Source organism: Mauremys mutica, chromosome 12, assembly GCF_020497125.1.
Source record: "Mauremys mutica isolate MM-2020 ecotype Southern chromosome 12, ASM2049712v1, whole genome shotgun sequence".
In the NCBI taxonomy this organism is placed as follows: Eukaryota; Metazoa; Chordata; order Testudines; family Geoemydidae; genus Mauremys; species Mauremys mutica.
Genome location: NC_059083.1, coordinates 7,332,866 through 7,403,598, shown reverse-complemented (window position 1 = coordinate 7,403,598; position 70,733 = coordinate 7,332,866). Strand labels below are relative to the sequence as shown.

The following is a 70,733-nucleotide window of genomic DNA, read 5'->3' as shown; positions in this document are numbered from 1 at the left end:
AATCCAATTTCAATATTTTTAAAAAAAAAAATCAATATCTTAGCCAAAAACAGAAAATTAAGTTGTTGACAATTATTAGTGACAGGTTTGGTTTGAGGCAGGGAGTGGGCCAGTTTTCATCAGAGAAACAAAAAATGTCGACTGACTTTCCTATAGCCTGTTACTCCAGATAAGAGCCCTCCAACAACTGTAATATGCTCATCTCCTTACTAGTGTATAGAGCAGGGGTCGGCAACCTACAGCACACGTGCCAAAGGTGGCAGGTGAGCTGATTTTTGATGGTACACAGCGGCAGGCTGAGTGGCTCAGCCCATCACTGCTCTGGGGTTCCGGCTGCAGCCCTATTGCCAGCTGGGATACCGGATGCCGGCCCCACTCAGCACCTGCTGCTGCCCTGGGGACCCCCAAGGAACCCCAGGCTGAGCAGGCCGGCTGAACCACTCAACCTGCTGTCAGCCTGGGGTTCCATTCATTCAGCCGGCAGCGGTCTGAATGGGCTGGTGGCGGGCTGAGCAGGGCCGGTGGAGGGTTGAGTGGCTCAGTCTGCTGCCAGTCTGGGGTGCCAGCAGCACTCAGCCTACTGCTACTCCGGGGTTCCAGCTGCCAGCCCCTTGCCAGTCAGGAGCCCAGCCACCAGCCCCACTCTGCCTCCTGCCAGCCTGGGTGAGCAGAATCCCAGGCTGGTAGCGGGCTGATGGGGGTTGGCAGCTGGGATCCTGGCTGGCAGGAGTTGGTGGTCAGAACCCCAGACCAGCAGCGGGCTGAGCAGAGCCTGGGATCCTTGTCTAGGGTTCCAGCCACCAGTCCCGCTTAGCTCGCTGCCGGTCTGGGGTTTCATTTACTCAGCTGGCAGTGGCCTGAGCAGGACAGGTGGCCAGGACCTCAGATAATAACAATAGTTTATTTATATAATATAGACATAGAGAGAGACCTTCTACAAACGTTAAAATGTATTACTGGCACGAGAAACCTTAAATTACAGTGAACTTGGCATACCACTTCTGAAAGGTTGCCGACCCCTGGTATAGACTGACCATATGTTGTACTAAGATTCTCCTGCTTTTTTTTTTTTTCCTGTGAGTCAGTACAGCTTTTGCCAGCCCAGAAGTTGGGCAGCCAATGTTTTACGTTTTCACAATGTTTTCTCCACCTTTCATAAAGTAAATACATAGTTAATATGAGTTAAAAAGGCCAGGGACACTTCCTTGTGAAGAATCTGTACAGCAGATCATGCTAGAGCTGTGAAAATGTCAGTTTTTGATGGAACTTTAGAGGCAGTGATTTATCATGTATTTTATCATGTGAATGTGCTGCTATTGCTAATGTCTTTCCAAACAAAAATAAGGTACAATAGGACTTCTGTAACATTTCTGTGCTACCTTAATCTAGATGAGATGATTCTGTGCTGACTTCATTTTGGTCACTTTGTGATTTACCTAGCAGTAAAACTAGGGTTATATTTTCCCACTGTTTGGAAACCCAGCTTATTAAACTGATTTTGCAGCCAAAAAAGCCAGAAAGATTGCTTTTAATTAAAAACAAATATTTGTTTCAATACCTCTTCATATAAATTTCCAATAAAATTTTGACAAATTAAAAAAATTATATTATTTGCATCATTCTGTCAAATCAGAATTTTTTCTATAGTGCTACTTCTTTAGTGCTAGTGCATCAGCATTACAGTGTGCTTAATTAAGTTAAACTGGTTTTAATAACGTGAATGTGGCAAGTTTTCCAATACTGTATGCTTATATTTGTGTTGCTAAGAGCAGATCAGGCACAGGGGCACCAGTTTAATAATCTCGCCTAGGGCACCAGAAATCCTAAGGACGGCCCTGGCCAGCAGCAGCACTTTTGGCACTGTGCAGGAGGGAAGGGATGGGAGCTGCTTCCAGACATGGCTGGGGGGCAGAAGGGGTGGGGAGAATGACCTGGTATCTTTGCAGAGCTCATCTCTTCCCCACTCCCTCCTGCTGCTCCCCTGTGACTGGAAGCAGCTTGTCTCTTCCTGCTCACACAGTGTCAAAAGGCCACATTCTGTTGTGAACCCTGGCAGAGATCAGGGGAAGGGGGGCATGCGACCCTCCGTGCCCCCCCACGTGTTGCCTTGGGAAGATGCACAGTGTCAAAAGGCAGCTAACCTCCAGGCTGCTGCTGGCCACTGACACAACCCAGCCGCCTCATGTCCCCTGGCTACAGCGCGGGCAGGAAGGGGTTAAGCCCCAAGGATGCATTGTGCACCAGGGCTTCAGTGAACCTGGCCAGAGAGGTGGCTCAGCAGGGGAGGGTGTCTAGGGACGGAGCGCTCCCTGGGGGCAGGACCCAGGGGGGCAGGGGCGGGTGAAGAGGGTGTTATACCCCTGCCTGCGAGGCTGCTTTGGAGCCTGCAAGGTCAGGGCACGAACAGGCTGGAAATCGCTCCCCCCTCCCCTACTCCAGAGCTTAGCTGAGTGGGGAGAGGGTTCCCCATGCCAGCGCTGTGCGGGGCTTTGGAACATGCAGGGCTTGGCTCCTCCTGGCCTGTGCTCTGGACCAGAGGGCACCGACCCAGCCAAAGGCAGTGGGGGAAGGAAGGAGCCTGCGGGCCAGGCTGTTGGTGAGTTGAGTGCTCTAACCAGGGACTGGTTCTCTGCACAGCGTTGCTCCACTGGGGACGGGGTGGGGGATATGGAGGAGGAGCAGCAGGGTGCGGGGGATGAAGGGGCAAAGCAGGGAGAGGACAGCTAGAGGGGGAGCATGTAAAGGGCCAATGGGTGGGCAGCGGAGGCGACATGTAACCAGACGCTGCCTGGTGCATGCTCGCACTCACAAGCCACGGCAGCTCACAGTGCACAGCCAGTGCCAGCCAGAAATGTTCGGGGGTGGAGCCCTGGGGGCCAAGAGCCAGCACGCAACGGGGACTGCGCTGATGGACCAGCAAGGGGAGCGGCTGGCCCCATGTGCTGCAGCTTTGCCTCACCACCAGCCTTGCATGCCCACACCCATCATTGGCCACTGGACCCCCCTACACTCACTGCTGGTGGGCGGACAACTGGTGAGCAGGGATCCAGCAAGTAACAGGAACCACCAGTGGGGGATGACAGGACAATTTTTCCCATTTTAAAGAAAAAGTTAGGACACCTGCAGGAGGGCTTAAATACGGGGCTGTCCCTTTAAAGACGGGACATCTGGTCACCCTATTCGTAACACATTGTGATTAACCTGTTTTGGCTCAGAACCATATTTTAAACACCAAAAAACACCTTGAAGACAATATTTTAACACTGAGAACTGATTATTAGAGCCCCGTTATTAACCCATTCCAGCCCAGAACCATTTTTTAAACACAAAAAGGACCTGGAACACGCTGTTCCAAAGTGGGCCAGAGGATGAAATTTATATATATAGCACATTACCATGAGGACAATATTTTTGGAATGAGAACCAATTAGCAGCACACTCTTATTAACCCATTCCAACCCAGAACCACTTTTTTAATAGTGTCAAAATTTGTGGAGCAGAAACATTTAGGCCTATCTAAAGATTACTAGTGAAAAATAACAGACTGTAATACCCATATGAGAGCGACTCTTCCCAAAAATACACAACACATAAAAAATAACAAATGAAAAGCGGAATCGGTCACAATGACTTATGGGGTGAGTATGACCTTCACTGTGCCCTGGAAGGGTTTGTGTGTCAATACACCCAGGTCCCTGAAATTTCTGTAAATTTGGATCTTCCAGAAGTTATTGGTGGTTTTTAAGAGGTGACAATATTGAAGCCAACTGTACTTCTTTCATATGCCACGTTTCAGCTAGGACATTTCTACTTTCCCCCGTCATGTGCCTTTTTTGAGGAAAATCCAGCAGTTCCTGTGGTTGCACTGATTCATGACAAGTGCACAACACACACGCACAAGATTAGGGTTGCCAACCTTCCAGGATTAGTTAAAGATTAGGTTATGTGATGAAATCTCCAGGAACACTTCCAACCAAAATTGGCAGCTGTATTTAAAGATGTTATTTCTCATTTCTAGCAAAATATGTGCCCCAGGTCAGCAACTGTTCCACTGTAATAGTTCTGTGCTATATGTATACATTTCAGCCCACAGGTCACTTTGGAACTGACTTTTCTCAGTCCTTATTGGTGTTAAAAATGGTTTGGGCCGAGAACAAGTTAATAGCAGTGTGTTAGAAGTCTGTTCTCATGGCGAAAATATTGTTCTTAAGAGTGTCTAACAGTATCTGCTCTTTTTTGCAATAATTTTTTAATTAAAAGCCGTTCCTGGCCATTCCATCTCTTACACTGTCCCGTGATTTCTTACCTTGTAATCCTCGGCAGCCTCCTCTATGGGAACCACAGAGTGTTCTTTGTGATCTCGGGACAGATGGCAAACCATACAAATGGGGGTTTGATCCTCTTGGCAAAAGACATCTAAAACCCTTTTGTGTTTTTCACACACTGTCCCAACTTCTGGTTCTTTTGCTGGCTCCAATGTAAGTGTTCTAGAAGCTTCTACAATATTCCTTAGATGTCTGTTTGGTTTGAAGCTTCTCTGGGAAAAGGTTTCTCTGCACTCAGGACAGCAGAAGTTTGTACGCAATCCCTCCCAGCACTGAGTGATGCAGGCTTGGCAGAAATTGTGCCCACAATCTAGAGACACTGGATCTTGAAAATAATCTGTACACACTGAACAAGTCAGTTCATCTAGGAGCATTTTTGCTGGATTCACAGCAGCCATGGCTGCTTCTGCAGAGAGGAGATGAATTTAGTTTCATTTTACAGTTCTCAGAAATGGGCTGATTGTGAACTTTGACCACCAAACAGGCGTTTCCTGTGTATTCATTGTCTCATGTTACTCTTGCGAGTCCAGAAACACCTTGTTGTCTCCTTTGGCAAAGTGAGGCTCTACCACGAAAGACTGTGGAGTGGCAGCACCCGTCACTCCTGGTCCCTGCAATGGTGCAGCATGGCCACTCTGCAGAACAGTTGTTTGAAAAACAGCTCCTGCCACATCCACACACAGCTCTATACAGCATTTCTTCCCGCCATTGCTGTGTCACTGTGTTGTGGGACTCTGGAGGTACCTAAAACATAGCTCATGACACAGCTCTCTGGAGCAGGTGTTTCTGGGAAAATTTACAAAGTATTGTGGGCTGCCAATGGTATTCCAGCCTTTAGAAGGGGAACATCCTAGAGTCATACCCCTCCACCTCAACCCAATAACTGTGGCAGTAACCATCTTTATTTCTGCTTAATGTTTGCCTTCTGCAATTGATACAATCATTTCTAAATCCTGTCTTCCTAGCCATGTTCTCACAGGTCACCAGGTATATACAGATAGTCTGACAGCGGAAGAAGGAAAACAGGTGGCTGGAACACTGATGGCAGGAGCTGCTGCTTGATTCTCACCAACTGCAGCATGTTCATACCTTGTGCCAAAAGCTTTGCATGAGGCACAGATGAGCTTCTTAGCCTCCATCTAACTCCTTCGATGTTCTGGTCGGCAATGCTATTCCAAGTGACAAAAAGACCTGGTGGATCTGTGTTGATTCCAGTGACGTATGAAATCACGTGGTTTTCACTGTGAGAGGTTTTTAACCCATTTTTCAGAAAGTAACATGCAGATTCAGACCAAATTATCAGACTCCTGAGTGGTGGATTTATCTCTGGGGGACAAACACTGTCATCTCTGCTTGTGAATGAGCCTCTGTCACTCGCTAAGGTAGTGGAAATTCCTACTGCTCTTTGGGTTATAACCTGTGAATTGGACTCTAATAAAATCCATCTGGAAGACATTGGGCCTATTATCAGAAGAGATTTAGGGCAAGGAAGTTACCATTAGGCCCTTACTACTAAAGAAATCATTTTTTGACAGTAAAAATCTTCTGCATATAATCTACCTTTTAAGGGAAAATTCACCAAGAATTTTGTGTCAAGGCAACTCTAGTGCTAGTTGAGGGACCTCAGATTTCCTTGACTTCCGTCAGGAAGTCAAGTTGTTAGCCAGCGTTTAGCACACAGACTACATTGGTAAAGGACCTTCTCCTGATGATGGGTGAAGATCAAGTTAATCATGTTGACTCTTTGACATCTGTCAGTTGCCTTTGATTTACTGCCTATGGTGAATTGTAACTTATAGCGCTACACTTGAATGGCTTTGTCCCTTTCTTTCTAGGAGGATCTCATAGCTAGTGCTTTGCAATGTTCTGTCTGCCCTGAGGACGTTTTCATGCAGGCTGCGATCTGCTTCTATTCTTAAATTAAGGAGAGAGGTCTCTGAGCTGCTCTTCCAAATTTTAAAACAAGCCATTCAACTTCGTACTTTTGTGTTGGGACATTTCATTCTGAGGATAGAGCTAATATGGTAAGTAATTATCATATTGCATAGCAAGAGTTCATGGGCACAATTTCATTTAATTTATCACTGCTAATCTGAAGGCTGAAGTCCAGCCCATCCCTGTTCGTGGAGAAGGGTGAGTCTATAATTTATGGGAAATTACAAAACAGCATTAGGAAGTCCTGTGTTCTGATTGGCCATTAGACATCATGTTGTGACATACATTGAAACCCCATGCAGTATTTTTGGGGACCATTGTATTACACTGATGAAAGGTTTATGTATGATTGTGTCTTACTCCATCGGGGAGGGTACCACAAGTCCTCCAGGAATTTGAAAAAGTGTGTGTGTGTGTATGTGTGTGTGTGTTTGTATGTGTGCAGGGGGAGGGGGAGACGAGGGATGAAGGGGAGTCACTGTTACTGTAAACAGCCCAGAGGTACCAGCCTCTTTAGGTCTGCATGCCTCTGGTAGGGACACATGGCCTCCCCTTTCACACACACACCACACCCTATGTGCAGCCAGCAGAAAGGGGTGTCAACAGGAGCAGCGGCAGGGTTTTTGCTGCCCTAGGCGGGGGGTCCTTCTGCACGCCCGGTTTTCGGTGGCAATCCTGTGGCGGGGGGTCCTTCCGTGCTCCCGGTCTTCGGGGCACTTCGGTGGGGCAGGTCCCAGAGCGAGTGAAGGACCCGCCGCAGAATTGCCACCGAAGACCCGGAGCGCGGAAGAACCCCCCGCCACAGAATTGCTGCCGAGGGTGGCAAAATGCCACCCCCCAAATCCTGATGCCCTCGGTGACTGCCTAGGTTGCCAAAATGGAAGCGCCGGCCCTGGATGTCAAAGCTTTAACTGTCTGAGGAAGGTGGAGTGGGTTCAACTACTCAACCTTCTTAAAAATACTCTGTGTGGGGTGATTCCTCCACCAATGGCCCTTCATGGCAACCCATTGCATTATTCAAACAAGCAAAAAGCTTAGTTTAAACCTGTTCAAGTTGCTATGAGCAAATAATTCCCAACTCAGAACTAGAAAAGCCAGGCATTAGAATAAAGCCAGACACATCATCTTCTCACAGTGTCTTCTTTTTGCAGATACAGATTAACATGGCTGCTACTCTGAAACCCATCTTCTCACAGTGTCACAGGGGTGTTGTGAAGCACCATTATATGCCCTGGCAAAACAAAAGTTCTCCACCAGCCAGTCCCCAGTCAATCATCACAGTCAGCAAGTTAGGTGCCAGGGCCCACATGACCCAATTTGCCCTCCCACTCATCACTTCTGTCTACATTGATAAAGAAGAACTGGAAAATGTAGAATACTTTGCCTACCTTGGCAGCCATCTCTCACAGAGGGCTGACAGGGATACCTATACCTATCTCACAGAACTGAAAGGGACCCTGAAGGGTCATTGAGTCCAGCCCCCTGCCTTCACTAGCAGGACCAAGTACTGATTTTGCCCCAGATCTCTAAGTGGCCCCCTCAAGGATTGAACTCACAACCTTGGGTTTAGCAGGCCAATCCTCAAACCACTGAACTATCCCTCCCCCCTCCCCATGTTGAAATTTAGCACAGAATCCGCTGTGCCAGCCTTGCCTTTGGCTGACTGTCTTGCCAGGTGTTGAGCAATCACAACATCAGAACACATACTAGACATTTAGTTTATAAAGTGGTGGTAATCCCAACTCTCCTCTATGACTGTGAGACTTGGGTGACCTATAGAAAACACCTGAAAAACCTGGAATGCCAACACCAGCACCCCCACCCCACCCCCCACTGGCTAGGGGGAAAGTCGGCGCCTATGAATGGGAGGATCATTACATTAATGTCAGTGTCCTCCTTGAGGCCAACATCTTCAGTGTTGAGGCCCTGATTATCCAGATGAGTGGAGTGGGTACTGTGTGCAAATGCCTGATCTACGCTTACCCAAAAAACGGCTGTATGCCCAACTCACCGAAGGAGAAAGGAAACGGGGAGGCTAAAGAAGCACTTTAAAGACACCTCAAGATAAACATCAAGAGATGTGGCATCGACACCACACACTGGGAAACAGCAGCCCAGGATAGGGATAACTGGCAAAGACTTGTCAGAGAGGGAACGACCACTTTTGAGGAAAATCGCCTTGCCCTGGTGGCAGAAAAACACCAGAAAAGACAGGACAGACAACTGTCATGCAGCAATCGCCGCCCAACCCTGTCTTCCAACACCACCTGCAATGTCTTGCAATGAGCCTGTGGCACAAGGATTGGCCACTTCAGCCACCTAAGGCCCCATGAAAAATAAAACCCATTAAAGAGATTATCCTCGACCTCGAGGGATCGCCAATGATGATAATGATACACATTTTATACATGGGGATACAGGCACAGAGAGATTAAATGACTTCACCAGTCTCAGAACCAGGAACTGATTGCCAGACTCCTGAGTGCTATTTAAGTTGAGCCATAGCTGCTGTGTTAGCACTTCATGTGTCCATTGAAAATCAATGAGTCTTACGTCACTTCAGTTCTTTTAAAAATTCCAAACTTTGCACCTTGTACACACAAAGTGGTATTCAAAAATATATTATGTAGTTGTGGCTAAATAACAACCAGCTCATATGATTTTAAACATCCTGCTTCCCCCCACCCCCAGCCTCTTCAGCCAGGCTTCCCCCTTTTCCTCCTTACCCTCAGTTGAGGGGGTCTCTCCCTGGCCCTCTGCTGGGTCCCTCTCCCACAGGGGGTTCCCTCCTTCTTTGGTGAGACCCCCACACAGCATAGAGCATAGAGTCCCAGCCTAGAGCTCCTCCCGACCCCAACCCCAGCACACAGAGATCCACAACCGTAGAGGTATGGTGTTACTCCCCCTTTAGCCCTCCATGAGCCAAAGAGGGTGCTGGGTGGGGGGGAAAGAGAGTGGCTGGCTGAGTCCTCCAGGGATCAGGATGGTGGGGGCTAGAGGAGCCTGTTTTATGGGGTCAGATGGACACCTCATGGACGCAGTGTGAGCTGGGATTGTTGGCCTTGGTAATGGCACAGAAAAGAGAGTCCCCCTCCCACACCTGCTGCACTCCAAGCTCCTTGGCCCCAGCCCAGAGCCCCCTCCCACACCCTGAGTTCCTCATTTCTGTCTCCACCCCAGAGCCCACACCCCCAGTTGGAGCCCTCACCACCCCCGGCGTCCCCAGCCCGCTGCCCCAGCCCAGTGAAAGTGAATGAGGGTGGGGCAAAGCGAACAACGGATGAAATTGGGCTGGAGTGAGTGCGGAGCGGGGCTGCAGGGAAGGGGTGGGGCAACAGTGTTCAGTTTTGTGCAATTAGAAAGTTGGCAACCCTATCTGTGCCCCACCCTACCTTCTGCTGGAGCTGCCACCAGGTGTGCTGGAGGAACTGAGCTGGGAGGACTGAATAGGGGCATTGGGGAAGCCAGAGGCAGGAAGAGGGATTGTATTTATGGGGACTGGGCCTTTGCAGGGGAACTGGGAGGATTCCCCTGACACAGCTGCCTCCAATTCCCAGCACATGAGGAAACAGTGCCATGGTGAGGCCTGGATGTGCCAGAGCCTTGGCACAGAGATTCTCGGATCCCCCAGAAAGCCACCTAGCTCTCCCCAAGTCCTGAGCCAGCCAGTTGGAGAGCTCTTCATCCACCTCTGCTTGTCACCGAGACCAGGGCCGGCTCTAGACCCCAGCGCGCCAAGTGCGCGCGTGGGGCAGCATTTTGCTGGCAGGGCGGCAGGCGGCTCCGGTGGACCTTCCGCAGTCATGCCTGCGGGAGGTCCACCGGAGCCGCGGGACAAGCGGCCCCTCCGCAGTCACGTCTGCAAGAGGTCCCCCGGCAGCGCGCCCCCTGCGGCATGCCGCCCTGCTTGGGGCGGCCAAATTCTTAGAGCCGCCCCTGACTGAGACACTGGACACAGACCTGCACAGCCTCAAGCCTCATGCCCCCTGCTACATTTCACACGGGTGACTTTCCCTTCCCATGCCCCCCAAGTATCCCTGCTTCACCCCCAGTGTCTCCAAAGCCATGCTCAGCCCCTACATGGTCTAGGGGCCTTGACTGGTCTGGGAGTCACTGATTCCATCCTGCCCCATCCCTGCTTGCTCCCTGTCACCACAGATCCCAGTTCCATACAGATTGGGTCCCTAACTCACCAAGGTCACAGCTGGGAGTCAGCGCTAGCTGGTACTGGTTGGAAACCTTGACGAAAAATTCAGTTTGATTCTCTTTTCCCTCGGAAGTGGTGGATCTGAGCAGACCCATTGGCTCATCTTTGCAAAACTCTGCCAGGCTATTCGGGTTTGGGGGAATAGCTATCTATGCCTTTAAACATTTTACAGTCAAAAGGAGCCCATGTATGAACTCTCAATGCAGGGTCTAGGTATGAGAGTTATGATTGTTAGATGCTTCTCTACCAGAAAAGTCGGAATCCTACATTAACTTGTTTTCTCTTCATTTTGGGAAAATATACCTGTAATTTTCAGTCACCAAAAATGTACCTTTGTGCAATTTCCATTCAGATGAGAAAGATTCTAAAAGAATTAAAAAAGGTGAAAGATACGATTTCATGCTGTCACAATCATGGTGAAATTTCTATCATTAGCATAATTGGTTTAATTGTACACCCAATTTATATGACAATACAAACACTTTGTTTCAAACAAATAACAGAACTTGTTGAGTGATAACAATATATTTGCCTATCCCTTCATTTTATAAAATCCTATTACTTAAAAAGGAAGGAAATGAATAGTTAAAGATATCAACAGTCTCCTACCTGCATAATACACAGATAATCTAATGAAATTTAGTAATACCCATACTAACACAACCTTGACTCTGATTCAAAATGAAAAGTATTCTTTCACATTTAAGGTTGTTGTGATGAAATATACATTGCTTTATACTTAGTAAGAATAATATGTTCATTGTGTGGGCAGCATATGATTTGTGATCTCCTTAAAGCCATCTTTGCCCCATCCCCTCCATGCCTACTACAGTGGGAAAACAGAGAATTGGGTTCTTCTATTTTAAGTAGGGCTGTCGAGCAATTAAAAAAATTAATTGCAATTAATTGCGGTGTTAAACATTAATAGAATACCATTATTTAAATATTTTTGGATGTTTTCTACATTTTTAAATATATTGGTTTCAATTACAACACAGAATACGAAGTGTGTACAGTGCTCACTTTTATATTTATTTTTATTACAAATATTTGCACTGTAAAAACAAAATAGTATTTTTTCAGTTCACCTAATACAAGTACTGTAGTGCAATTTCTTTATCATGAAAGTTGAACTTACAAATGTAGAATTATGTACTAAAAAACTGAATGCGATGTAAAATTTTAGAATCGACAAGTCCACCCGGTCCTACTTCTTGTTCAGCTAATCGCTCAGACAAGCAAGCTTGTTTACATTTGCAGGAGATAATGCTGCTACCTGAAAGTGAAACAGGTGTTCGCATGGTATTTTTGAAGCTGGCATTATAAGATATTTACATGCCAGATGTGCTAAAGATTCATATGTCCCTTCATGCTTCAACCACTATTCCAGAGGACATGCATCTATGCCGATAACGGGTTCTGCTAGATAACAATCCAAAGCAACGCGCACTGATATGTGTTCATTTTCATCTTCGGAGTCAGATGCCACCAGCAGAAGGTTGATTTTTCTTTTTTGGTGGTTCGGGTTCTGTAGTTTCTACATCAGAGTGTTGTTCTTTTAAGACTTCTGAAAGCATGGTCCATATCTCGTCCCTCTCAGATTTTGGAAGGAACTTCAGATTCTTAAACCTTGGGTTGAGTGCTATGGCTATCTTTAGAAATCTCACATTGGTACCTTCTTTTTATTTTGTCAAATCTGCAGAGAAAGTGTTCTTAAAATGAATAACATGTGGTGGGTCATCATCCAAGACTGCTATAACATGAAATATATGGCAGAATATGGTTAAAATAGAGCAGGAAACATACAGTTCTCCCCCAAGGAGTTCAGTCACAAATTTAATTAATGCATTTTTTTTCACGAGGATCATCAGCATGGAAGCATGTCTTCTGGAATGGTGGCCGAAGCATGAAGGGGCATATGAATAGCACATCTGGCACATAAATACCTTGCAATGCGGGCTATAAAAATGCCATGTGAATGCTTGTTCTCATTTTTAGGTGACATTGCAAATAAACAGTGTGCAGCATTATCTCATGTAAATGTAAACAAACTTGTTTCTCTTAGCGATTGGCAGAACAAGAAGTAGGACTGAGTGGACTTGTAGGTGTAAAAGTTTGTACATTGTTTTGTTTTTTAGTACAGTTATGTAACAAAAAAATCTACATTTTTAAGTTGCACTTTCACAATAACTAGATTGCACTATAGTACTTGTATGAGGTGAATTGAAAAATACTATTTCTTTTGTCATTTTTACAGTGCAAATGTTTCTAATAAAAATAATAATATAAAGTGAGCACTGTACACTTTGTATTCTGTGTTGTAACTGAAATCAATATATTTGAAAATGAAGAAAAAAATCCAAAAATATTTCATAAATTTCAATTGGTATTCTATTAACAGTGTGATTAATTGCAATTTTTAAAAGTGAATTGCATAACTGCAATTTATTGACAGCCCTAATTTTAAGGTGATATAATTCATGAACCCATTGTCTAGAACCTGTCAAATTGTGTGGAAAAATTCTATTTTAGTCTACCGATTTTGAGATCAAGATGAAATTTTTAGAGGATTTAAGAACAGGTGGATGGATTAGAAAAATGGAGTTTATTGTAAACATTGCACTAGTAACTATGGAGCAACTGCTGCCAATGTATAATGAAAGACTATGCATAAGAACGGCGATACTAGGTCAGACCAAAGGTCCAACTAGCCCAATATCCTATCTTCCGACAGTGGCCAATGCCAGGTGCCCCAGAGGGAATGAACAGAACAGGTAATGATCAAGTGATCCATCTCGTCGCCCATTCCCAGCTTCTGGAAATCAGAGGCTAGGGGCACCATCCCTGTGCATCCTGGCTAATAGCCATTGATGGACCTATCCTCCATGAATTTATCTAGTTTTTTTTTTAACACTGCTATAGTCTTGGCTTTCACAATATCCTCTGGCAAGGAGTTCCATAGGTTGACTGTGCATTGTATGAAGAAATCCTTCCTTTTGTTTGTTTTAAACCTGCTTCCCATTAATTTCGTTTGGTGGCCCCTAGTTCTTGTGTTATGAGAAGGAGTAAATAACACTTCCTTATTTACTTTCTCCACACCAGTCACGATTTTATAGCCCTCTATCATATTCCCCCTTAGTCTCCTCTTTTCCAAGCTGAAAAATCCCAATATTAATCTCTCCTCAAGTGGTAGCCGTTCCATACCTCTAATCATTTTTGTTGCCCTTTTTTGAACCTTTTCCAATTCCAATATATCTTTTTTGAGATGGGGCGACCACATCTGCACGCAGTATTCAAGATGTGGGGGTACCATGGATTTATATAGAGGCAATATGATATTCTCTGTCTTATTATCTATCCCTTTCCTAATGATTCCCAACATTCTGTTCGCTTTTTTGACTGCCGTTTCACATGGAGTGGATGTTTTCAGTGAACTATCCACAATGACTCCAAGATCTTTCTTGAGTGGTAACAGCTAATTCAGACCCCATCATTTTATATGTGTAGTTGGGATTTATATGTATAGTTGGATGTATAGATGCAGGATCTTTAGAGTGACATTTTTTAACCTGAAGTAATGAAGGGCACAATTCTTCCATCAGTGACATAAGTGCAATTTCCTATTGACATCAATGAGAGGTGTATCTATGCAGGTGTCAGAGCCAGGACTAGAAATGCAAGAGTCTGTAATTAGTCACGTGCTCAGTTCATAAGACAGTGTGGTGCCTTATGCTACTGAACTGCCCGTTCTCTGTCACTAGAGGGCGCAGTAGCTGTTCAATAGTGTAACTGGCTCAAATATAGGAGACCAAGTTGGAGGGCCCTTTTATTGCTCCCAATGACATCAGTGGCAGCCTGACAAGCACTATTGCCTGTAGCTACAAAGTCAACTGGGATCTTCCCAAAAACTGTGACCTGAACCCTTGATTCCTTATTATCTCAAAGCCAAGGCCCTGCGTGGCTGTGAGGGAGGACACAAATAACCTGCCAGGTTTAAGCAAGATCAGTGATACGTTTTCAGCCCTAGCGAACAGTGTCTGTCTGTGTAACAGGGCTCCTTACCTCTGCATTTCTTCTGTATGTTGTGTAGAATTGTGGATTTTTCAGAGAAATTCCAGCTGCCCCATTTCAGTTCAGGAGAAAGAGACAAAGGATTCTGAAACGTCTTTCTTTCATATCTAGAGAAAATGACCTATTATTAGTGAATGTTATCTGAATCTTCAGTCCCCAGTGATCAAAGCTGCCGAGTCCAGATTTAAGTCCCTCGGCTCTCCTGATGAGTGCTTATTTCCCAGTCCACCAGTAACTGAAAGCATTTTAACTTCTTTAATTTTACTGTTGTACATTCTTTTACAATCAGCACAATAACAAGGAATTTTTTAAATATATTAGGGATAAAAAAAACCCTAAGGATGACAGAAGCACAAATTTTAACTCTAAGCATTTCTAGTCCTGACTCTGACACCTGCATAAATACATCTCTCATTGATGTCAATAGATAATTGCACTTATGTCACTGATGGAAGAATTGTGCTCTTCATTACTACAGATTAAAAATTGTCACTCTAAAGATCTTGCATCTCTAAATACAAGGTTTATTAATCTTGGAACAAACTACCAAGGGAAGTAATAAGTCTTTAATCTCATGAGGTGTTCAAGTCAAGCCTGGATGCCTTTCTGAAAGACATGCTTTAGACAAACACAAGTTATTAGGCTTAGTGCAGGCTAATTGGCTGAAATTCTCTTAATGTTATACAGGTCAGACAGACTTGATGATCTAATGGTCCCGTCTGGCCTTAAAATCTATGACCTTGACCACTTCTATGCATCTTAAAATGTAGGGTGTATTGATGGCCCCATTCTTTTCATCACCGTGCCCAAGCACCTTTCCAGAATCATGAAGTGTGAGGGGGAGTGCAAAGGAGCCACATACCTGCTCAACAGCGGTGACTCTAGGAAATGGGGGCATGGAGTCGCCCTTGCTGCTCAAGGTGCTTCTGATGTCCTAAGGGGGTCGGGGGGGGGGAGAAAGGAACCTCAGTCCACATGCAGCACACTGGGATCTTGCACTGAAGTGGATTTACTTTGCCTTGAGATATAAGAGGCAGCTTTAAGTTATTTTCCGGCTCACAGTTCCCTTTATTTACTTTCCACAACCCTGGAGATCACTTTTGGAGTTTAGTGTTTTGGAGAACTTCCAATACTCAGAATGTGAAAATTATTTTTCTTTTACTGGTCTGAGTGTGACAGGGAAATCTTGGAGCAGTAACCACTGAGATTTAGCTACTGGAACTGAGCAGTGTGGAATAGGACAGAGGATCACACAGTGTAGCAATACAAGAGCGTTAGATTTTGCAATAGCACATTTTAGGGAATTTAGTTTATGTAGTTTAATGAGTAGAGCTGCTTGCAATTTGAAAAATATTTTGTTATGAATTCAGTCCCTTTTTTGTTTAGCAAATTACATGATTTCTGTAAGTTTATACGATATTCCTAAGTATAGAAATAACAGTGGGGTACAGGCCAGGATATTTTCTCACTGAGTGATACTGAATGTGACAGTAAGGGTCTGGATAAATAATACAAACAAAAATAACAAAAAGTTTAGTTACTACATGAAGTCCAGATCTTTTACTGGCTCCAGGAAGATGGGATTTTTTAACAGGGCTTTTCCATGTCTCAGATCTATGACTCTGTGACCTTTCCTTCACAGGATAAATAATTTAAATGTCAACAAAATACACATTAAGTTATATTGAGACCTCTGATTCTGGAATCTGGTACCCATGATGCAGACCGTCCCCTCCCTGTATAGGGATCAGGGGTGTTTTCACCACAGTCTCACCTGCAGCTATTCACTTGCTGACTGCCAACACTTCTTGTATAGCTCATAGATCAGGGGTCTCAAACTCAAATGACCCCGAGGGCCGCATGAGGACTAGTGCATTGGCCCGAGGGCCGCATCACTGACACGCCCCCTTGCTGCCCCTGGCCCCACCCCCAATCCACCCCTTCCATGAGGCCCCGCCCCTGCCCTGTCTCTTCTCCACCTCCTCCCCTAAGCGCGCGCAGTTTTAATAAATATATACACTCAGTAATGCACCTCACTCAAAGGACAAAACACGCACTTAGATTTACTGCCTAAGGCTCTGGGAGGGAGTTTGGGTGGGGGAGGCGGTCTGGATGCAGGCTCTGTGCTCGATGCAGGCTCCAGGCTGCGGCAGGGGGTGGGGGTGCAGGCTTTGGGACGGAGTTTGGGGATAGGAGGGAGTGCAGGGGTGAGGGCTGTGGGGCTGAGGGTGAGGGGTACATGATGCAGGAGGGGGCTCAGGGCTAGGGAAGAGGGTTGGGCTGTGGGGTGAGGGCTGTGGATGAGGGGTTCATGATGCGAGGGGGCTCAGGGCTAGGGAAGAGGGTTGGGCTGTGGGGTGAGGGCTGTGGATGAGGGGTTCATGATGCGAGGGGGCTCAGGGCTAGGGAAGAGGTTTGGAGTGTGGGGTGAGGGCTGTGGATGAGGGGTTCATGATGTGGGGGTGCTCAGGGCTGGGGCTGAGGATTAGGGTGCGGGGGGATGAGGGGTTCATGATGTGGGGGCGCTCAGGGCTGGGGCAGAGGATTAGGGTGCGGGGGATGAGGGCTCTGGCTGGGGCTGAGGATTAGGGTGCAGGGGGATGAGGGGTTCATGATGTGGGGGCGCTCAGGGCTGGGGCTGAGGATTAGGGTGCGGGGGGAATGAGGGCTCTGGCTGGGGCTGAGGGTTTGGGGTTGGAGAGGCTCAGGGTAAGGGCAGCCTGCCTTGCCAGTACTGGCGGAGGGCAGGCACTAGGACCCTGCGGCAGCAGACAGCAAATCTGCTGGGAGCCGATCTCAGCAGGCAGGGGAGAGGCGCGCTGCGTTCTGTCAGGCAGGGACGCAACACAACGTGGCGGAGGGGGGGGGGACACGCGGAGGGGGGGTGGCAGGCAGGGGCTGGGACCTGCTCCAGGCAGGGTCGCGGCGGCGGGGGGAGACCTGCGGTGGCCGGGGCCGATCCAGGCAGGACTATTGCTGGAGCAGGGCGCCCAGCCCTGAATATTGCTGGGGCCCGGGCCCCACACAAGTATATAACCTGCCGCCCATGCCCCCCGGCCCGGCCCAGCCCCGGCGGGTCTCGCTTCCCTTCCCCCCCCCCCCAGCCCGGCCCCGGCGGGTCCCGCTTCCCTTCCCCCGGCCCAGCCCCGGCGGGTCCCGCTTCCCTCCCCCACCCCCCGGCCCGGTGGGTCTCGCTTCCCTTCCCCCCCCCCACGGCCCAGGCCCCCGCTTCCCTTCCCCCCCCCCAGCCCCGGCGGGTCCCGCTTCCCTCCCCCACCCCCCGGCCCAGTGGGTCTCGCTTCCCTTCCCCCCCCCACGGCGCGGGTCCCTGATTCCCGTCCCCCCCCCCAGCCCGGCCCCGGCAGGTCTCGCTTCCCTTTCTCCCCCCCCCCCCCCCAGCCCGGCCCCGGCAGGTCTCGCTTCCCTTTCTCCCCCCCCCCAGCCCGGCCCCGGCGGGTCCCGCTTCCCTCCCCCACCGCCCGGCCCGGCCCCGGCGGGTCCCGCTTTCCCCCCCCCTTACCCGAGCGCGTCTCCGGCGAGGCCTGAGCTCCCAGCCCCGCCCCCTCCCTACGCGGCTCGGATCGGGGCGGGGCTCAGGCGCTCGGACGGAGACTCGGCGCTCTATGCGCCGAGGCTCCAGGAGAGGGACGGAGGCGGGAGCCTCCGCTTTTCTCTTGGGGGCCCCTGCGGAGCTCCCCTGGGGAGCTCCGCGGGCCGCAGGGAAGAGCTCCGCGGGCCGCATGTTTGAGACCCCTGTCATAGATCAACTCAGAGCCGCCCGGGGGGGGGGGCAAGTGGGGCCGTTTGCCCCAGGCCCCGGGCCTTGCAGGGGCCCCCACAACAGCAGAGCAGCTAAAGGGGAACGGGGGGGGGCGCTGCCGCTCCCCCACTAAGCACATCCCCTTAGAGCGGCCTAACCGGGAATTGGTAAAGTCTGGAATCCCCTCCCCACCAGCAGAGGGCGGCACTGCTGATTGGCTGCCGGGGCCAATTGAGCCGCTCCCATTGGGCCTCCAGCAGCCAGACCCCGCCCCCTCGCGCTGCCTCAGCACCTTGCGGGGGCGGGGCTGTGCGCTGGCAGCGGGATTAACTTGGGCTCCAGAGGCAGCCGGGGCTGGAGCTGCGCGGGGGTGAGAGGAGTCCCGGGGAGCAGGGGGAGGGGGACTGGGCAGTCAGGGAGCGGGGGGAGGGGTGGATGGTTCGGGGGGGGGGGGGGACGAGGGGCTGGGGCAGTCAGGGAGCAGGGGGAGCGGTGGATGGTTGGGGCTGGGGGAGTCGGAGCGGGGGGAGCGGTGGATGGTTGGGGGGGGGAGAGGGGCTGGGGCAGTCAGGGAGCAGGGGGAGCGGTGGATGGTTGGGGCTGGGGGAGTCGGAGCGGGGGGAGCGGTGGATGGTTGGGGGGGGGAGAGGGGCTGGGGGAGTCAGGGAGCGGGGGGGGGGGTTAGAGGGGAGGAAGTCTGGGTGTCTCTCCAACAGCAAAACACAAGCCTAGAAAAGCAGCCTTCAGTGGGAAGTGCTCTCCGCTGGCCCCGGCAGCCTGCACGGCCCCCAGCCTGCTTGCCTGAGCTGTATTATTAATGCATTTTAGTTGGAAGATGCAGCCTGAGTGATTTAAAGGCCCCGACGGCTGCTGAAAGAGCTGGGAAAGTTGCAAACTGTCTCCGTTGGGCTTTTCATCTGGGTCATGCAGTGCAAACCTGCTTGAGGCACCGCACAAGAGCTATGTATTGAGGCAGGCCATGCAGCTCACAGCTTGTGCTCTTCTAAGCTTGCAGCCATGGCAAAGGATTTGGGAGCAGTTAACAATTCTGTGTGGGTAAGAGATTTTTCATTTCCTGGGCCCTGCTACCCAATGCCCAGTGCCCCACAGGGAGGCTGAGTGAGTAGCCCGGCTCCGGCTTGTCCTCTGCAATCCCTTCCCTGCTTCTTTCCCTTGTGTTTGCAAGGGTCTCATTAACATGCTGCATCCAAAAGCCCCTCTCCCAGGCCTTCCCTCCAGAGACCCAGCCGCCTGGCTTCTCCTTCCTCACCTTCTTCTTCTCTCCCCTCTGTGGTTTTTCTCCATGCCCTGTCCCTTGTCTGTGCTCCCTCTCCACCCCATGCACTGTATTAAGCGCGTCTCTGCCTCACTTGTTTATGGGCTCTGCTGGGATGGCAGAGGCAGCGCTATTGTTGTGTTCTCTGCTAGGTCTGTTTGGATCAGACTCTAAAATCAAACGCTCCCTTTGCTAGCAGTATCCCTCCGCCTGCTCGCAAAGGCTTCTGGCTAAACATTAAATCCAGGTGCTAGGGCAGAAGCAGCTACCCATGTACCCTCAATGGCAGGAGCTGTGTGTGGTCCCTCGCTGCCCCCCCACACACACACTTTGGATTAAGGGGTGTGTCTTGGTGTATATTGGGGGTCTTGTTGGGGGCGGGGAGGGGTTTGATGGGGTGTGGGAGTCCCGGCAGTCTGTCTAGGGGCAGGGTGTGGATAAGGGTCAGGGCAGTCATGGGACAAGGAGGGGGGGATGTTGGGGGTTCTGAGGGGGGCAAGAAGTGGGAGGGAGTGGATGTAATTAGTAATTTGATATGTTGAGTGGCGCCTTTTTTGTGTGTTCGCTCCCCCTGATGTTAGAACCTGCCCACAAGAATATAGTGTTCTGTAGTATTACAATATTTTTTTTATGGAAGGGGCCCCCAAAATTACTTTGCCCCAGGCCCCCTGAATCCTCTGGGCGGCCCTCATGATCAACTTATTGAGAAGTGACATTTCCTCATTTAATCTGTCGATATAACCATCCCTCTTCTTTACAATGTCCTGCTCCAACTCATCCAGCTTGAGTACTTGTGCGGCAGAGTCTTCCCAAAGGTACCTCTCCTCTTCCCCCTGAGGCCCTGCCCCCGGCCAAGCTGGATGCCAGAGTGGGGCTGGGGACCCCAGGCCCCTCCACTTTACCAGGATGGGGAGGGGACAAGAGCAGCCCCCTGCCCATGTCCTCATCCCCCAGGTCCCCCGCCCTGGGCAGGTGGAGGTTCTGCAGCTGCCTGAGCAGCTCTTACCCCAACTTGGCTCTGGCCAGGGGGTGGGGCCTTGGGGGCCGAAGAGCCTCACCCAAGCCATGGTAACTGCCACCTGGGGAGCTGTGGGGAGCCGTGGACCCTTCAAGTGCCCTGGGTGGGGAGCCCGGGGGGCTAGGACATGGGCTGGGAGCTGCTTTCAGATCCCCACCCCAGGCAGGTGGAGGGTCCATGGCTCCCCACAGCTGCCCCTGGGCTTCCCTGGCCAGGGTCTAGCTGTCAGCCTGGCCAGGGAGCGGGGCATCAAGGGAAGAGGAGGGGCAGGGGAAGGACTCACAGTGAAAAGTGGGAGGGCCATGGCAGTAGCACTGCCGGACTCTACCAGCAGGGCTGCTGATGGGGGGCGGGTGGGGGAGAGCCAAAGGGGCTGTGTGCGGGTACCAGTGGCCAGTTCTTACCAGTACGCTGTACTGGCCCGCACCGGCCCACTTTCACCTCTGATTATTGGGTGCTGATATTATCGCAAGCGATCTAAAAGATTTTATTGCAAGATTGGCTTGCAACAGCGGCAGCTCCAGGCACCAGCACGCCAAGCGCGTGCTTGGGGCGGCAAGCTGCGGGGGGCGCTCTGCCGGTTGCCATGAGGGCGGCATACCTGCGGAGGGTCCGCTGGTCCAGCGGCTTTGGCAGACCTCCCGCAGGCGTGCTGCCAAATCCGCGGGACCGGGGACCTCCCGCAGGCGTGCTGCCAAATCCGCGGGACCGGGGACCTCCCGCAGGCATGCTGCCAAATCCACGGGACCGGGGACCTCCCGCAGGCAAGCCGCCGAAGGCAGCCTGCCTGCCAAGCTTGGGGCGGCAAAATACCTAGAGCTGTCCCTGCTTGCAAATCTCTCTGTTCTTCAGATCATTAGTCCTCAACCTTTCCAGACTACCGTACCCCTTTCAGTAGTCCAATTTCAGCCTGGATGGAAGGGCTTGGGCTTCAGCTTCAGCATGTATCTTAGCTTTGCAGGGCCCCTGCTTGCCATCCCATAATGCTGGCCCTGTACTTGCGATGCCCCTAAACCCTTCCCACAACACACACCCCCTACGGTTGAGAGACACTATATAGTGTATAGAGCAGTATAAACAAGTCATTGTATGAAATTCTCGTTTCTATTGAATTAGCTAGTGCTTTTTATGTAGCCTGTTGTAAAACTAGGCAACTATCTAGATGAGTTGATGTGCCCCCTGGAAGACCTCTGCTTCCCCCAGCTGTTTGCATACCCCTAATTGAGAACCACTGCTTCAATTTAGTATAATACACCGACCAGTGCAATCCAGAGTACCTTCATGTGTAATTCCCTTTTAGAACAGTCTCCATCTGCTACTACCAAGTATCATAAAACCGCACATCAAAAGTAGCTCTAGAAATCAAAACTCCTTTGTCTCTTGAGTACCCGCCCTGAACACCACTGTCTGCATATCACCAGAACCTTTCAACTGTGCCCCGCACACACCCACACCCACTATCAGCAGCTACCAGTCGCCTCTGTCTGTAGCAGAGGAGTTGATCTCTTAGTTTGATACTGTTTTGGTATTTTCTATTCCCTTTTTTTAATCTGCAGATAACATTCCAGATTATTCTGTCCATTTGATCCTCTTGTATAAAATTGTGTTTAAGTGCTTAATCTGTAAACAAAATGAAGCAAGATTTTGCTAAAATTCATCTCACTCCCAGTCAGTGGGATCAGTGGGGAATTTGCCTGATTCCTATAAAGGCTGTGTGACAGACCCAGACCAGTGGGGTACAGGAGTCTGGTAGAGGGAAATATACTGGTCACTGGATGAGCAGTTTTCTGTTCCCTGAGTGACCAGAGCAGGGGCTGCACTAGAGTAATCAGGAACCTGCTAGAACCAATTAAGGCAGACAGGCTGATTAGATCACCTGCAGCCAATCAAGGCAGGCTACTCAGGGCACCTGGGTTTAAAAAGGAGCTCACTTCAGTTTGTGGTGGGCCTGTGAGGAGCTGGGAGCAAGGAGCTGAGGGTGAGAGGACATGCTGCTGGAGGACTAAGGAGTACAAGTGTTATCAGACACCAGGAGGAAGGTCCTGTGGTGAGGATGAAGAAGGTGTTTGGAGGAGGCCATGGGGAAGTAGCCCAGGAAGTTGTAGTTGTTATTTTTACAGGAGGCACTATAGACAGCTGCAATCCACAGGGCCCTGGGCTGGAGCCCGGAGTAGAGGGTAGGCCTGGGTCCCCCCCCACCCCCCCAAACCTCCCAACTCTTGATCAGACACAGGAGGAGTTGACCCAGGCTGTGGATTCCACCAGAGGGGAAGATCACTGAGGTCAGCAAATCTGCCAATAAGCGCAGGATCCACCAAGGTAGAGGAGGAACTTTGTCACAGCTGTTAAACTATGGGGTAGCCAGAACGCAGTAGTAGTAAGGGGATCTGCCTCTGGAGAGTGGAGGAGCAGTGAAGGCAGAAATAACATCTTCAATTTCATTCTTTTCTCCCACACAATGGGTTACACTACAGATGTGCATCCACTTCAGAAACATGGCAGCTGGGTGTGACATCACAGGGCTGTGTCTCGGTTCTGTTACACCTGTCTAACCCCAATGAAATCAATGGAGTTGCACCAGGGTGAAGTGATTGGCCAGATTTGCAAAAGTTCTCAGCTTCCATTCTTCTCAGTGGAGAATCCCCATTCCCAGTGGGAGCTGCTGGATACTAAACACTACCAGAAACATGGTCTCATCTGTGCAATCTTCTCACACCTGATCTGTCATGTAACTACATGGGCAGCAGCACCTGAGAACCCAGTATCCTGTGGCTGAAAATTGACCTTTGCTCCCCAAAATTGTGATGCTTTGTCTGTTTCTCCATCACTGTCTAGACCTGTGGTTCTTGGAACAATGTAGAGGGCCACTTCCACTCTGCCCATTAGTAGCTAAATTAGGGCTCAGAGTATCTTGTGATGGACGCAGCAGTCATTGGGACTGAGGCCACCTCCTCTAGCACTCCATCTAACCATTATAGTGCAGGGAAGCCGGAAGGGTCTTGGGGGTGGAGTGTGGGCAGGGCCATGCAAGGCTGTTTTGGGAGGGTCAGCCTTCCCCGACCTCCGATACCCGCTGCCCATGTCAGGGGATATTGTGAAGGTGAAAAGTGTAACTAGGTTAAAAAAAGAATTAGATGAGTTCACAGAGAATAGATCCATCAATGGATATTAGGCAAGATGGTCTGGGTAGCAACCCCATGCTCCAGGTGTCCCTAAACCTCTGACTGCTAGAAGTTGGGGATAGAACAAGGGGTGAATCACTTGATAATGGCCCTGTTCTGTTCATTCCCTCTGACGCACCTGCCACTGTCTGACAGCAGGGTACTGGGCTAGATGGACCATTGGTCTGACCCATTATGGCCATTCTTACGTTAGCCAGACTTCCTTAACTGCATTGTATACAGAGCATTCCATGTGTGCAAATGCTTCCAACAATTGTCAGAACTCCAAAGGTGGATAGCCGAAATAACAAATGTGGACAAAAGGCTGAGACTTAATTAAATATGGTCTAAGAGTCAGGTGGGTGCAAGCAATAGATGTGTAAAAGGAAGTAAAACCCGACCCTCAGGGTACGTCTTTGCTACCCGCCGGATAGGCGGGTAGCAATCGATTTCTTGGAGTTCGATATATCGCGTCTCATCTAGACTCGATATATCGAACCCCGAACGCGCTCCCGTCGACTCCGGAACTCCACTGGAGCGAGTGGCGGTAGTGGAGTCGACGGGGGAGCCGCGGACATCGATCCCGCGCCATGAGGACGGGTAAGTAATTCGAGCTAAGGTACTTTGACTTCAGCTACGCTATTCACGGAGCTGAAGTTGCATACCTTAGATCGACCCCCCCCCCCTCAGTGTAGACCAGGCCTTAGTGGGACATTGGGATAGCAGGATGGCTGCAGACTTAATGCTTATTTCACCTTAAGGGAAGTCTACAGCCTCCTCAAACATAATTGAATGCTAAATAGCCACCCAAGAATGAACCTTGTGCATTTTGTAGAAGCAGCAACTGCTTCTACAGAACCAGACTAACACGGCTACCCCTCTGATACTTGTGCATTTTGCATCCCATTTTGCTACAGTGCGCTACCCCTGAATCCTCATGCCTGCTGCCCCGACTATGTCACTCCCCAGTGCCTCAGGCAGTCTTGCCTCTCACTGCCCCAAACCACACCACTCTGCAGGGGATGGTAGGGGAACCCAGGCCTGCTCTGTACTCTGGCTTCCGGTCCAGGGCCCTACAGTGAGCAGTTAAGGTCCAGATCTTCACCAAACCTTCTGCTGTCTTCCCTGGCTTACTTCCCACTGTTCTTCTTTAAGCTTCTCCTTCACCAGCCTTCCTAGACAGACCCCTCTGTTTTAGGCCTACTAGGTAAACCCTTCCTCATGGCTTCCTCTCACTTTTCTCAGAGGTTCCTATCTCCCCTTCCTTCTTCCTTACCTCGAGAGAGACTGCAGGCATCTTCCCTGCTGCCTCCACACTGTTGCCAGCCTCCTGGCTTTATAGGCATCCCTCCTGTTCCCTTACGGATGAGTTTCTTTCTAACTAGCACTCTCCACACAGCCTAAATTTACAGCTTAATTGGCTGATTGGGCCTAATTCAACTCTCTCAGGGCTGGTGTGAGGAGCACACTCCATCACAATGACTAAGGATACAATTTGTTCATGGAGATCACGGATTCCGTGACTTTAACGGCTCTCCGTGACTACTTCAGCTTCAGCCCCCTGCGGTGGGGTCCTTCAGCTGTCAGCCCCGCTGTGGCCATACCCTGATTTTCTACATTTTTCCGCATGATTGTTCTGTGAATTTTGCTTAATTTTACCGTGACAAAACTCTATCCATCACAATGACTAACCTAGCAGAGAAAGGTCTACACAATCCAGATCTGCTCAAAAAGCTAAAACAACACACAAGCCCCCGACATTTATCATTTTTAAAAATCTCATGATTTTTAATCCAGTCTCATGATTTTTGGAGGCCTCTGACTACAGATATAGAACCAGATCCTCACCAATGGAGCTATAGCCAGCTGGGATCTGGCCTTATTGACTCCAATGTAGTTACAGCCAATTCACACCATGTCTAATTCTTTTTTTGAACCACTGAATGATTTGTTTCACTTTGTCACAACAGGGAATCCCTCCACGGAGGGTGACCAGATATCCCAATTTTATGGGAACAGTCCCAATATTTGGGGCTTTTTCTTACATAGGCACCACCACCCCGTCCCAGTTTTTCACACTTGCTCTCTGGTCACTCTATCTCCACTACAGCAAAATAGTCCTCATTATCCATGTTTTAATTTCTTTCCGCAATGTCCTTGGGCTTGGGTCAGTAATGGGGGAAGGATGAGGGGACAGTGCTTCTCAGTGCTCTGTTATTTCATGCTACTTTGTTGCTACCTATCCAGGTTTTCCAATTATCCTTTTTGGAGATAGCTGTCCTGGGAAATCTGTACAGATACTCAGCACACACTGCCAGCTGTCCTGTTGCATGAGGGCAGGATCATCCCGGGTGTCCCCGTTTTTTGTCCCTCAGGGGTGATAACTCTATGCAGCGCTCTATTTTTCCTCTTCCTGCTCCCCCTCCCCTTGCAAAAGCTGCATCAAGGCTAGACAAACATTGAAGAGGAAAGTGAAAGTAAATATATATATTTTTTTCACAGCAGCCATCATGTCAGATATACACCCTGTTCAGGAGCTCCGGGATGAGCTGGCTTGTCCCATCTGCCTGGAGTCCTTTAAAGACCCAGTGATTCTAGAATGTGGGCACAATTACTGCCAAGCCTGTATCACTGACTGCTGGGGGGCAGCAGGCACAGGAGTTTGCCCCCAGTGCAGGAAATCTCTCCCTGAGGTGGAGCTGAGGCCTAACAAGCAGCTGGAGGCAGTGGTGAACATAGCAAGAGGCCTAGATGGAAAATGCAAGAAACATGAAGAAGTTTTCAAACTCTTCTGCAAGCAGGACCGGATCCTCCTCTGCAGGGTTTGCAGAGAGTCTCGAGAACACAAAACTCACCGAGTCATTCCCATTGAGGCAGCTGCAGAGGAGTGTAAGGTAGGTTATTTAGATAGAAATCGGACAGAGGGGGATAGATTGATTTGGACGCAACTCCCCTGCTTTTGCACTGTGCTTAGTTATTTACATCAGAACGAAATGAGTGTAAAACGCTGTTGGATCAGAATGGTAGAATTGATATCCATTTTTCACAGGGGTACATGGCTTGTAGAAGGCCTAGGAAGAGACAGTCTTTACTCCTCTACGTCCCTTCTAATTTTTTCTACAGTCCTATTCTCTGTATGCTTTAATTATATATTTTTTATTTTATTGCCTTATTTCCACCTCTGAGTTTTTCTGCTCTATTTCCCCCGCACCACCACCCTTTTTCTCCCCCCCCTCCCTCCCCCCCTTAGTCCTTGTTCTTCCTAACCACAGTTGGTTGAAAAATCTCCTTCTCGGGAGATTTTGAGGAAAAATTCTTTTTTTTTAAAAAAACCAAAATCCCACAAAACTATTAGTTTTTCAGTAAGAACATGCCAGTTTTCAAAAAGTTTAAATTTGTTTTTTTTTATCCAAAAAAAAAAATTAAGAAAAATCCCCTGCCCAATCTTTTGAAAAGCCTCCCCTCCCCGAAAAAGTGGATGAATTTTTTTGGACCAGTTTTACTGTTAACTCCTTCCTCATCTCCTTCAAACTGCACACTCTTTGCTCCGGGCACTCGTCCCTGCGCCCTCAATAGGTACTCCCCCTCTTCCCCTCATCGGCCTGGAGAAACTCCCTACCAAATCCTAAAAGGCGCCTATGCAAACAGCCCTCCCTTCTCCCCCTGGAGAAACTTCCTCCGCAGCCACCTCTCTCTGCTCCCACTTCCTGTCTTTAATGAACCCAGCTCCTTCCGCCTCAGCTCGGCGCTCTCATTATTCAGTCAGGGGATTTCTTACACCACCTGATTCCCCTCAGCTGAGTCTGTCTGGTTAATTGTCCCCCTTCTGAGCCCCTATTAACCCCTTCAAGGCAAGTGTGGGTTGTACACCCCATCACAGGCATGGGAGAGGCCTGCCTGGAGGAGCGGAGTAGGGGCTTGGAGCGGCCTGGGTGCCCGCAGAGGGGGGGAGGGGAAGTCCCCCTAATATTTCTAATGCGCACACACACATCCCCTCCAAAAAACCCACAACAATACAAAACAAAACCTCCCTCCACTTCCAGGTTTTCTTTAGCTGTAATAAAGAAGCAGTGTGGGGCACAAGTCTAATAAAAAAAACAAATCCTCGACAGGCCACATTTAAGGCTGACAAGTATTTTTAAGGTCACTTTTAAAGCTGATGTAATTTTTTTGGTCTTGCTGCAGGAGCAGCTTCTGAGTCATCAGAATCATTTTCAACGTGTGAGAAAGGAGCGAGGGAGACGGGCAGCTGCTGAAGAAGGGAAATATCAAACTCTACTGGTAAGCATCCACTCTTCACGGTAATCATTAATAGTCACCAGTGTTGACAATAGTTTCTGTCATAGGATGCACCTCTAGGGTGCCCCCTTGGGGTAAGAGGCTGCATCTCTCATCCCAGCTGTCCTTCCCTGGCTGTAGGTGTGGCTTGGAGTCAGTGGGGGGTGCACACTCTGGCTGTATGTCTTAGGAAGGCATCTTCCTCCCTTCTGTTTTTGTCCAAAATAAAAAAGGCGCAAACAATAATCCCACAAACCAGTCCAGGCTTCCCCCACTGTGCCTCACAGGGCAAAAGGTAAGTAGTCTCTGAAGTGGGGCTGGGCTCCCAACCCGCTGTGTGTGTCCTCAGAGCTCTAATGAAAAGAACAAAGTAAAGGTGGTCCCTCTACCTCTCCAGAGGGTCCAGGTGGCAGACGCTGTTCAGTAGTTTTCTGGGTGCTGAGGGGCTGTAGCTCTGCTTCCCGCTGGATGCCACCATGGCCTACGAGCCTCCCTTTGAAGGAGCAGCCCCTCTGCAGGTTTGACAGACCCCACAGGTGCGTGGGGTTGGGGCTGCCCGTCCTTCCTCTCTGAGTTTCAAAATGCTGGGAACCAAAACAACTCCCATTAAAGTCAACGGCAGCTGCCGGCTGCTTAGCACTTTTGAAAAATCGTACTTCTTAAAGCTTCTCCATAGGATGGAGACAGTTGCACTGCGCTACCTCACAGGGGTTTTGTGAGGTGCTAGGGTGATGGGGCCCAGATAAGCCCCATAGATAGCTTACTTATTTGGAAGCCTAAATAGCAATTAGTGTAAATCTAGGATTTAACAGCTACAAACCATTTGCAGTCAGAAGAGGGTGTGTAAATTAGCAGAGAGATTTCCCCATTGCAATAATTTTAAACACTCCCGTGCACACCTTGCAATTTGCCATCACACAGGGAATTACCCCACTTGGGAGCTGCTGGAGTTGTGTTAGAGCGGCAGCAGTCAATGAACAATCCCCGTTGTCAGACCAGCCCTTCTCTGGCAGCTGGGGTTTGGAGGCAAGTTTCCTTCCCAGGGCAGCTGCTAAGTGATGAACTGGGTTTCCCCTTCTTCTAGACCTGATGCACCTCATAGGTGTGACAAGATGGGCTGCTGGAGCCCGTGACAGTTCCTTAACCCCTTCTTAGCCAGTGCAGGGTTTGTGCACCCTGTTTAATGTTATGTATGTATAATATATGTACATTATAAAGTCAAAACAAAATGCTTCAACCGCCACTGTCAAAATGCTGTTTTTCAGAATGTTTATTTCATGGGAAATTTTGGCTTTTAGTTCCTATTCAGAATGGGATATTTTTCTCTGAAATGTTAGAATTTCCTAAGGAATGGAAATTCCAGTTCCCAGGCAGCTGTACTAAATATAGACTTAGGGCTTGTCTTCACTACCGCGGGGATCAATCCAAGATACACAACTTCAGCTTCGTGAATAGCGTCGCTGACGTCGTACTTAAATCTACTTACCATGGCTTCTTGTTCTGGTGGAGTACCAGAGTCGATGGGAGAATGCTCAGCAGTTGGTTTACTTTAGATTTACTTTAGATCTACTGTATTTACAACAGCTTCTTGTTCTGGTGGAGTACCAGAATTGACGGGAGAGCGCTTGCCGGTCGATTTACTAGATGCAATAAATCGACCCCCACTGGATCGATTGCTGTGTGCCAATCCGGCCAGTAGTGTAGACAAGCCCTCAGTAGCCAAACTTTAAGTTCTTTCTTTTGAAAATCTTGGGACTGGGGATTTGGGGTCAGAGTATAGGTCATTTTTTTTTTTCAAAAGTACTTTCAGTGGAAGATAGGGGCCTAATTTCTTAAATGCTTTTTGAATTCCCTCTCTTTTGGATCTAGGCTCCCTAGAAAAATCTCGCAGCTAGACACTCTATACTGAAAATTGTGCTTAGACACCTCCAAGTGAGACTGGCTCCAATATGATGTGTAAGGGCCATAGGGCTATGCTCACCAGCTGAGCATCTGCCCCACAGAGTCCTGCGCTGTGTTAACAGGGCTCAATTGCTCACAGCTGAAACGAAGTTGCTACTGTGAAGAGGAACTTGGGAATCCTGTTTCACTTTGTCACTGCCCTGTTTATATCTGTTCATGACAGAGACAGACAGAACACCAGAAGCAGGAGATTGTGTCTGAATTCAAGCAAGTGCACCAGGTTGAGCAACTCGTGCGGAACCACCTGGAAGACACAATACAGGACCTTGGGAAGACAAGGAATAAAAATACTAAGGGGCTATTACTTCTCGATAACCTGTTGGCTGAGATAAATCAGAAGTGCCAGCAGCCAGACATTGAACTCCTCAAGGTAAGACAGGCCAAAAATTTTCCAACAGTCAATGGGATTTAGACGCATATGTGCTTAAATCACTTTTGAAAGAGACTTACATTCCTAAATCAGTTGGGTGTTGCAGCACTGAGCCTAGCAATGCCTAAATGCCTTTAAAAATCTCTGTCTCGGTCAATATTAGGGTCCCATTGTGCCGGGCACCGCACAGACACACAGCGACAGACAGTCCCTGCCCCAGCTGAGATCAGGGCCCCGTTGTGCCGGGCGCTGCACAGACACACGGGGAGAGACAGTCCCTGCCCCAGCTGAGATCAGGGCCCCGTTGTGCCGGGCGCTGCACAGACACACAACGAGAGACAGTCCCTGCCCTGAAGAACTTAGAGTGTAACTAGTAAAGGTCAAGTGCAGGGAACTGTTGAGAGAACAAACTTTTACAGAAGAAGTGTGCAGACCTCTCCAGTTGCCTAAAAGATGTAGGCCATTGATTTCAGTGCAGCACAACTGTTTACACTGTGTCTGATTTTTCGCCCTGTGTGTATTCTATACAGAACAAGCATATGTGTGAAGTGCTCACATGCCATGGCATTAAATACGCTATAAAATTTTTACTGGATATTTATTTATTGCAGCAAATTGTGCCCCCCCCACACACACACAGAGCTAATCTGATTCTATCCAACAGTCTCACACACTTACACATGAGCTGTTTTGATTCCAGCCTGCATTCTCACACACAGACACATGTTCCAGTTTTCTCTGTGAGCTTCTCCGGCCCTCTTCTCTTTCTCATCTGTTAAAATGATCAGGACTGAAATAGTCCGTGCTGACAAATTGTAATCATTAGGCTTCAGGATCAACAATCAGTGAGACCAAAGAAGCGAGTTCTTTCCCCTCAGAGCTATTGTTTCAGGCTCTCTGTAGACCTCACTCCATTGGCCCCTTCTCTTTTCTGGTGGGACCCTCCATCAGCACAGCGGGGCCCACGGTCACTGCTCCTGCCCCACGCTGGGCAAGGGGCAGCCCCATCCCCCGGCTACAGTGAGGGGCAGCAGCAGGAGAGGAGGCGCACATGTGATGGCGGCCCTCACTCCATTGGTCACACTTTTATCACCTTTAGAAAGGTTTTTAGCAGCTACAAAGCCTGTAAACATACTTTTTTTTTATTCTAATCAAGGCTGAGATTCTACAGTATCTGCATATGTCATGCAGGCCCCATTACTATATCAAGCAGACCAGATATTTGACAGCCCTGCCATAGCCATAGACAGACAGATGGAGGCAGACAGTTTTGATAAATGGTAGAGATGGTTGAATAAAAATGAGGGGGGGGAGGAATGGCATCATACATTTTTCCTTAATTTTGTTTTTTTAATATTTAAATTCAAAATGTCAAATGTATTTCTCGCTTACTCCATGGTTGGTCAAATAAGAAGGGGAAATCCTGCAAAAATTTCCCATGTCATCGAAAGGTCAGAATCTAAAAATTCAACTAGCTCTGACATAAACAGTAATAATAATAATTAATAATAACACCCGGCTCTTGTATAGAGCTTTTCATCAGTAGATCTCAAAGCACTTTCCAGAGGAAGGTCAGGATCACTAATGCTGGGGAAACCAAGGCACAGGGAGAGCAAGTGACTTGCCCAAGATCACCCAGCAGGGCTCTGGCAGAGAACAGAGCCACACATGAAGTTTTCAAACATGCCCAACTTCCTATAGAGATCAAAATTTAAGGCAAAGTGAGCTGAGTTTCTTTTTATTTCCTTTTCCCTTTCTAGGACATTGACAGCACCTTAAGCAGGTAGGTGTCTCCTTAGTCAGCCTCATGCTTCATCACACTGGGGAAGGGTGCAAAGCCCAGCTGGGAATGTGTAATGCCCCTCCCACCTCATTGTCCTAGTGGCTAAGAGGATGGAACAGTGAAAGCATCACAGGAACGTACGAATTAACAGAGCAGATCAGACCAAGAGGCCATCTAGCCCGGTATCCTGTCTCTGATAGTGGCCAGTGCCAGCTACTTCAGAGGAAAAATGAGGAGTCCGGTGGCACCTTAAAGACTAACTGATTTATTTGGGCACAAAAGCTTATGCCCAAATAAATCGGTTAGTCTCTAAGGTGCCACCAGACTCCTCATTGTTTTTGTGGATACAGACTAACACGGCTGCCTCTCTGATACTTCAGAGGGAGATGCAAGTCTCCCCTAGTGGCCAGTTATGGGATAACCTACCCAGGGCCATCCCTAGCTGTTCTGGGGCCCTACGCATCCCCGGCGGCTGTGGGGGGAGGGAGGGGCAGGCCTCTGTGGGGGGGTGGGGTGGAGTGGCTGGCTTGGGGTAGGGGAGAACCACCCCCCAGCACTCACTGGTGGCGCAGCTGGGGCTGGGTTGCTGCACTTCGTGCCACCAGTGAGTGCAGCCCCGGCCCTGCTGCAGAGCTCACGGGAGTGGGGGCGGGGCTGGGGCAGAGCAGGGGTGGGAAGAGGCGGGGCAGGGAAGGAGGGGGGCGGGGACAGGGCAGGGACCCAGCGATGGGGCTGGAGCAGCACACAGCTGTGCTGGGCATCAGGAAATTTGGTTCCTCAAATTTCCTGGTGCCCTACGCAGCTGCGTAGTTTGCGTATGGATAAGGATGGCCTTGACCCTACCCCAGAGGAATTCCCTCCCTAACCCCCATTGCTAGAGATTGGCTTGTCCTCTGAAGCATGAATATTATGAATGAAGATGCTGCTTATTAGGGGCTTGAATACTAGTCTTATGATATGGGACAACAGGGGTGAACAGTCTGCTCAATAAAGATCATCTTGAGCAACTGCAGTAGTGGCCCTGAATTGAGGAGAGGAGGCCCAGGCAGGAGCTGAGCATGGGGGCTGCTGGTGAAGACTCCTGGTGTTCCATGTTCCATGTTACTTTTAATTCCAAAATTTACATCGTTAATGTTCTAAGTAACATATGGAGCCAGCATGCTCAGAGCTTGTGCTAGCCCCTGTGGCCTGTCTTCCCACTGAGTGGATTCAGCAATTAGGACTGAGTATTCTGACAGGAACCTCGTTCTGTCTGCGTTAGGTGTGAGCAGGTGAAAGGTGAAGAGGAGGCACCTGTTGATTCTTTGACTGAACTGGAGAGCAGGGTGCAGGCTCTCTCTGAAAGCCAGAAAGTTCTACGTGATCTGCTGAAGCGTTTCAGAGGTAAAGTTGTAACGGTAATGTTACTGCTACTACTAATAATTAATAAAAGGTAAGTATTCTTGAGCGGGGGGTGGGGGGGTAATTTTGAAATATTTGCTAGAGTGGTTCCCAGTAGCAATCAGTGAGGGTTCAAGTCCCAGTCACACTCAAGTCCTGGTTAGGTATGAAGGCAGCAGGTGAAGCTTCCCCTTGGGGAGGCTAACCCCCTCCCCCACCTCCTCCAGCTGAGGTCACGCCCCCTCTCACTGCTCTCAGCACCCCCAGCACCTGTCAGGGGTGGCGAGTTATATGGGCCCATGGTTTCCATGCTCCAGCAATATTCAGGGCCCGGGGGCCCGGCTCCACCAATGTTCGGGGCTGGGTCTCTCCCCCAGCCCCACCTGCTGCCCCTGCACACCTCCCCCAGTGTGTCCCCTGCCTGCACCCTAGGCAGTGAGTGGCTTGCCCCTGCAGCTCCCCACTGTGCTCCACTCTGCTGGCTCCCGGCATCAGCTGTCGCCGCAGGATCCTAGCGCCTCCCTCCTCCATTAGTGCCAGTGCTGATAAATTGTAATCATTAGGCTTCAGGATCAACAATCAGTGAGACTAAAGAAGGAAGTTCTTTTCCATCAGAGCTTTTGTTTCAGGCTCTCTGTAGATCTCACTCCATTGGACCCTTCTCTTTTCTGGTGGGACCCTTCACCAGAACAGCGGGACCCACAGTCACTGCTCCTGCCCCACACTGGGCAAGGGGCAGCCCCATCCCCCACCCCCAGTGAGGCTACAGTGAGGGGCAGCAGCAGGGGAGGAGACACACACGTGATGGCAGAGTCATTTCCCTCCCCCCACCCCCGGCACCCACCACAGAGGAGGCGAGGGGGCTTCCTGGACCTGAGAAGGGCCCTAGGAGCATGTGCAGTGACAGTGGTGCTAGGTGAATGTGCTGCTGCGGGGGACAGTGCTGGGGGGGGGAGTCCTCTCTGGCCACAGCCCCGGGGCAGCTTGCCTGCACCCCCCAAACTCCTCATCCCCAGTTGCACCCCAGAGCCTGCATCCCCAGCCAGAGCCCTCACCCCACCGCACCTCAACCCTCTGCCCAGCCAGAGCCCCCTCTTAAACCGTGAACCCCTCATCCCTGGCCCCACCCCGCAGCCCTCAATCCTTCATCCCAACCCTCTGCATGAGCCCCTCCCATACTCCAAACCCCTCATCCCCAACCCCATTCCACCCCTTCCATCCCTGCTCTGCCCACAGCCCTGTCCCTGTTCCGCCCCCACTCCACCTCTTCCTCCTGAGGGTCCCCCACCTACTCGCTCCCCCTCCCACCTCTTGCTATGACTGCAAGACTGGAAAAGCCCTGAGGCCACAGCAGGGAGTGAGAGCGCCTCCAGTCTGGGGCCACGGCAGGGGGGGATTTTTCTGTAGGCCCCAAATCTGCCACTCCCCCCACCGTACCCTCCCCCCCCCCCCCGAATCTTATCAGTTACCTTCCAGGTCCAATTTTTCCAACTAAGCCAGATTTTTTTTCCCAAGGCCTCCCCACCACTGCTAATAGGACCTGCACTTCACACAAACTGCAAAGCATATATTTGCTTTAGCCAAGCTGTTTTAACCCTTTATATGCCGATCTAATCCTACAGTGGGCAGCCCCTGCGTAAACCCAAAATACAGGGAAGGCAAAGGTAGTTTAACGCTCAAGACCTTTGTCCTCCCTTCAACACAGAAACAGCATAACTGGCCCCCCAGGAGCCTATTTTAACAATCTTATGCCACATCAATGAACTGAGCTCGAAGTCTTCCTTATTTATTATTTAACATTTATATTCTGGTAACTCCTAGAGGCCAACCAGGTCAGGGACCCTTGTGTCAATGACAGTCCCTGCTCCAGAAATCTTACTGTTAAAATATTGCACAAACTATGGTTCTGATTCTCAGTCTCTCTCTCTCTCTCTCTCTCTTTTTGGCTTCAGAATTGGCTCTGGAATTGGGTCTTCTTGAAAACATCTCGTCTGAGGTTCAGCGACAAGTGAGTGGTGAAGACCCAACGGAGGAGGTGCCCAACAACCCTAAAGAAGAGGACACTTCTGTTTGCTTGCTGGAGTGTCAGGTATTGTATTCTGTGGCCGTTCAGGGAGGTAGGTGCCAGGAATGGCCTTTAGTGGTCCTCAGAAAGTCTAGAGCAGATCTGCAGTAGGTGTAAATGGGTGTAACTCAATTGAAGACAAATGGACTGAAGTCAGGGGAGTTACTGTGGTATACATCAGTAGAGATCTGGCCCTTTGAGTCCATTAGGGATGTTACTAGTGTAAATCAATTCTCTGTGGCAGGTGATAAGGTACTACATGTAGAATCTAACTATGTCAATGAAATGTTTGCAGTAGGGCCTAGTGAAAGTCAGTATTTCTGTTTGATTGTTCCACATTTGTTTTCATCTTGAATCAGGATGAAAAGTCAAAATATCCTAATTTCTTGACGGAATGGAAAGTTCTGATTTAGAAATCTCCAAACATTTCAGTTCCGGTCGGTTTCGACATTAAACTGCATCTGCCACTGGCTGCAGTGCCTCATGGGAACTGTTGTTTGGGTGCTTCATGTCCCCATTCTCCCTTATGGGCCTGGACCTGTTTTTGTACTACATCTGTTGATGCACCATGTGGCTCAGTCAGAGGGGGGGAATGCAGTGCATCATGGGAGATGTAGTCCAACCAAGGTGCCTGGCCCCTAGGAGAGAAAGTGGGCAAGCGGCACCTGAACTAACTCCCATGAGGCATCAGAGCCTGGTAGGCACATGCTGTTTAATATCAAACAGACTCGAAACAAAATGTTTTGATTCAATTCACCAAACTGAAGTGTTTCAATTTGGGTCAAACCAACCCAAGACAAAATATTTCATTTTGATTAATAGAGAAAAATCAGAAATTTTCACCAAAATTGAAATATAATGTCGATGGAAAATTCCCGACCAAAGATGCCAAACCATGTCTAATTTCTTGTAACTATCGACCTGTGAACTGAGATGCAGATCACAAGGGACCTCCATGGGGTGACTTGTGTTCTTTTTCTTCTAGGATAGCGAATCCAACTCAGACAGGTAAGTGTCTTCTCCTTTCTGTCACACTTCACTCCAGGGCAGATACAATGTTTGTTGAAGTCAGTGTGGCTTATGTCCCTCCCCTGCACTGCTGAGTCTTGCTGGACACACAACTGGCCTTAACATTTTGGAGTGAACAGTTTTTCGGCATCTCACATATTTTGCTTTGACTGTATGAAACAGAACATAGATCTGGTTGAAAAACAACGGGTTAAAATTGTGCGTATGTTGGGTGGGGGCGTGAATTTCTGTTTTTGTTTTTGGTTTTTTTTATGAATTCCAAGCAAAGTATTCATCAAGACTTCAAAGTATTTTGACCAGCTGTAAACTTAATAAAAATGCGGGGGAGGGAGAGATCAGTTCCTCCCACTCCCCATTATACATCTGAATTGTCAACCATCTCTCACACTATAACAAATAACTGGAATGTATCTACATATTTTTTCTCCACAGTTGTGAGGAACAAGAAGTTGTCCCTACTGGCAAACAGAATAATTCAACTGACTCCATAAATGTTGAGGCAGAGGAAGCCATAGGTAAAGGGAGATCTTTGGGGTATTTTGGTACTAAATTGTTATGTTGAAAGCTGCTAATGGCAGCCGTCAGGTGCGACTTTGATACAGAGACAATCACAGACCTTGTTAAAGCCAGTGGATTTGCCAAGCACCCTCCTTCAGGCTCAACAAAAGGCGCATAAAGAAAGATGCAGAGTTGTAGGCACTGCCCATGGGATTAGGCACATGGCACCGCACAGCTGAGTTGTGTGGGCTAAAGTCGTCTCTGGTTGCAAATGTAGAGGCTAGCAAGCATATTGGTTGCAGCCTGGGCGTGCTGGCAGCAGGAAGCTTGGTCAAGCATTTGTGTGAGTTATCCTGAGAGGAAGCAGAGAGACAGAGCTTTTGGGACACAGAGCTCGCTGGAAGGGCAGACATGGGGATTTCTGAGAGAGGACGGTGGCTAAACGTGCTGGGGGGGAGGGAGTGGTGCAGTGGGAGAAGGACAGAGTCCCCTCCCTCACCCGTGGCAGGTAACATGAGGCATGGAGAGCATGGCGGCCCTGGGCTGACTGCAGGGGTTGCTGGGCAGAGGATACATGTGGGGTGTTCACATGCCCTCCCCTTTAGATTGTGCCCTCCCCCCCCCAAGTATGGGGAGGCACAAGTCATCATCACTCCAAGCTCGTGAATATTGGTATACCACTCGAGCCAAATAACAACCATATTTACTGATGTCAAATATGACATTTCACAGGTATAGGGACTAGGGAGAGAGCAATTAGTAGTTTAGTTCAGTACCTCCTTCCCCCTCTAATTAGCCTATCAACTCCTCCCCTTCACTAACAGTTGGGTCAGGATTGGAGAAGCTGGTCTGTGCACAAATAGCTAAATATGTGCTTTACAAATTTTTGTTTTGTTGAAAATTCAGTGTCTGATCCTGTTCCAGACACCTCATTCATTAACAACAGTGTTGGCTTAAATCTGCTTCACAATGAGCATGTGGTATGTCGTCACGCAGGTAAGCCCTTTTCTTCTGCACATTTCACAGTTTTTAATGATTTAATTTTTATTATTGTAATTGCCTCCCCCCGCACAAGTCATCAGTGGGTTTTGAACTTTGGCTCTTCAGCACTTAAACCCCCGTCCAGTGAAGCACTTAAGCACATGCTTAACATTAGACTTGGCAGAATCTGATTTTTGTTTTTTTTATAATTGTGATAGATGGTATCGATGTTTATTTTTAAGCCTTTTTTATTGATTTTTAAATTTTCATGGTTGCTGCAAATTGAGACTGTCAGACAATTACTGAATGACAGTAGACATTGAAACCCCAAAAGTTTAAAGCTTTATAAACCATTAAAACACAAATTTTCAAAACATTCAAAGTAAATATCCTTAAATCAGCAAATCGTGCCTCTTTTTACTATTCATTCGCTGGCCCATTTGCAACAAGCCTAATTCAGAAGTCTAAATCACTGGATTTTTTACTCCAATATATAAGTCTGCATGCAACATTTTTCTTTCTTTGCCTATCTGTAGATTTTGATTATTATCAGTAGAAATATTTTTTTGCTGGTTTGTGTGTGGTGAAAACGATATTTATCAACATTTACCAATAAAAAGCTAATCCTTCTAAAGCCAAGTCTACACTACAGACTTATATCAGTATAACTGCATTCCTCAGGGTTGTAAAAAATCCAGACCACCTCCATGAGTGACACAGTGATACCAACCTAACCCCTGGTGTAGACAGCGCTATGTCAGCAGGAGAGCATCTCCCATCAACCTAGCTACTGCCTCCCATGGAGGTGGATTAACAACATCAATGGGATAAGCTCTCCCATCTGTATAGTAGCCTCTTCACTAAAGTGCCACAGTGGTGCTGTATCAGTGCAACTGCACCACAGTAGTGCTGTATGTGAAAACAAGCCCTAAGCCTAGTTAACTTTAGCTGTGTGAGCAGTTTCAGTGAAGACAGTGGGCTTTTATAATCTGAGCTAAAGAATTATTTCCATTAGCTGGTAGCAGTTGTGAGCTCATCCTTCATGTTGACTAGCTACCAGAGGGAATCAAGACTCCTGTAACCAGAATGTTTCTCTACTTTTTACTCCTGAGTTGTGGATTGAAGGATTGATTTTGAAATGATGATTCATTGTCCCCTTTGACAGGTTTCAGAGTAGCAGCCGTGTTAGTCTGTATCTGCAAAAAGAACAGGAGTACTTGTAGCACCTTAGAGACTAACAAATTTATTGGAGCATAAGCTTTCGTGGATTAGAACCCACTTCATCGGATGCATGCAGTGGAAAATACATGCGTCCGATGAAGTGGGTTTTAGCCCACAAAAGCTTATGCTCAAATAAATTTGCTAGTCTCTAAGGTGCCACAAGGACTCCTGTTCTTTTTGTCCACTTTGAGTTTGTTAGAAAAGCCAAGATTCATGAATACAATATGGAGTCCAAGCAGTCCCGAGACAGGCATCCTGGGTGGTGTTAGTGTGAAGCAGCAAAATACTTATTTATTTATAATGTTCATTCTCTGTTACCCAGTGTTACAGCAACCCCTTTGGCTAGGTAACATGTCCGAGCTGTATCTACTGCAAGGTGTCATCTTCTGACTGTTAGTGTAACAACACACTCTAGATAAATTGCCAGAAAGGTTTAGAGCCTGGGACCGGTAGCACTACAGAGTAGATGTAACTATTTGCACTACAGTGTTGCATTCCCCTAGAGCAACTGGGGCACATACTCTGACAGATTGTTATATTAGCCGTCTGTTAGAAATCCAGCTTCTGATGTGCCCTGAATCTCTTTCCAGTTAGCAGAGTTCAACTCTCCAAGGCACTTTGTATCACCAGGGTTTTTGTAACTCCGCTTCTGCCCAGGTAGCATCGCTCTGTCCCTTAGGCAGCATCCCTGGTGTGCTTTCCAAAGTTACTCACTATTGCAGCTGCTGCCACTGATCACAAGGGGTGTCTTTCAGCTCCACAAGTGATGGAAGAACGTCTATTAGCTCAGAGTTCAGCTCTAACAAGTATCCACAAATTCAAGGGTGAGATTTTCTAAAGGGATTTGTGCTCCTAACTCCCTTAGGCACTTTGGAGATCCCAGCCCAAACAGTTACCTGAATTATCCAGACTTTGGAAGTCTCTTCTCCGGAGCCCCATCTCTTCTGACATTGGACCACCCTCCTCCTATAGGCTCAGCAACCTTCCCATCCCAGATGCACCCCTGAAGATCTGGGAGGAGGACCAAGCCTACAAGGGGCACTCATGAAAATCCAGAGTGGGTTAAAGACTCTTGAGCCCACAGTGATGTTCTACAGAAGGTCGAAGTGGGTGGGGAATGATCAGAACTCTGCCTCTGCGAGAGGAGACAGGAGACTGTCCTAATTTCAAAGCAGGGTGACTTCTAGAAACAGGTCAAGCTTCCTGGTGGTGGTGTCTTAACTTTGAGGCTGGTTTGTCCATCTCGTCTGCTTCAGGGCTAAAGGCAGCTTCTAATAGGTTCAGTAGGGAATTTTCCATGGGGTCTCATTGCTTCATATCTCCTACTGCAGGGTTTTTGCCCTTTTCTCTGAAGCAGCTGGTGTTGGCCATAGTCAGAGACAAGACACCAGGCTAGATGGACCCAGTGGTCTGATACAGTCTGACAGTTCCTATGTTCTTATCCCCAGTAACCCATCCTCACTTCTAGAGCAGCCCAGTGATAGTATTGATGGCCTGTTCTTTTATAGGTCTCTGGTTTGATTCCAAGTTCAGGAGACGTGGTGCATGGAAAACCGTAGCTGCAGTTCTACTTGCGGTTATCCTTATCCCAGTGATTGCTTGGTCAGGTGAGTGTGTAGCTCACCTCCGTGTTTTCCACTCAGACCCAGAACTATCCTAATGACATGTTTCACATACATCAGCTGCAGTTACAATGCCACAGCCTTGCTGTTGGGCCTGCTGCTGCTTCTATTGCCAGTCCCGTCAGAACCGAGCCTCAAAGGGTTAAATGTGCACAGGGAGGGGGGAGAGAGAGCTCAGTGGTTTGAGCATTGGCCTGCTAAACCCAGGGTTGTGAGTTCAATCCTTGAGGGGGCCACTTAGGGATCTGGGGCAAAAAATTGGTCCTGCTAGTGAAGGCAGGGGGCTGGATTCAATGACCTTTCAAGGTCCCTTCCAGTTCTAGGAGATTGGTATATCTCCAATTATTACTCCAGTTAGTGCAATATAGGCCACTGGTCTGATCTGTGCCCTGCCTCTGTGAAGTTCTCCTCTTCCATCTTATGGTTACAGCAAAGCAACAGTGACACCTAGTGATTGATTATATAAATTGCATGCATCTTAAAGCAGGGGTGTCAAACTCATTGGGAGAAGAGAGCCAAATTTTTAATTATGGTCTATAGCTGGTATCTTAATGATATCAGTGGTAGGTTTGAACAGCAATCAAAGTAGAATCTGGCCTTTTTCTTTTTTTTTACTAACTAAACTCTTAATGAGAATAACTATGTATTGCTTAGTCGGTCACTGACTGTCACATTCAGCATGAAAGAATGGGGGGACTTGCTCTTCTTTGGGACCCTGCTGTTCTTGCTCTCTGTTGCTTTTCCCCGCCCATCCTCATTTTCCTTGTTTGTCTTCCCCTTCCCTGTGATTATTTTTCTGCTCCTTTCTTCATTCTGCATTTCCTTCCTGGGAGTAGTATTTTAATCAAAAGCCCCAGGAGTTTCACTCCCACATCTTTCCTATCTGCTGAAATAACAATTAAATAGTTCAGTATCAGAGGGGTAGCCCTGTTAGTGTGGATCTGTAAAAGCAGCAAAGAATCCTGTGGCACCTTATAGACTAACAGACGTTTTGCAGCATGAGCTTTCGTGGGTGAATACCCACTTCATCAGATGCAAGACTCGTATTCACCCACGAAAGCTCATGCTGCAAAACGTCTGTTAGTCTATAAGGTGCCACAGGATTCTTTGCTGCAATTAAATAATTAATGTTGGTATTTAACATGTCCTCATTGGGTTTAGAGTGAACACTGAAATGAGTTTAATTGTCTTTGAGGGCAATTCACACCATTCAGAGCAATTGTCTCAGGCTCTCTGCAGACTCAGGCAATGTTGCTCTGGTGGTAACACTCAGAGCAGCTTCTCCCCTCTCAGATCTGCTGTCTCAAGTTCTCTATAACCTCTGGCAGATGCTTGCATGGATTGCACCTGGGTCACATTTGCAAGGCTCTCTCTGCTACCATGAAGGCTGGAATGTGATGTTTTTAAAAAGATGAAAGCTGAATGGGTACAGGGAGGGGCAGTGTTGGATAGAGCACTGGACTGGGTCTCAAGGGTTTTGGCCCTCTGATTCCCAGCAGATACAGAGATGGGGTGGGAGAAGAAAGAGATGCGCTTACCCCTTTTTACTTTTCAGTGTTGAAGGCCAGTGTGACTCCTACAGACAGTCCTGCCACCTGCTGCCCTGAAAAGTGGATTGGGTACCAAGGAAAATGTTACCTTTTCTCTGCGGATGAAGCAGACTGGACCTCGAGCCAACATTTCTGCTCTACCCCTGGTGCCTCCTTGGCTTGGCTAGACACCCTGCAGGAAAAGGTGATGAAATAAAACAACAAAAACATAGAGATTAAAGTATCTCAGCCAAGGAGAAAAAGAATATCATCCTCCAAAACAGGGTGAAGCCATTTCTGAATGCAAAATAAAAATTATATTTGCATTGTAGCAGTGAGCCTCAACTGAGATCAGGACCCTATTGTGCCAGGCGCTGCACAGACACACAGTGAGACAGGCCCTGCCCCAGCTGAGATCAGGGTCCTGTTGTGCCGGGCGCTGCACAGACACACTGTGAGACAGGCCCTGCCCCAGCTGAGATCAAAGCCCCATTGTGTTGGGTGCTGCACAGACACACAGTGAGAGACAGTCCCTGTGCTGATGATCTTACACTCTAAATAGGCAAAACAGACAAAGACAAGATTATTATCCCCATTTTACTGATGTGGAACTGAGGCATGGGGGGAATACGGGCAGGCTTTTCAAAAGGGCTCAGGGTTGGCCTTACCTATACAGGGAGAGAATATCAGATATTAGAACAGTCTAGCAGGCAAAGGAAGAGGAAGATCCAGAGGTGCAGAAACTAGATAGATTCAATCTGGAAGTAAGGTACAACATTTTGTCTTGCTTAAACCAATGTAAAAAAAAAAGTTAATGTCTATTTCCCCTTTGATTCTTTAACAGGATTTCTTGATGCGACACAAGGGCTATCTTGATGCCTGGATTGGTCTCAGAAGGGAACCAGGCCAGCCCTGGAAGTGGCCAAATGGCTCAGTATTCAATGACCTGTGAGTCACTTTCTTTCTATTCACTGTCTTGGGTCACAGAAAGCTGTGGTGGGGGCTCCCTTGTCGGTCGGTCCCAAGCTTCCATCCTTGCTGTGGGAAGGATGGAGACCCCACCTACACTTCTTAGGGAGGCAGGAGTTCACCCGGAAATCACTCCAGCACCTTCATTGACAATTTAATGCCCAGTCCAAATGTCCCTCCAGCATCAGTCTGTTCACCAATAAGACCATTTCCTTCCGTTTGGGCTCTGGCTGATTCTTATAGGCCATGCAGACTCACAGAAACCAGGGCTGCTCCCTTAGCAGGAAGGATGGACAGAAAACTACTTCTTTGACTTTTTGGTTCTCCAAAATTTTTGAAAATGCCATTTTCTAGGTTGACCTGGAACGATTTTTTTTTTATGTTTTTTTGGAATTGCCAGTAAACTGAAAAATCCATTATTCACACTCTACTTGTAATGGCCTCCTTCACAGCTTCATTGCTCTTACTTTTTTTTTGCAGGTTTCAAATAGGAGAAGGAGGAGAATGTGCCTTTATGTACAAAAACACTGTCAGCAGTTCAAGGTGCTACACACAGAGGAACTGGATCTGTAGCCAACCTGATGAGTTTGCAAAGAGATTACTTAAGAACTATTAACCTGTGCCGTTTTGATTTTGCTGCTGCTTGAGGTACCAAGAAAGGCTTCATGGGGTTTTTTCCCCCTGTGTGGTTTATGTCACTTTAGAAACATTGGGAAATATGCTGTTAAATCTTGTCTCCCCAGTGTAAAGCTGGTGAAAATGAGAAGAGAATCAGTCCTGAGACTTCTTGCCCTTTTTACAAAGACCAGTCTGAATCAGAAATTTGGAAACCTAACTCTGTACTCCACTTTGACCTGATATACAAAGCTTTTATGGAGAACTGCTTGAAATGATTTGTATATGAGCAGTATTTTTTTCCATTGAAAAATGGCTATTTTTCTACATCAGAAATTGTAATCCAAATTTTTTTAACTGGAAAATGAAAAATTTACAGGTGGTTTGGGGGAGTTTTTTTAGTTTATTGTTTTTAATTTCTCTCCTCCCCATCATCTTTTCTATGTCTTGCCCCTATTTAGTGACAAAGTGGAAGGTAAAACTGAATTTCAAACCAAACATTTTTCTAAATTGAACTTTTTTGACAGATTTTTATCAAAAATTTCATATAGAGAAACTTTCTAACTGGTCTTCCATTTTTCACCCAGCTCTACTTTTGTGCTTGATCTGTTTGAAGGGGGCACTGTTTAGCAAGGAAGATAGCAGACATGAAGGAATTTGCTGGGGAGGAAGTCAGCAGGGTTGTGAGAGTCATGGCAGAGGCATTCAGTGGCATGCAAATGAGAATGAAATAACTGGATGCAGGGGAGCTGGAACAGTGTGTATAGTGGAGGTGCTGAGAGCCATTGAACCAAACTGTGAACCTTGTATATAATGGAAACCACTTCAAGCCAGGGACTGAAGTACCACTCCTAGTTCCAGGCCTAGGACTGGATGTTGAGCATAATCCAGGGTCAGAAGTTAGTGTGCTGCCATTTGGGTTGAGAGAAAGGAGTGGAGGAATCAGTAACTAAATGAATGATTATGAGGAAAGAGAGAGAGAGGTTGGAGAGAGGCTGAAAGTAGTGGAGATATGGAAACTGAAAGAAAAGCCAAGTGGAGACACAGGTGGCAAGAAGCTGATATTAAAATGATGGTCAGAGAAGAGGAACTCAGAAGCCCAGGTCCACAGAGGTATTTAGGCCCCTAACTTTGATTGACTTCGGTAGGCCAGAGTGCTTATTTGGTGAGTGAGAGTTGATCTGGGGCTGAAGGTCAGGTGAAGAGGTGGGCGGTTAACCGGTCAGAGGAGATGTCAGTGTGGGAGTCACCAAGGATGAGGATGGGAGACTGAAAGGAGAGGAAAAGGAGGCACAAAGTGTCAAAATTAGAGAGGAAGGTCAAAGGTTGGTAGGAGTTGGATGGATGCCTAGATAAGATAGTAGGAAGTTTAATGTTCTGTTTGGACCCATTTTTTTTTCCACCAGCACCGACTGGTTTCCATTCTGCTTCAGTGCATTTCCCCTGCCCAACTTCCTTTCTTGTTTCCAGGGTTTGTATTTTTTTGTTCGCATTTTTCTTAGATACATGTTTATATACTGTTCCCATGATGACTGCTGTTTGCTGATGTGCCCTAGGACCAAATCCTGCCAGGGTTGAGTGCTAGTTGTAAGGTGCTGGGAAATCAATGAGCTCTCTAGGGCCACTAGAAGCGCTACAGCGGTGCAGCTGCACCACTGTAAGCTCTGTAGTGTAGCCATAGCCTCGATGAAAGGGGTCATGTATCATCAGTTTCTTCTCCTAATAGACACACTCCACAAGACCACAAATACTGCTGAACCGCTCAGGCCAAAGGGGCAACAAATTGTTTTATTTCTTTGCTTCTATTTGTGTATGATGTTATCCGAATAAAATATGACCACCTAGATCATTGTTGCAACCACTGTTATATACTTTCAACACATTTTGTACAAAGGTAGTCTAGTGAGGTGTCTATGGAAAGGTTGTAATTTGCTGGTTATGATTATGTTATCTGTATTTATGTATCATTTTTGTATTTGAAGTTATGAGTATTGGCTCTATACCTGTATTTCAAATGTTTGCTCCTGGGATAACTAACAAGGTAGTCAGTCAGGACATCTTGAAGGAACCATTCAAATTGAGTGGCCCATCAAAAGGACACTTATCTCACATTGGACCATGGGAGATGCCCATCTACACTGAATGGAGGACTGTCCTGTAAATGTGCTGCCTGGAGTATCGGTGATGGCTTCCTGCAATGACTGTGCAAAATGCATGGACATGTGACTTGCCCATGTGACTCCAAATTCCATATTGCTCTTGTAATTTTCCACATTAAGAACAGTGAGTTTCCTTCCACATGGGAGAAGATATAAAAGGCCCTGGGAACATCTCAATTTTGTCTTCAGTCCTATTTCTTACCTTTAGAGGAACTTGACTACAAACTGAAGCTCTAAACAAAGGACTGAATGACCCATCCCAGCTGTGGATGTACTCCAGACACTTGACTTAAGCCAGCAATTTATTCTATCACTGCTATAAGCCTGAGCCAAGAACTGTACAATTATTGTATGTATTTGATCCCTTCAACCAATTTTAATTCTCCTTTCTTTTTGAGTAAATCTTTAGATTTTAGATACTAAAGGATTGGCATTAGCGTGATTTTTGGGTAAGATCTAAGTTTTATATATTGACCTGGGTATGTGGCTGGTCCTTTGGGATCAGAAGATCCTTTTATTTGATGAGACTGGTTGTAAAGAACCACTCATCTCTGAACCCAGTGTTTTTGGTGGTGATATAAGAACTGGAATGCCTTAAGGAAACTGTTTTTATGACTTCTTGTTAGCCAGTGGGGTGAGGGAGAAGTTTATTTTTTGTTGCAGGTTGGGTATATCCTGTGGGGGATTAGCCACCAGTCTTGCGGTGTATCTGCTCTTTTTTCTCAGCAATTCATTCTGAATTTGGCATCCTCAGTTGTGTCCCACAAAGACACCACAGTTCCACTGTGCTCTTACCATTCAAGGCTTTCAATGTAAGTGAATAATGTTTATCATGGATGAAGTGGTGCATAAATGAGCATTCTATGACCAATGGCATATTAATGTGCACAGACAGGAGGTTCTGTGGGGACTAGAACATGGGTCAGTGGCGTTGCTGCTACCATAGGTGCGGAGAAAAATTAATCATTGCTGAACACCCATCCGCAGCCAAGCTCCTCCTTTTCCTCCTAGCACCTCTCACCCGCCGGCGTCTCCACTGATCAACTCCTTTTTGTTAGACTTTTATATAGATAATGAGAATGTCCAGAGCTATAATACGCGTTTTAGAAAAAATGATTCTAGTAAAAATCAACTTCTAATTAACAGGGCTCAGGAAGAAACTTCCCCGGAGCCAGTTTATTCCATAATTACCCACTACAGTGTTTCTTGCACCCTTCTTTGAAGCATATGGCATCTTGGATCTGATCCTATATTTCTATTCATTATTCTTTTGTTGGATGATCTACACACTGGATATTATCCAGACTGACAATATATGTCACTATCACCTTCTCAGAGCTGACACAATGTGAAAGCATTTATCAAGCAGTGATAAAGTAGAAAGATCTGCTTTACTATAAAGGGGTTAGTCATATCTCCATAGTTAAAAGTCACCTGTAAAAAGTAGGTGTGTGCTGTGTTCCAGCTACTTCACGATAGGTAAGGGAGGTTTGAAAAAGGGGAAATTTTTTTCATTGTTTTTTCTCATTTATAAATTCAGCCTGATTTAGGGATTTTTATTTAGTCTTTGGGCCAGATCTCCAACTGGTGTAAAATTGGCATCACTCCATTGCAGTCAGGGGGCAGAAGCCCAGCTGGAATAAGACAGCATAGTGCTAATTGGAGTCAATTGCTTCTTTAATAGGACCTATGCCAGTGTACACCAGCTGAAGATATGGTCCTTTTGTTGTGGTAGTTGTGGCAGTGATGGTATGTTCTATTTAACTCAAACATCTGAGAAACAGGTGGAAGAAATGCTCTTTGTGTTAAAGATTCAGCAATCCTGGTCCTTCAGTTAAGAGCAGAAATAGTTGCCAGCACACATCTCTGAGAAACTCCAATCTGGTAAGATCTGAGTTGACATTCATCATAATTCCAATGTAATCAAGAAAAAAGGGGCGAAATCCTTTATTTTAAAAAAAATCAGGCTATCGTTATACACCATAAAAAGAGAAGAGAGCCCATGTCTCTCCCTCACCCCTCAGGTCACTTTTATGTTATAAAACTTTCTTATCTGGGAATATAAACATTAAAAGTTACTAGTTTTGCAGTTACAGCAGGCCTAAATGTGAAAAGAGGCTAAGTCAGAATGAGCTGATTTTACCTGCCAGGCTGTTATGTGGTGCCTCACCCAGACTGTTTCAGGTTAGCCCGGAAACCTTCCAGAGTTGCTCCATGCTGCCCTTTCTGATGGGTGAACTGGAAAACTTTCCAAGAGCATTCATGTGAATGGGAGCTAGGAATCTGACTGACTCTAAACTTTGAACCATTCACAGAACTAGTTAGGGACCTATGAATGTTTGAAAAGTGCGTCACATGAATAATACATAAAAACGACCCAAGTGACAAAAGACCAGGTTACTAACAGGAACACTAAGTGTAGGGGATGTAAGAAGTAGTTAATGACAAGGTTTAAGGGCCTGATCCAAAGGATTGCCATGGCTTCAACAGCTGTTGGATCAGGCCCTAAGTAGTTGTGTTTGATCTGTTAGGCTAGTCTCCATTGACACTATCACTTAACAGTGCAAATAGTCCTCCAAGCACTATCCCATAATGCACTGGTAAGTGCTGAAGTGGCCCACTGGGGCATGAAGGGAGCAGGGCTAGGAGGCTGTCAGGAGCCGGGCTGGGGTAAAAAATTCAGTCAAAAATCCACCTAAAATATTTTTGACAATGTGACTTTGTTGGTGAGACATGGGTCAAGCCTCAGTGGGGTCAGCTCTTGGGCCATGATCCCCTTGGTAGTGCTGACACTTAACCCCCCCTTAGTTGTGTCAGCACCTGATCCATGACCCCCATTGGCATTGACTCTTGAGCTCTTAGGGGTACAGATCCCTGAACCCCTTCAGTTGATGTCAGTCCTTCACCAATACAGCCAAAGGGGAAGGTCATGGGTCAAATTACTCTGCTGCTCTGGGCTAGGAGTTGTGGGATACATGCTCCCAGAGAGCATTTCAATGGAAATAGCCTACAACAGTGCTAGACTGGATATGGGGCTGAAGTGCATGGTTTCTAAAACCGGTTTAGGATGGCTAGTGTGGACACACTAAACTATTTGTGTTTATATCAGTTAAAAACAGCCAGTAAATTGTGAATGATTCTCTTTCCTAGCAAAGATACCTCCACCAAGAGTCAAGAACTTGATTCATTGTAACTCATAAGGCAAACAGACACCATCATAACTACAACGTGAAATTCTCAAAGTCTTTCTTTGAAAACCAATGTGTCAGGTTGTACCTTCCTGCTGGAAAGCCCTGTGTTCTTTTGTGCCCCATCTGCCTGTCTGTATCTGCCTATTGTTGCATTTTGTACTTAGACTGTAAACTGTTTGGGGCGTGGATTATCTATTAGTTCTTTGTACAGTGCCTAGCACAATGGGGTTCCGACTGGACTAAGGGCTAAATTCACACAGAGGAGTAGAGCATGGCAATGCTCAGCATTGTGTCATGTAACCACTAGGTGCCTTGCTGCTCCGTGGAATTCCCAGACAGAGTTTGGTGCCCAGGCTCCCTCTAAGTCTCCCCATGCATTATAAACACGTAAGGGATTCACAGAAGCCAGAGAGCTGAGCAGGGAACTGCCTAAGCTAGCCAGGAGTGAACTGCAGAACCGAGCGGGAGGGCTTAGGGACCAGATCCTCAGAGATAATGAAGTACTAAACTCCCATTGTTCAGGGCCTTACTGATTGACTGGAGGTAGGCGTCTCCCTCTGCTCAGGATTCGCAGCTGTGAAACCTCTCTGGAGTGAGATGCCCAGGCCAGCCCTTTATCATGAAAAAATCTGTGAGAGGTGCACCTTTCTCTTCCCCCCCTATAGCCATTACCGCAGTAGTCAAGACTGTCACCTGGGATGTGGTTGCGCCATGGGCAAGTCCCTGTTCAAACCATTCTTTATGCAAAGTGGAACAGCTCCAACAGAAGAGACAGAGAGCTCTACCCTAGCATATTCTATAGCCTGCTGGTTTGGAGACTCTCCTGGGGAGTGGGAGACCTGGATTCAAGTCCCCTGCTCCAAATCAGGCAGAGCAGGAATTTAAGCTTGAGTCTCCCACATCCCAAGTCAGTGCCCTGGCTACTGGGGGATGGACGCATGCCAGCCCAAAACATTCCTGATCTGCTCACCCCGGCTGTCTTTTGGGCAGGGCCTGGCTAGGGTTGACAACTTAATTATATCTTAAATTACTAAGAGAATAGGGTGGGTTGAAAAATTTCCACTGAAACTGTTTTTAAATGGAAAACTGGGTTTGACAAAATGGTTCTTCACAAGAAGTGTCTGCTTTCTGCAGAATATTTGGATATTTCATCAAAAACCCAAACACACCAAACCCACATGTTTCTCAGGGGGGAGTAGTCCGCTTCTTATTATCCTCTAGCTATGGGCTGAGCTCTCTGGCCAGACTGCATCTTCCATGCTGTGCCAAGGCCAGAGAGGGGAGAAAGTGGTGGATTATGGGAAATGTAGTCCAGCCAGAGAGCTAGGCCCTTACAGGAGAATCAAAGCATAAGGCACCAAACTACAATTCCCAGGGGGTGCCATCATACCATTTTCAGATGAACTTTTTAGTTTTCAACCACAATGTTGTTACCCCAAGGGGAGTAAGGTAATGCTTCAGAGAGAAAGTACTAGAAAAATGGTAGGGGGAAAGATAGAAAAGGAAAGCCCTTTTTCTCAGAAGAGCAGTCTCGGCTCCCTTCCATGTCTGTCATCGGTGGATTTAGCTTACAGTAAAGGTGTCCCTCTCTCCCTGTGTGATATAATAAAAATAAAGGCAGGCAAAGTAATATGGTGCAAACAAAGGTAAGTATATTAAAGGCAAAGATACAGAAAACTGGGAAAAATGTGGGGGAAGAAACAAACTTAACCCTACAGTGATTCAGTGACTGGCTTTAGGAGCTTGAAGCTCAGATCAACAAAACCTCCCAATACAGGACCTTCTACTCTCCGGCTGATTTAGAGCCTTCAAAGAGGACTACTGGGGAGTCCCGATGACTGTTGGACTTCGTTGCAGGCGGGGAGACTCTCTGGGAAGATGGACACCAGGAAAGCAGGACCCTTCATAGGGAAGAAGGATTCAGTTCACTGTGGTGGGGATAGTGATGACAGGCCTCTCCTTCCTCAACCTCGCTGCAGGATAGATGGTACTCTTCTCTCTAGCTCTGGAGCATTAGGAAGACCCGACCGTGCACACGCTGCCGCTGGAATGGACAGCCCCGCGCAGGCACTGAGCAGGCTCTTGTATAGCCTTTAAGGCGGGAAAAGTTCTGAGGGAATAGAATGGCCGGGGCTGGCTCTGGCTGAAAAGCTGGTTCTGTTTGGTTTGAGCCAGAGAACTCCAGTGTCTAAGTCAGGGGTCGGCAACCTTTCAGAAGTGCTGTGCCGAGTCTTCATTCATTCACTCTAATTTAAGGTTTTGCGTGCCAGTAATACATTTTAACATTCTTAGAAGGTCTCTTTCTATAAGTCTATAATATATAACTAAACTTTTGTTGTATGTAAAGTAAATAAGGTTTTTCAAATGTTTAAGAATCTTCATTTAAAATTAAATTAAAATGCAGAGCCCCCCAGACCGGTGGCCAGGACCCGGGCAATGTGAGTGCCACTGAAAATCAGCTCACGTGCTGACTTCGGTACCCGTGCCATAGGTTGCCTACCCCTGAGTTACGGTGACCTATTACCAGCAGGAGGGGAAAAAAACCCTTTTGTAGTGATAATCAGGATGGCCCGTTTCCAACAGTTGACAAGAAGGTGTGAGTAACAGTAAGGGGGAAAATAAGCATGGGGAAATAGTTTTACTTTGTGGAATGACCCATCCACTCCCAGTCTTTATTCAAGCCTAATTTAATGGTGTCCAGTTTGCATGTGAGACAGTATCAAAAGCCTTACAAAAGTTGAGATATATCATGTCAGCTGCTTCCCCCATCCCAACTTGTCACCCTGTCAAAAAAGGATATTAGGCCGGTTTGACATGCTTTATTCTTGACAAATCTATGTGGACTGTTACTTATCTGATTTATCTTCTAAGTGTTTACAAATTGATTGTTTGCTCCATTATCTTTCTGAGTACCAAAGATAAACTGTCTGACCTATAATTCCTTGGGTTGTCCCTATTCCCCTTTTTATAGATACGTATTACATTTGTCCTTTTCTAGTCCTCTGGGATCTCCCCTGTCCTCCATGAGTTCTCAAAGATCATCGCTAATGGCTCAGAGATCTCTTCAGCTAGTTCCTTATGTATTCTAGGATTTATTTCCTCAGGCTCTGCCAACCTGAAGACAGCTAACTTATCTAAGGACTTGTCTACACTTAAAATGCTATAGCGGCACAGCTGCACTTTAGTGTAGACACTATCTAGGGCAGGGGTGGGCAAACTACGGCCTGTGGCCCATCCACCATTTTAATCCAGCCCTCAAACTCCCACTGGGGAGCTGGGATGTGGGGCTTGCCCTGCTCTGTGCGGCTCAGAGAAGCAGCATCATCTCCCCACTCTGGCTCCTATGCATAAGGGTAACCATTGGGCTCCATGTGCTGCCCCCACCCACTGCTCCCATTGGCTGGGAACTGTGGCCAATGGGAGCTGTGGAGCCACGCCTGCGGATGGGACAGCGCACAGAGTCTCCTGGCTGTGCCTCCATGTAGGAGATGCTTCTTCTGGGAGATGCTTGAGGAGGTAAGCAGTGCCCGGAGCATGCACACCTGACCCCCTCCCAGGCTGCAGCCCTGATCCCACTCCAAACCTCAGTTCCAGCCCAGAGCACCCTCCTGCACCCCAAACACCTCATCCCCAGCCCCACCCCAGAGCCTGCACCCCCACCAGAGCCCTCACACACACACACCCCGCACTCCAACCCTCGGCTCCAGCCCAGAGCCCACTCCCGCACCCTGAACTCCTCATTTCTGGCCCCACCCCAGAGCCTGCACCCCCAGCCGGATCCCTCACCCCAACCCCAATTTCGTGAGCATTCATGGCCTGCCATACAATTTCCATCCCCTGATGTGGCCCGCAGGTGAAAAAGCTTATCCACCCCTGACCTAGGGTGACAGGAGGAATTCTCCAATTGGCATAAGAGGTAATCCACCTCCCTGTGAGGCAGCAGCTTGAAAGAATTCTTCCATCAACCAAGTGCTGTCTACACTGGGGGTTAGGTCAGAACAGCTACATATTTCTGGGGGTTGGATTTTTCACACCATGAAGAGACATAGCTGTACAATAGTAAATTCTAGTGTTGGCCAGGCCTGAGTAATTCTTAACTTGATCTTTTCTTATTTTACCTGCAGATTTTACTCCATTTATACTGATGGTCACTATGTTAGTTGTCCGATCACAGCTAACCTCTTTTATGAAAACTGAAACAAATAAGGCATTTAACACTTCAGCCATTGCTGCACTATCTGTTATTGTCTTTCCCTTCTCCTGGACTGATGGGCCTACTCTGTCCTTGATCGTCTTCTTGCTTCTAATGTATTTGTAAAATGTCTTCTTGTTATCCGTCATGTCCCTAGCTGGTTTAATCTGGTTTTGTTCCTTAGCCTTTCTAATTTTATCCCTACATACTTGTGTTGTTTTTTTATATTCATCCTTCATAATTTGACCAACATTCCATTTTTTGCATGGCTCTTTTTTGAGTTTCAGGTAAAAAATGTTGAAATGTTCTTTTTGACATTTCAGAATGAATTGTTTTAAATTTTTGTTCCAAAACATCTTTTCATTTTGAAATTTTATCTTATTTTTTAAGTCAAAAGCAGACGGGAACATTTTGATTTCATCAAAATGAAATGTTTTGATTGACCCAAAATGAATTTTTTTCAATATGTTCATTTAGTGGGAAATTTTCAATTTTTTTTTATTCTGATTCAGAACCAAAATAAATTTTGAAATGTCAGAACTTCCTATGGAACAGAAATTCTGTGTTTCCACCAGCTCTACTGAAAACAGGATACAAGTGTTACCTAATAGCTCAGTAACCAGAAGGCAAATACAAAGAAATTAAATGTATTATTTTTTCTAAATCTCATTTTTATGGCTGATTCATGATTTTTGAATGCATGGCTTTGACTATACTGAATGTAGTTGAATGTTTCAAATAAAGTAAAAAGCTTATTTAGCATGGCAGTCTATAATTCAGAATTTTTAATTTAATTGTTTAGATAACTCCTAGCAAGTTTTTAAATGTTGCAACATACAGTAGTAAGAAAATTACATTTGTTATTTATTTGTATTAGAAGTGGACCCAATTAGAACAAGAACAGCAGAAGTTTGGCAAAATTACAATCTCAGTCAAACTAACATTGCAACTCTGACGTATTTCTAATTCACATCAGATGCTGTTTTGAAATTTTAAAAAATAATTTCTAACTATGATGGTTTAAGCTAAGTATTATTTTAATGGAATTATCTTTTCTTGTTCTATTTTGGCATAAGTCTGCCAAAACTGTGGACCTCTATACACAGGAGCAGCTCTAGGCACCAGCAAAGCAAGCATGCGCTTGGGGCAGCCCATTTGCTGGGGCGGCATGGGAGCTGAGAACCAACAGGGGGCCCTGGGAGCTGTAGTTCCTTGGTTAGCTCCCTGCCTATAAAGCCAGCCCTGGAGCAGGGAAAGAACTACATTTCCCAGCATTCCCTTGGCCACTACCAACTGGAAAGGGATGAGGAGGGAGTGAGGTAGCTGAGACCTGATGCTGCAGCCTGCTGTGAATGGAGAGCTGCCCTGTGAAGGGCAGGGATACCATATTTTAACATTCAAAAAATAGGACACTTCACAGGGATGGAGGGTAGCCCCACACTGCCACCATCCACTCCCGCCGACTGCCCCCCACAAACCCCAACCCATCCAACCCTCCCTGTCCCCTGATCACCCCCTCCCAGGACCCCTGTCCCCAACTGCCCCCTAGGACCCTACCTCCTACCTGTCCCCTGACAAACCCCTGGGACTCCCATCCCTATCCAACTGCTGCCTGTTCCCTGATTGCCCCCCCGAATCCCTGTCCCATCTAACCCCCCTTCTCCCTGCCCCTGATTGCCCCGAACCTCCACCCCATCCAACCCCCCCTGCTCCCTGTCCCTTGACTGCCCCCCTGGAACCCCCTACCCCTTCTCCAACCCCCCAGCCCCCTTACCGTGCCACTCAGACCAGCTTGTCTGGCTCCGCGCAGCACCAGACATGCTGCTGCATACATGCTGCCTTGCTCCTCTGCAGAGCCACAGTCCCCCCAACACACACCCACCCACCCAGCACCTGCCTTCCAGATTTGAACACCTCAAAGTTCAGGAGTGCTCAAGCTCAGTTTGGGCAGCTGTTACTTCATTTCTCCCAAATCAAATATACTGATCCACTGTAACTTGCTGTAGAAAAAGTAGGATAAAATTGAGCAAGAAATGCTTCCCAGTGGTTATTAGGACTGGAATTGCTATTTTCAACAGCCGTTGCCTTTTGTTTGTTTGTTTGTTTGTTTAAAAGGAAGACAGTGATATTGCATTGGCAAATTCCCCATAGAAAGAAAGAGTGGAACAAAAGAATAATAAAGGCACCTCAACGTTTCCTCATTTATGGAGGACAGTCTTATAATATGCATCCAGATCTCCTCCAATCACACAAGCTGAAAATTGTTCCACTTTACTGCAGTTCTGTAACCATATGGGAACCAATCCTGTCTGTGTTCTGTGCACATCCAAAATTCCTACTGAATGACCTGCCCTGGGAGCAAGTCACCAGTGACCCAGGGCTGCAGCGGGAGAGTGCAGGTGGGTGCGGGGAGAGCCCAGGGCTGGGGTGGCAGGAAGGGCGGCAGGGGGTGTGTGTGAGGGAGGAGAGCCCAGGGCTGGGGCAGCAGGGGGGGTGTGGTGAAGAGCCCAGGGCTGGGATCCGGGGCAAGCAAAATATTTTTTGCTTGGGGTGGCAAAAATCCTAGAGCCGGCCCTGTCTATGCAGTTTTTGTGGGCACGGAATGAGGGATTTTATGATCTGCTCTTTATTTTCTTTAGAAATGCTTGTGTCTCTTCAGTGACTTGCTTGAATCTGTTTTATAACTGTATGGGAAAATATCTGTTTAAAGTCTAATCAGTACAAATGTAGGAGTTCAGCACAGTCATTATTTTATCCTCTCTCCTATCTCCTTATATTTTCTTCTTTCCAGAACTGAAGGATCCCAAGGCCCAGCAAACACATTCAGAACAGATCAGCAATTAGGCAGAAGGCAGCTGCAGTAGGCTGCATGAAGGGCGGAGGCCAGCTTCAATCGGGGATACAAAGTGAAAGTGAAAGTTACTTTCCTCTTTCTCCTAGATGCCATCATGGCTGCAAGAAGCCAGGTACAAGATCTCCAAGAGGCTGTTTTTTGTTCCATTTGCCTGGATTATTTTAACGATCCGGTGATTTTGAAGTGCGGGCACAACTTCTGCCGAGTCTGCATCACTCAGTACTGCGAGGACTCTCAAAACTCCCCCTCCTATTCCTGCCCCCAGTGCAGAGAAGCCTTCCAGGAAGGAGAATTCCAGCCTAACCGGCAGCTGAGGAATATAGTTGAAATAGCCAAAAAATTCCCAGACCCAAAGAAGAATAAAGCATGTGAAAAACATGGGGAGTTTCTGAAACTCTTCTGTGAAGTGGATCAAACCACCATCTGTCTGGTCTGCAGAGAGTCCTCCGGTCACAAAGAACACTCCGTGGTGCCAATCGAGGAGGCTGCCCCAGATTACAAGGTAATAATTAGTAATTATTGCATTGCAAATGCCTGCCAGCCAGGGCACTCTATAACCATTCAGAACAGAGCCATATGAGAAATGCAGAACTGGCAGTGTAATAAAACTAGCTTCCTACAATCATAACGTAGAGAAACAGAAGGGATTTTATACAGGAAGAATGTTGAGAAGACATGTTTTTAAGGCCTGCTCTACATACAGGTTTGTACTGATCTGTGTTGGGGAGGGGTGGGATTTTTTTTTTTAAACAATATAGTTACACCAGCAAAACCCCTAGCGTGGGTACAAGTTGTACTGGTATAACAATGCCGGATGCCAGGAATGCTTGTTTCTCTTTCCATACAGAAATAAGCTATACACTTTTATACAGGTATAACTACACCCACACTAGCAGGGATGTATGGCTTTAATAGTACCAGGATGTGTAAAGCAGGGTATGATTTGTGTGCCCATCCCCTGTCCAGGGAAAAATCCATGTGGGGGCAGGAAACTTTACAAGTTCCAGCTCACACAGGGTATGGCTACACTTGTAGCTGTACAGCGCTGCCGCGGGAGCGCTTTGAAGTGCGAGTGTGGTCGCAGCGCTAGCGCTGGGAGAGAGCTCTCTCAGCGCAGCAGGTACTCCACCTCCTCGAGGGGATTAGCTTACAGCGCTGGGAGCTGCGCTATTTACACTGGCATTTTACAGTGCTGTAACTTGCTGCGCTCAGGGGAGTGTTTTTTCACACCCCTGAGTGAGAAAGTTGCAGCGCTGTAAAGCACCAGTGTAGCCAAGCCCAGAGTTTCCTTTTAATCCTTGCAGGGTCGGGAGAGCAGGGTTTGCTTCTCATATAGAATGGACAACAGCTGGGGGGCCTGGCCCATTCCAACAAATTTCTTGAAATCTGTGGAGGCAGGGGTAGGGTGACCGTATTTTCAAAATGAAGATCCAGGAGCCGATTATCTGGGGGCAAGAGGGTGGAGGATCAGAGAGGCGTACACACAGGCTTTGGCAACTGGGAAAGAATTACGTTGATTCCTTGCCATCTTTTCCTCCTCAGCCAAGCAACACCCCCCTTTCTCCCTCTCTGCCCTCTCCAAAATAAAAACCAACCCATGCTAAAAATATAAAATTTTATAGCAGGGAGTCTTGAAAATGTAACTGATGTACATTAATCACTATGGTTGCAAGGATGAAGAAGCTTGGCTGCACTTTTTGGGTAGGAGGCTGGGGTATAGGGGAATTAAAAGACGCTACATGCCCACAGTTTCTGTGTATGATTGAGTTAGATCTGTTTGAAATGTGTCCCACTGAATCATCTCACTGACTCTCCTCTAAATTCCCAAGCAATGTCAGTGTTTAGTGGGCGGGTGGGGTGGGGGCGGTCAGGAATTGGTTTTGCTTAGTGGGAGAGGAGAAGATTATTTCTCAGGCCCACTTAAAAATGCCAAGGCCGGTGATATATCAAAATGTGCCCAGCATGACAGCGTGGTTCAGAGATTGCTCAGAAAATTCATAGCGAGAATGAGCAGAATGTGAACACATGTGCACTGAGGAAGTGAAGCTTCAGTCCAGCCCCTGTCAGCTTAGTTTTTCTGTCAGTGCAGACTCACAAAAGTACTCGGATGCCTAAACCCCAATTGCAGACTCCACTGCAATTCACAAAACTCCTGCTGAACGCTGTAGGTGCCTAAACTCACTCAGCATCTGTGTTTTTCAATAAATAGTTCCCTCAGCACCTGTGTTTCTGCTTCTGGCCATGCACACTGCTGCCTCGCTCAAGGCATCTAGATGCCTATCTCCCACCTAAGCCCCAGAGCGATTCATGACCCCAGGGAAGATCAGTCCACCTAACTCATGTGTGGGGCCTAACCTGGTAGGTGGCCTCAGGCCTCTCAGGTGAGCTCACACAGAGAAAGAGCTCCCTCATGATTTTTAGCCCAGTGTTTAGGGTACTCATCTGGGATATGGGAGGCCAGTGGTTCAAGTTCCCCTCCACCTGATGGGAAGAAGGGATCTGAACAGGGATCTGCCACCTCTTTATGGGATATTCTGAGGTAGGGCTCCCTCCTACTTTCCTGTTGAAGCTGTTCCACTGGCAGTGGCAGATTAACAAATTTGCCGCCCCTAGGCCCTCAAAAAAAATGCCGCCCCCCCCACGCCAGCTCACCTCCGCTCCCCCTTGGTAAGCCTGGGAGGGAGGGGGGAGAAGGGGAGTTGTGGTGCACTCGGGCGATGGCAGAGGTGGAGTGATGGTGAGCTGGGGCAGGGAGCGGTTCCCTTCCCCCCCCCACCCCACCCCAAAGAGTTACTCCCCGTGCCCGCCGGCCCCAGGTCACCTCCACTATCCCCTGAGCGCACCGCTACTCTCTTCTCCCTCTCTCTCAGCGCTTTTGCGTGGCAAGCCTAGGAGGGAGGGAGGAGAAGGGGAGTTACGGCGCACTCGAGGGATGGCAGCGGTGGAGTGGAGGTGAGCTGGGGTGGGGAGCGGTTCCCGCCCCCCCCCCCCCAGGTAACTCTCCGCACTCGGGCCCCAGCTCACCTCTGCTACATCTTCTCCGAGCACACCGCTACTCGCTTCTCCCTCCCTCCCAGCGCTTTCGCGTGGCAAGCCTGGGAGGAAGGAGGGAAGCACCGCACGCCTGGGGGAAGAGGCAGGCTGGGGATTTGGGGAAGGGGCGGAGTTGGGGAGGGGGTGTGAGCAAATTTGCCACCCCTGCAAATTTGCCGGCCTAGGCCTTGTTGGCCTAGGTGATAATACACTACTGTCCACTGGGGATAAATACTTAGGGTATGGCTACACTTGCAGATGTACAGTGCTGTGAGTTAAACCTGTCTTTGTACAGTGGAGTAGGGAAAGCGCTGCAATCTGTCCACACTGACAGCTGACTGCGCACTGGCACCACGTTTGAGGCACTTGCAGCGCTGTTGGGAGTGATGCATTATGGGCAGCTATCCCAGCGTTCAAGTGGCTGCAACATGCTTTTCAAATGGGGGGGGGTGGAGTGTGACAGGGAGCGTGGTGTGTGTTTGTGGGGGGGAAGAGTGTGGGTTTTTGGGGCGCTGAGTGTGTGTCAGCATTCTGTCTTGTAAGTTCAGACCCCCTTGTCCCCTCCCCCCCCACTCACTCAAAGGAAACAGCAAAATATTTGCTTTTCTCTCTGGGCTTGGCTACACTTACAAATTTGCAGCGCTGCAGCAGGGTGTGAAAACACACCCTCTCCAGCGCTGCAAATTGCGGCGCTGCAAAGCGCCAGTGTAGTCAAAGCCCCAGCGCTGGGAGCGCGGCTCCCAGCGCTGTCCGTTATTCCCCACAGGGAGGTGGAGTACGGACAGCGCTGGGAGAGCTTTCTCCCAGCGCTGGCGCTTTGACTACACTTAGCGCTTCAAAGCGCTGCCGCGGCAGCGCTTTGAAGTGTAAGTGTAGCCAAAGCCTCTGAAAACAGAGTTTTCCTGCCATGACAACAATGAGAAGAGTGGCCACTTGATAAGGGGATTATCACAGTGTAGTAAGTTAACTCCTCGTTCACACTGACACCCAGGAGTTGTAGCCAAGCAGGTTATTCCTCTCGCACTGCTGGTACTCCACCTCCCCTGTAGCCGCGGAGACACAGCGCTGTATGTGCCTTGCCAATGTAGACAGGGAGTGAGGTACAGCGCTGTGGGCAGCTTTATTGCGCTGTAACTCGCAAGTGTAGCCAAGGCCTTAGAGTCATTTGTGGGAGGGAGAGAGAATGACTCTATAGCAGGGGTGGGCAAATTTTTGGCCCGAGGGCCACATCGGGGTTGCAAAACTGTATGGAGGGCCGCCCCCTGACTGCCCCCCTCAGAACTTCTGACCCACCTAATCCCCCCCCCCCCCGCTCCTTGTCCCCTGACTGCCCCCTCCCAGGATCACCGCCCCCCCCCCCGGGACCCCACCCCCTATCCAACCCCCCTGCTCCCAGTCCCCTGACAGCCCCAACCCCTATCCACACCCCCACCCCGAGACTCCCACGCTTATCCAACCCCCCCCACGTTACCCATCTCCTGACTTCCCCCCAGAACCTCCGCCCCATCCAACCGCCTCCTCTTCCTTGTCCCCTGACTGCCCCCCAGAACACCCTGCCCCATCCAACCCCCTGGCCCCCTTACCATGCCGCTCAGAGCAGCATGTCTGGCAGCTACGCTGCTCGGCTGGGGCCAGACAAACTGACGCACTACCCTGCAGGAGCGCGCAACCCCGCTGCCCACACGGTGGCATAGCTGTGGGGGAGAGGAACAGCAGGGGAGGGGCCAGGGGCTAGTCTCCCTGGCCGGGAGCTCAGGGGCCGGGCAGGATGGTCCTGCAGGCCGGATGTGGCTTGCAGGCCATAGTTTGCCCACCTCTGCTCCATAGCCAGGAGGTTAGAGCACTCACCCATTTTATTATATGTTTAATATTCTTTAAAATGTAAATAAAATGGAGGGAAAAATCTCCAAAAAAAAAAACCAAAACAAAACCAGTTTTTCTTTTATTAGGACCAAATTCAGAGCCATTTGGAGAGTTTGAAGAAAGAGAGAGACGAGATTCTGACGTATAAATCGAGTGGGGAAAATACAAGCCAGGAACTACTGGTAGGTGCCGTTCTTACTCAGAGGCAAATGTGTAGAGGGACATTATTGATACTCTGCTTAGTCTAACAGAAGAAGAATAGTGAGAAACATCTTCCCTTCCATTAAAGATTATTACTTATTTATTAAAAGCAGCAAAGTGTCCTGTGGCACCTTATAGACTAACAGACGTATTGGATGCATCTGACGAAGTGGGTATTCACCCACGAAAGCTCACGCTCCAATACGTCTGTTAGTCTATAAAGTGCACAGGATTCTTTGCTGCTTTTACAGATCCGGACTAACACGGCTACCCCTCTGATACTTATTTATTCTCATTGTAAAGAAAAACTGTTCTGCTTTAATTGAGTATAAACAGGAAAATGGAGCATTAAGAAAAGAGTTTTAATAATCCAAATATTTCCATTGATAATGTGAGTGTAATTTGTTTAGCTAACAGTAGTTTCTCCTTTAGGTCTTTCAGCTAGAGCTAGTTGAAATTTTTCAACCACAGAAATGTCCTGTACCAAAATGGGATTTAATAGAAAATATTTTTTTTCTGTCGGAAAATGTCTTCTGCAAATAAATAATAAATAAAAATCATTTTTTGACAGGAAATTTCAGAATGAACAAAATGTTTATTTTCATTTCAAACTGAAGTTTTCATTTTGGTTTTAAAAAGCTGAAAAAAATTCAAAAGTCCCCCCACCCCTTTGTTTCCCCATTTACTGCTTTTTGCCACTGAGTACAATAACATGAATAATTTCCAGGTTTTTTCTCCTAGTTTATTTTTTTTATTTTTATTTTTTTGCTAATTTTTCTGAAATGGGAGACCTTTTTAAGAGTTCCAGAGAGAATGGAATAAAAGGAAGAAATGGGATGGTGGTGGAAATGGACATTATTTTGTTACATTTTAGAAAAAAGGAGAAACAGAAATGTGATTTTTTTTTCAAGTTATTTCATATTTTCCAAACAAATTAAAATTGTCCCATTTTGAACACTGAAAAATGGAAATGACTTTGAAATTTATATATATATATATATATGAGGAATTTGCAAAAATATATAATTTTTTTTCCTTTGCAAATTCCTCCCCCATTTTTTGGCTTTACTTTCAACAGACTTAGCATATAAGCCTGTTTGTGATCCTGAGATAGAATGTGGGCTTTGGCTTTTGATAGTCCTATACCCTTACTAATGTGTATGAAGGACAAAGACACGGTGTGTTGCTTCTGCCTGGCCAGATGGGTTTGTTAGTATAATGGGGACAGGTAAGAACAGATAAAGTGCTACAGGGTATGGTGGGAGTGTAATATAAGAGCATTCACTGCAAGGCTGCCTGGCTCCTCTCTCAAGCCAAGGTCAAGCAACCAGTTAGGAGGGGCAAAGGAGAAATGGGGAATGGGGGAAGAGGCATAAGAAACACTAAAGTCCAGAGAAAAGCCTGGCCTTGGCCAGTTACACAACCTTACTCCTTACCCTCCCATGGGATACAAAAGAGGAGAGACAAAGACCCCAGATTCACGACCCTCCAAAACGGAACATGACCATAAGTTGTAAGGGGTGTGACTAGAGGCAAGGACTGCAGGTATATTTGGACCTGCTTAGGAGGAGGAAATGGGGAACAGGGACACAGGCAAGGCTCTGCGATGTCAGAGCTGGGAAGGGGGATGCGGATTAAAGGCTCTGTGGCATCAGGGCTGGGAAGGGGAGGACATGGGGCAAGGCTTTCCAGTATCAGAACTGGGAAGGGGGACACTGGGGAACAGACTGCTGGCGTGTAGAGCTATGGATATGCTTGCTTGGAACTAACCCCAATAAACATCGCATTGCCTGCGTTTCGGACTTAGGTCTTCTGCTTTCTGTCTGCGTGACAAGAACCAGGGGAGGAGTAAAGGGAAAGCCTCTAACAATAACCACAACAGAATAGTGCAGGCAGCCACTGTAGAAATCTGGTGCCCCAGAGAAGGCTGGTCACTTAACTCCTAACCAAATCCTACTGAAGTCATTGGAAAGACTCCTTTTGATTGTGGTGAGCTTCGGAACAGGCCCTAGTGATATCGCTGCTAGACGTTGCCATGAAGAAGATCTGGGTTCTAAATATGATGTAAGTTTCTTGCTCCTGAGGTACCAGGTGCTAGAGAGCTCCAGAAAGAGCATGACTTGGTGGGCTTCTGTCCAGTTCACATGCACGTTTCTAAGTGCCCTGCAAACTCAGATTTGCACTTGCAAATAGGTGTCTTGCCAACCACCCAGTTTGTGCTCAGAATCCGTCTGTGGATTCAAATTGGAGATTTATGATGTGACCAAATGTATGTATTCTAAACTGTGCATTCAAAACTCTTCTGAGCAATTGCTGGTGCTCTAATTTTAAAGCCTGTTTTAGAAACATGGCCCTATACATCTAGGTGTATTTGTGGAGAGCCTCTGTTCCCCAGTTCAAGTCAAGCGCTTCTGAGTTTGGGTTCTACTGTTTGCTCCCCAGAAGTAATCCTTGCCTGTCCAGTTCTGGATCCCACACCTGCAATACTTTCGGTTATTTGAAGGGTCTGGTTTTCTGGACACCACTGATAACAGAATATCTTAATAATGTAAGATACATTCCTATTCTAAACACCAGTTAGGATTCTTGAAAATCCACTGGAAAATCATCTGTCTTTGAGCATGGAGTATGTCCTCCATAAAATATCAGGAGTTAAATTCTGTGGGATTGCAATGACATGCCCCCCTGTGCATACGTAAGGTTTTATAAAATGTCCCATAACTCACTCCGTGTTCCTGTCCTTGACCTGTGCTTTCTCTGTTCACATCTCTTCATTTCAGAAACAGCTAGAAACTGAGAGGCAAAAGATTGTGTCTGAATTTCAGCAACTGCGCCAGTTTCTGGAGGAACAAGAGCAACTCCTGCTGACCCAGCTGGAAGAGCTGATTAAAGAAATTGAAAAGAGGAGGGATGAATATGTTGCCAAACTATCTGAGGAACTATCCTCTTTCAGTTCCCTGATCAGTGAGATGGAGCAGAAGTGCCAGCAGCCAGCGAGTGAATTCCTGCAGGTGAGATGGTGTTAGAAACACCCCAGAACCTTTCACAGGGCAAGAAAGTCTCCTAACCTTTCACTTTTGGAGTGTAGGAGTGTGTGACATTCCCCTGGTGTTATCTGGACCGGTGATCTGCTAGGTCACTCCAATCCTCGACTCTGGGAGCCAGCCTTACCCTGCTCTGCTGTGAGAACCCCCCACTCCTGGGCTGTTCACACACAGTCTCTGGCATGTAAGCTGCTCCCAGCTATGTGAGTGAGCACTTTTGGCCAGCTGCTGCTTGGATTGTGCAACCGAATGACACTAGCCAATATCTCTGGTCCCAGACACAACCTTAGGAACAGCCATATTGCAGTGTCCAATTATGCCCGCTGGAAGCTTATGAGTTTGTCAATTTAACAAATAAATTGATATGTACGAGGCTTGTTATCCCAAGGGGTGTCTCTGACACACTTCAAACCAAACACACTGCTTCAGATAGAATAAACAAACACATTTATTAACTACAAAAGATAGATTTTAAGTGATTAGAAGTCAAAGCACAAGAAGTCTTTGATTATCAGCAGGTAAGTATGCCCAGTGGTCTGTGATGGGATGTTAGATGGGATGAGATCTGAGTTACTGCAGAGAATTCTTTCCTGGGTGTCTGGCTGGTGAGTCTTGCCCACATGCTCAGGGTTTAACTGATCACCATATTTGGGGTCAGGAAGGAATTTTCCTCCAGGGCAGATTGGCAGAGGCCTTGGAGGTTTTTCGCCTTCCTCTGCAGCGTGGGGCATGAGTCACTTGCTGGAGGATTCTCTGCAGCTTGAGGTCTTCAAACCACAATTTGAAGACTTCAATAACTCAGACATAGGTTAGGGGTTTGTTATAGAAGTGGATGGGTAGGATTCTGTGGCCTGCGTTCTGCAGGAGGTCAGACTAGATGATCATAATGGTCCCTTATGACCTTAGTCTATGAGTCAGATTTGGTCAAATGAAACAAAAGCAAATCACATTATAAGCTGATCTTAACACTTTCAGGGCCCTTACAAACTTAGACGCTTCTCACCACAGGCTGGCTGGTTGGTTGCCCTTCAGCCAGGATGTCCCCTTTGATCAGCGCTCCAGTCGCTTGGTGGTGGTGTCTGTAGATGGAGGTGGAAGAACGAGAGCATGGCAAACGTCTCTCCCTTTTATCGTGTTCTTTCTTCCCTCTTGGCTTTGCCTCCCCCCCCCCTTCAGAGTCAGGTGAGCATTACCTCATCGTAGTCCCAAACTGACCAAGGGAAGGGAGGTGACTCACTTGAGAGTCCAACTGGGCTGAGTTTGTCCCATACATGCCCTGATGAGGTGTGAACTGCCCCTCTGTTCCTGGAGAGTTTTGCCTGGGCTTGTTTTAAGCCATGAGGACATATTTTCAGCCTCATAACTATAGACATGAAATTACAACCTATAACATTACTGTAACAACAATGCTCAGTCCATCATGAGCCTTCTGAAGACACCCGAGATGACAAACTTTGCATTGGATACCACAATCATATTATAAGGATGAGCATGGGGGTGCAGGATGTTCCCCTGAGGTACAGAGCGTCACAGAGTAAAAGGTCAGAACATACAGTATTGTTAAAATATACATTATTTTTCCTTAAGGGCTTGATAAAAGGCCCATTAAAATCAATGGAAATATACTTCCTGTGAGTAAAATGGGCATTGGATCAAGTCCTAAATGGAAAAAAAATCGTTGTTTGAATTCTAGTTAGAGAAGGCTCCTCCAAAACTGGTAAACTACAAACTCTGTTCTCCCAGTCTCCTAATGCAAGAACAAAGGGACATTCAAGAAAATTAGAAGGTGACAAATTCAAAACTGATGCAATGAACGCTTTTTCACATGTCACGTAATTAGACTGTGGAACTCATTGCCACCGGATGTCGTTGAGATCAAGCATTTAGCAAAACTCAAAGTGATTGGATATTTATATGGATAACATAATGTCCAGGGTGATATTAAACCTCACGCTTCATTGCTTTAGCCAGTCGCTAACTATTAGAGAGCAGGATAAGAATGTGGGGGGCAGATTATCTTACACCTTCCCCTGAAGCATCTGGCACTGTCCACCTTTGGAGACAGAATACTGACCAGATGGACCCCAGGTCTGATCCAGTCTGGCATTTCCTGTGTTCCAAATCCTAACTCCAAAAGATGGAGCCAGTCTTTAATTATGGAAATAGCTACGGTCGAAGATGAGTTTCCATTTAAAGCTTCATTTTGCCACACTTCCTACATACTGCAAAAAGGGAAAATATTGACCTTAGAATTGATACATGAGATCTGAGGCTGTGGAGATTTTTCTGCCAGAACTGAAGTTAGTTGGGGAAGTTGTTCATTACTTATGGTACCCTGAAAGTGTAAGTAGTCGTTAGAATTCTAAAAGCCTTCTAATGATTTTAATTGTCAAAAAATGCCTTAAAGTAGCAAACAAGAAAGAAGGTGAGAAATAAAATGTAGCATCCTTGACTTCTCTAGCTGATATCTAGGGTCAAATTCTCAGTTGCAACCAGTGTCTGCTGTGGGCAGGGCCAGCTCTAGCTTTTTTGCCACCCCAAGCAAAACAAAAAAACCCTGCGACTGGACTGCTGAAGCAAAAAAAAAAAAAAAAAAAAAAGATTGGCCGGAATGCTGCCCCTTACAATGTGCCGCCCCAGGCATGTGCTTCCTCGTCTGGTGCCTGGAGCCGGCCCTGGCTGTGGGCAGCATTCTTCACTCCTCAGATTTCCTCTTTTGACCCTAGGGCTTAGGATAGTGACTGGCTCTCTGTTACTCTGTACCCCAAACCCACTGTTCTCCCCCAGCCCCAACTTCCTGTGGGTGTCAAGAAGTCTACAGGACAGGCCCTCAGAATGCTTGTGGGTGAGTGGGGAGAGAGTTTACAACATGGGGGCAGCACAGCATGGGGGACATCCCTCCCTCTGCAGGAGGGGATCTTCCCCAAACCTGTGAATATTAGAAAGATCCTCTTTCAACACATCACAAGACTGAGCCCTCTGATTCCATGTGTCGAGTGGTTATTCGAATGTTGTTACACAGAGCTAGTGAGTTTCCACGTATAAACTTCCTCGGCCCAGATCCTGAACTTACAGCATGTTTCCAAAGGAGCAAAGGCAACACATTCAAAGTTTTTGTTTGTGTTAATAAATAACAAATAATTTCTCTTTGAACCTCAAACTGTGAAGACAAAGTGAGTCCCCTCCAGAGCAGGAGGGATCCTTGTATGAGAGATGGGACTGAATTTCCTTTTATCTTTCTCCTCTAGGACATCAAAGGCACCTTGAGCAGGTAGGTGGCTCCTTCTCACTCTCCCTTTCACTTCCCAGTGCAGAGAAGTGATTTTGGACATGAGGCCTGGCTGCCCATGGTCCAGCAGTGCAGAGTGTGGGGCTGGTTCCCAATCTCTCTCTGTTAAATCTAATCTTGGGGCTCTTGTCATTTTACCTAGACTCCAGAATAGAGCAGCCTGAGAAAAGAGTGATTTGCCTACAGTCGGGGTATTGATTTGTAGTGTTTGGTGGAATGGAGACCTCAGGAGATTGGGGATGGAGAATGAGTTTTTCATTTCTAGGTCATAGACTCCAAACTCCACCTAGGTCGGTAGGAATGGAAAATCGGTGCCATCTGATGACTATTCAGTGAGCTGTTTATTAATTGTTTCTTATTATGCGGTGAGCTCTATCCGTGTGCTTGGCATGACAACAGATATCATGGAAGAGACACTCCCTGCTCTAAGGAGTTTGTAATGTGCTATTATCAGTAGTGCTATGGCAATGCCTAGAGGCTCAAGGCAAAATCAGGTCCCAATATGCTGGGCGCTGCACAGACACACAGAAAGAGACAGTCCCTGCCCCAAGGAGTTATGAGGAAAGGTTGAAATAAATGGGTGTGTTTAGTGTAGAGAAGAGAAGACTCAGGGAGGGCCTGATAACAGTCTTCAAATATGTCAGAGGCTGTTCTGCAGAGAGCGGTGACCAGTTGTTCTTCAAGTCCCCTGAGGGCAGAACAAGAAGGAATCAGTTTAATTGGCAACAAGGGAGATTTACATCAGTGCGACGGGTTCCCGGGATGCAGCCTGGACTGTGGCACTGCTGAGCCCTCCAGATCCCCAACCTGGGCTGCCTCTCGCCCTGTGATGCTGATGTCAAGCTACAAGCCTGACAGGCCCTGCGCTGACACAGACACCTACGGGCAGGGACCCGCCCGGCTGTGTTACATGGCTCATCCCCCAGCCATTGACGAACCAGCAATAGAAGGCGCCAGCCAGTTCCCCCCAGCTCCAGCCCTGCCCCCCAGAGCTGCACCGACTCCCACGGCTCCCTGGGCGGTGCAGGTTCATTCAGTAGTTTGTCGTCCCCCAGTGTGGGGTGGACACACACTGGCCTTTGTAAGCTGAGAACCCCGGAGCTAGTGGACTGACCACTGTACGTATCCAAAGAGCTAAATAAGAACATAAATTATCTTTGAAATGGGTTAGTGGGTCTCACTCCAGGCCCTGGTACAATGGGCATCTACATCACCACAAGGATTGTCACTAATTATCTCCCTTCAGTGGTATACAAGATATACGTCAGGTGATTCTGCTTCCTACACTCACAATGCAAGACCAAGGGGACATTCAGTGCAACTGAAAGGCTACTAGTGTAAAGCTGAGAAAAGGAAATACTTTTTTTTTTATGTACACAATTCATTATTAACCTGTGGAACTCATTGCCACATGGTATTACTGAGTTTCATTAGATGCATAAAGTTGAAGGCCAGAAAGAACCATAAGATCATCACATATGACCTCCTGTATATCATAGCAAAGGCTCTGACTTTCACATTTGCCCAGAGGTTTTTGACCCCTGCTTGTCCCTGGGCCCTGCCCCCAGTCCACTCTGTCCCCCAAGGCCCTGCCCCACTTCTTCCTGCCCTTGCTCAAGCACCTCCTGCACAGCACCTCCTGCCTGCTTCTGAACAGCTGATACCTGGTGGGTGGGAGGTGCTGGGAGGCAGGGGGAGAAGTTGATCAGCAGGGCTGGCTAATGGGAAGGAGGCACTGCGGGGGGGAAGCTGATCTGTGGGGCTGCTGGTGGGTGCTAAGCACATTTTTTTTTCCCATGGGTGCTCCAGCCCCAGAGCACCCACGGGAGGTAGTGCCCATGTATCATAGGTCCTTACATTTCACCCAGTTATTCCTGTATTCAGCCCAATAACTTGTATTTGACTAAATCCTAACATGTGTTGACTAAGCACCTTCCAGAAAGCCATTTAGTCTAGTTTTGAAGACATCAACGGACAGTAAAAGACGGTTACTCACCGTAGTAACTGTTGTTCTTCGAGATGTGTTGCTCCTATCCATTCCAGTTAGGTGTGCGCGCCGCGCGTGCACGGCTCTTCGGAAGATTTTTACCCTAGCAACTCCAGCGGGCCGGCTGGGCGCCCCCTGGAGTGGCGCCGCTATAGCACAGGATATATACCCCAGCCGGCCCGTCCGCTCCTCAGTTCCTTCTTGCCGGCTAATCCAACAGTGGGGAAGGAGGGCGGGTCTGGAATGGATAGGAGCAACACATCTCGAAGAACAACAGTTACTACGGTGAGTAACCGTCTTTTCTTCTTCGAGTGATTGCTCCTATGCATTCCAGTTAGGTGATTCCCAAGCCTTACGTAGGCGGTGGGGTCAGAGTTAGATGTTGCAGAACGCAACCGCTAAGCCAAAGGCTGCATCAGCTCTGGACTCCTGGACCAATGAGGCAAAGGTGTGGACCGAGGACCAGGTAGGTGTACAACACATCCCCCGAAAGGGAATGCGAGCCAGGAAGGCAGCTGAGAAGCGTGAGCCCTGGCGGAATGTGCAGCAAGGTGGCTCTATGGAACATGGGCCAAAACAGAGGAGGTGCAGATGCACAACGTCATTGAAGATGAAATCCTCTAGGAGGAGACAGGTATGCCCTTCGTCCGGTATGCCGGTACGATGAGGGTTTCGGGGGCGTTACGAGAGGGCTCTGTCCGCTAGATATAGATTGCGGACGCCCTACGGATGTCGAAGGAGGCAATTGTTGCTCCCCTTGCAAAGAGAGTGGCTTTGGAAAGAAGACCGGGAGGAAGATATCCTGTTAGATATAAAAGGCCGACACCTCCTTAGGGAGGCAGGTCGGACGTGGTAATAACTGCCC

At 47.7% G+C, this 70,733-nt stretch overlaps 3 protein-coding genes across 4 annotated transcripts in view; 2 read left to right on the top strand and 1 right to left on the bottom strand.

Moving 5' to 3' along the window:
* Positions 1 to 5,826, bottom strand: part of LOC123347047 (zinc finger protein RFP-like) — a 19,021-nt gene extending 13,195 nt beyond the window's left edge. Inside the window, exon 1 of the mRNA XM_044984475.1 lies at positions 4,307 to 5,826. Coding sequence (XP_044840410.1) covers positions 4,307 to 4,723 — 417 coding nt within the window. The 5' untranslated portion in view covers positions 4,724 to 5,826. The remainder of the gene's footprint in view (positions 1 to 4,306) is intronic.
* A 12,794-nt stretch (positions 5,827 to 18,620) lies between these two features.
* LOC123346537 (E3 ubiquitin-protein ligase TRIM7-like) lies at positions 18,621 to 46,631 on the top strand. 2 transcript variants are annotated; one of them, XM_044983991.1, is made up of 14 exons: positions 18,621 to 18,668; positions 26,256 to 26,647; positions 27,939 to 28,034; positions 30,157 to 30,363; positions 32,124 to 32,146; positions 33,408 to 33,529; positions 35,479 to 35,615; positions 36,577 to 36,599; positions 37,053 to 37,135; positions 38,025 to 38,114; positions 40,829 to 40,927; positions 42,498 to 42,676; positions 43,316 to 43,419; positions 43,921 to 46,631. In XM_044983991.1, the coding sequence occupies exons 2-14, from the start codon at positions 26,264 to 26,266 to the stop codon at positions 44,054 to 44,056; spliced, it is 1,683 nt and encodes a 560-aa protein (XP_044839926.1). In that variant the 5' UTR covers positions 18,621 to 18,668; positions 26,256 to 26,263; the 3' UTR covers positions 44,057 to 46,631. The 2 variants fall into 2 exon arrangements, with proteins under 2 accessions (XP_044839926.1, XP_044839925.1); XM_044983990.1 differs by lacking the exon at positions 18,621 to 18,668 and adding an exon at positions 19,286 to 19,354.
* Positions 46,632 to 56,509: 9,878 nt separating this feature from the next.
* The window catches only part of LOC123346272 (tripartite motif-containing protein 10-like), a 21,853-nt gene continuing 7,629 nt past the window's right edge, over positions 56,510 to 70,733 (top strand). Inside the window, exons 1-4 of the mRNA XM_044983586.1 lie at positions 56,510 to 56,953; positions 61,434 to 61,529; positions 64,329 to 64,559; positions 67,841 to 67,863. Coding sequence (XP_044839521.1) covers positions 56,546 to 56,953; positions 61,434 to 61,529; positions 64,329 to 64,559; positions 67,841 to 67,863 — 758 coding nt within the window. The 5' untranslated portion in view covers positions 56,510 to 56,545. The remainder of the gene's footprint in view (positions 56,954 to 61,433; positions 61,530 to 64,328; positions 64,560 to 67,840; positions 67,864 to 70,733) is intronic.

Bases quoted from the DNA above. Each gene is read 5' to 3' on its own strand.
- LOC123346537 (XM_044983991.1), top strand. From the start codon at position 26,264: ATGTCAGATATACACCCTGTTCAGGAGCTCCGGGATGAGCTGGCTTGT. The intron at 26,648-27,938 runs GTAGGTTATTTA...GTCTTGCTGCAG, and splicing joins CAGCTGCAGAGGAGTGTAAG to GAGCAGCTTCTGAGTCATCA. The intron at 42,677-43,315 runs GTGATGAAATAA...ATTCTTTAACAG, and splicing joins TAGACACCCTGCAGGAAAAG to GATTTCTTGATGCGACACAA.